Source organism: Vigna unguiculata, chromosome 8 (genome assembly GCF_004118075.2).
Source record: "Vigna unguiculata cultivar IT97K-499-35 chromosome 8, ASM411807v1, whole genome shotgun sequence".
Taxonomy (NCBI): Eukaryota; Viridiplantae; Streptophyta; class Magnoliopsida; order Fabales; family Fabaceae; genus Vigna; species Vigna unguiculata.
The window spans coordinates 12,327,565-12,399,653 of NC_040286.1; the positions used below are offsets into that span (position 1 = coordinate 12,327,565).

The following is a 72,089-nucleotide window of genomic DNA, read 5'->3' on the forward strand; positions in this document are numbered from 1 at the left end:
AATATTCGTACTGCTCGAGATAATGATGATTAAAACATTGTTGTACGTATTTAAACTGCTCCATCATCTCCCATACATTTTCATTATTCAACTGATTCAGATTACAACATTAAAATAATCCACCAATGAATAATAATTCTGATTCTTGGGCACGGTGCAGGTTTTTAAAGCTTTCTTTCATTATGGTGTTCACTTATCAAAATAATGATGATTGCACTCTCAAGATTTTTGAACTATTCTGTTTAAAGCCATTTCAAATTCTATGAATGGAAATAAATATTTTATGAATGGAAATAAATATTTTATGATAGTAGTTTGAAGCTTCTCTCAAATTCTATGAATGGAAATAAATATTTTATGATGAAAGTTTAATTAAACATTGATTTAAAGTGACACATATTGTATTCATAAATTAATAATTACACTCAGACCTTATTTTGGTATTGTAAATAAAAGATGTATGATCATATTGATTATCAAGAAAGCCATTTCAATTGAACTTCTTTTAATCTAAATATTGAATTTCATCCGCGATTTATGTTTTGGTAGTCTGCCATCATATTAACATACTTATGTATCATATGTATGGATGTATGTTGCTTTAGGATGTGCATATACTGATAATATGTTATCAGATTGACAAATAATCAAATTAAAATTGATGAATGTTTGAACACAGTTTTTTTAACCAAGTTGCTATGAAACTATCTTCTTTGTTGTTCTATATATAGTACTTGCATAAAAAAGACATATGTTGTTGTACCTACATAATAAGGAAATGTGTTGGTAGTTGCAAGAACAAAACAACAATGAAAGAACTCCTATTTATCTGATTGATTCTGATCTATTAACAATCAACACTACATGCTCTTTCTATTTTTAATCTTTATCTAATGAGAAAAACTTTTTGTACTCTTACAAGTGCTTCCTATTACAATTACAAATATTTGTTTTTCCACAATAGTGATTAGAGGTACAATGACAAAAAAATAGTTTAAGAAATACATTCACCAATATAGGAATAAAATAGTATACACTTTTGCAGCCATTGAGTCAACTTCTTTTTGTTTTTGCTTCTTCTTCCATTGTAACCTTTTAAAGTATACCAACTTTTTTTTTTTTTTGGAAATGGAGCAAAACCATTGTAAAAAAGCAAGGCTTACAAGGAAGATGTTACTAAAAGAGAGGTTGCATGCAAGAAGTAATCAACATTCATGTAAGTTTCTAACATATCATTTTAAGAATGTACTTTTAGAATGGCTTCAACAAACATGACTTTACAAATTCTGCATTTGTATGTTTATTTTTATTTGTTGGCTGTTGCAGATTACAAAGAAGAGAACGAAAGAAAAAAACCAAATATACCAACCATGCTTCTCAAAGTAGCAAAATATCAGGTTTTCTTTTTATAAATAAATTTAAATCTCTTTGTTTAGATTGGAACTTCAGAACACAAATGCATAATGAATTATGTTTCCTGTTGTAATGATAGATAAAATAAGTCAATCTGAAAATTCATTGGAAAAGGCTATACAGAGGAAGCCACTGAAAAAGTTGGATATTAGTAAGTCTTCTCTTTCTAACCTACTTTTTTTACAAATTATTCTTATATCAATGAATGAACTCTTTTTGTTTATTTTGTTACATTCACTGCTTTTACAATAATCATTTTATAGATCTACAAAACAGAATGAACAACCTTCAAAATATTAATGCAATATTTCAGATAACAATTGGTGAGTTCTCTTTGTTAGTTGTTCAATAATATGCCTCAAATCTCATTTTAAAAAATAATAACATAAGATTTAGTTTAAAGTAGTGGCTGAAAACATTATATCAAGTTCTTCCAGTACTGTAACTCACAATCAAATCAAACAAAACTTAAGGGTTAAGTATGTTTTTAGTCCTTGAACTTTGATCCAAAATTGGAATTCGTTTCTGTCTGAAACTTCAATATATTTTGGTCCCTAAACTTTAAAAATGAATGAATATAGTCCTTTTAACTCAATTATGTTAACTTTTTTTAAGGTGTCGAACATATTTCTCAGTAGATAGTGAACCAAGAATGTGTCAAACAGTGTAAAAAACTCCAATACTAATATGAAAAGCGTTCGACACATCAAAAAAAGTTAACATAATTGGGTTAAAAGGACTATATTCATTCATTTATAAAGTTTAGGGACCAAAATGTATCAAAGTTTCAGACAGGGACGAATTCCAATTTTGGGTCAAAGTTCGGGGACTAAAAGCATACTTAACCCAAAACTTAATCACTTCACAATCTCCAGCTTCTACTATAACATACAATAGTACTTTCGGTATATTTCTAAATTCATCTTAATTTCTTATATACCTATGGTAATTCCATGAAAATGAAGATTTTAAATTTCTATCATTTTGTTTTTTTAGTCAGTATAGTTGTTAACAATAACATGCAGATAAATTATGGACGAAATAATTACAATGCGAGTGCAGGTAAATAGGTTTTTATTGATATATACCAACATTTATAATGACAATGGCAGTGAATTGGCATGTAAGTAAATCGTTTTAATAATTATTTTCCATAAGTGGAACATCTGAAGTTGTAAATGATTCCTATTTTGTGTCTAAGAACAAGTTTGTCAAATATCCTTTTCAAGTCATAAAATCACTTCAAAACAGATTCAGTCTTGATGATGAAACAACCAGAGAACAAAATGGTTCAGACACAACAAATGATTATTCAACAACGATAACAGATGAACGTAATTCAAAAATTTAATGCTAAACTTAATCAGCAATGATAACAAATGATTCAGTCATTTAATGCATGTCATTTCTCCAAAATTGAACGAGATACTACAAGTACAAACGAATTGTATTGGAAAGCGGAGTTGCAAGGTAAACGAACAACAATTGTAGATAATTTGGCAGTAATGATGTTTTTTAATGATGTTTTTTTAATTTTACAATGATGATGTAAGACCCGAGAAAATTAAATAGTTAATTAAATAATTATTTAATAAATGCGGGTAATAGAAGTCTTTAAGGCATTTAATGCGGAGTGCTATGATGTGGAAAAGTACTAGTTCAAGTGGTTGAGAGTACTTGGTTTGTGTGAGAGGACTTGGGTTTGAGTCTTGTGTATGCCAATTGTGTGTTAGTTTAATCTGTGCACTATTTTGTTGATATATTGAATGTTAGACATGATAATATAATCCTGGAATTTTAATAATTATCACAAATATGATTTGGTTGTGCATTTGACTTGGTAATTGATGGGTTGTGGGTTCAAACCTTGCTAAGAACAAAATTACTCTCTTTTTTGCCAAATTTTCGTTTGGTAGGTGTCAACACCCAATTTCGTCCGGGTAACAATGATAAAATAAAATAATTAATTAATTAATTAAAGTTCAATTGAGAAGAATAAATAAATAAATAATTAAGAAAAGAAAAAAAATATGTTTTAGTTTGAGAAAAAATAATTATCTATTTATTTTATTATTATTATTTTTTATTTTAGTTTAGTTTTATTTATTTATTTGTTTATTTGGGCTTATTATTTTGATTATTACATTTTTTTTTCTTTCTATTATTACAACTCCTTTTTTTATTTTACGTCTCTCATTCTAGTTTACTAAAAAAAAAGAAAAAAAAAAGAAAAAAAAGAGAGAAGGGAAAGGGGAAAGAAAGAGGTAACGTAAGGCCTCTCTTTTGTCAGACCCATGCATGCAATGCTATCATGGTTTTGTATTGGGAAGCGTTTGTGGCATGGTCATGATGGCTGAAGGAGTAGGAAGCAACATCTGCTCTCAGCCTTGTCCCAAATTTCGAAATTGGAAGGTGCAGAGGGTTACATAATAAAAAGGGGAAGATTCGTGAGGGGAAGGGGCTTTTTTTTTATTACTACAGAGAGGGGAGAGGGCACTAGAAATCAGGAGGAAGAGAAGGAGTTAAATTTGGAAAATGGAAGCAAAGCTGTGAGTGCATTAAGTTTTATTTTCACGGTAAGTGTTCTTAACTCCTCCTTAGCTTATGTTACCGTGACTTGATGTTGCTGTTGATGTTCATGGGTGTATGAATTAGAGCTTCTGTTAACACGTGATTTGATATTGATGTTCATGAATGTATAGATGAAAGATGGTTTGAGATGATGGTTTGAGATGAACATAGTTACATCTGTTATTCATTTTGTTTATTCCCATCGCACCTGGTTACAGTAAAGAACAGAGCACAATGTTTTTTTTTATTATTATTATTTTTATTTTTTTATTTTTTGATTGTTAAGATATGTTCTTGTTTGGTGTTACTGCTGTCCGAATGAGTGCTGAAAATTACCAAACCAGAACCCAAACATTTCACCAACAGTTATATTCTGTAAAACACATTTTCACACATTTTTTCGTCACACCTGCATAAAAATAAAAAATAAAACATTGACCCAAAAGCAGTACTCACACACTGCATTCCATCATCCTTCGTAGTCCACTCATCCTTTCATTTTCACTCCACCCCCATTATTTCTGCGCAACACAAACACAAGATTCCTCCATCATCATTCTCACATTCACCTGCATAAAAATCAAAATAAAAAAAATAAAAAAAATAAAAAACAGATTCACTATCCTTAGCCACCGCTCCAACGTTTTCACAATACACCAAACCCTGGCATCTCAAGACCCAAAAAATCCAAATTCCAAAACAGAGAAACGGTGCCGCCGGCGAGTCGGACTTTGAATGGGCTGAATGAGGGCAACTCCGTCATGGCTGGGAGCACTGTAGTGGGGTTCTGTGATGCGGATTCCAAACCTTGGTGACTCGCGTGAGAAGAAGAATGAAAGGCTTGGGGCGCAGCGGAGGCGATCTGGGTCGCGAAGGCCAGGGGTTGGGTTTCCATGGTGCTCATGTGCCCCAATCACGGTGGTCGGTTTGGCGACGGCTCTGGTGTGGAACGGAGTTGGTGGCAGCGGCGTTGGTTGATCGTCAGAGTCGCGAAGGTCGGCTGCGAAAGTCGCAGTAGCCGACTGGTTCTGTGGTGCGCGAGAACGGAGTCGTTGCGTCTCGCGAAGGAGGTCGACGTCTCCGGCACCGGTTGGCGTCGCCGGCAAGCCAGTTGCGCGGCGGCGTGTTGAAGCAGAGATGGGGGGCGATGACGAGAAGGAAGGGTCTCGTGCGCATTGGAGAGGGAGAAAGAGATGTGTCACTGGTGGGTGATGGTTGGTGTCATCGCCGGCGTCCCTGGCCCGCCGGAACGGTGCAGCGCAGGTGGGTGTTGGTGTTGTGACTGGGTGAGGCTCTCTGGCCGTGAGTGAGAGTGGTGTGGAGGAGAAGAAACTCTCTTTAGGGTTTTGCTTTTTGTGTTTAAGAGTTATTTTGGGTTGGACACTCTATTAACTTTCTACACCACTGTTTTAATGTTCTCACACCCTTGTTGTTACTTTTTCAGCCCTTGTTTTATTATGCATGCACCTCCTTGCTGATGGCATCACTATTTTTACTAACCCACACTCCTATGCCATTGTGCATTTTTTTGTTTAGTTTTGTTTACTTCCTGCAGCATCATGTTTACTGAACTCACTCCCTCTGCATTTTTATTGTCACTTTTGGGCTTGTTTTATATTCTAGTTGTTGCACTCCCATCTCTACTAAACACATCTCATCATACTTTTCCTTTTTTTTTTTTACTTTGTGCACTCCCACATGTGATAATCCTGCACCTCCTTCGTCTTTGTTTATTGTCTTTGGGCCCGTTGTTGTATCTATTTTGTGCACCCCCACTAACTACTCATGTACCCTCATATTTTTGCTTTCCACTTTCATCCTTCTTAATTAAATTGTTTCTTTTTATTTATTTATTTATTTTTATTTTGTTTTATTTTGTTTTATTATTTATTTATTTTCGTTTTTTCTTATTTTATTTTTTTTTATTTATTTTTTTTCCTAGAAAACCAAATATTCGAAAATTATTAAGAATTACAAAAAATAGAAAAAATCTAAAAAATGAAAAAATATTCTCTTTCACTTTATTGTGTCTGTCCGGTCGCTCGCACCGTGTGACACTCTTTTTTAAAAATATACCAAAAATAGTTTTTTTTCCATTTTAGTGTCTGTCCGACCGTCCGCGTCATGTGACACGTATTTTCAAGTAATTCAAAAAATACAAAAAAAAATATATAAAATTTTTAAAATATAAAAAAAATCAAATCTTTTTCTCATTTGTTTTTTTTTTTTCAAATATCTTTTCAAGAACTACGTAACCCTGATTTCTCACTTTGAATGAGAATACGTAGGACCAAGGTCAATCCTTGTCGGGCCCAATTTTTTTTTTTTGTTGTTTCTTTTTAAATATTTTTGTCTTATTATTTTTGGGGAAAATTAATATTTTGAAAACCACATCAACTTTGCATTTTTAATTAAAGGTACCGCCCTCAGGCGGGCGCGGTAGGGTGCTAACACCTTCCCTACGCGTAACCGACTCCCGAATCTAAAATCTGGTTTTTAGCAGACTTGTTCTATTTTTATGGTTTTCCATAGTTTTCCAGAATAACTATGGTGGCGACTCCAAATCTCTTTTTTAAACCCGTTTTATTTTTTCGGTTCGCCCTCCCGTCGCGATTTCGGTTGCGACAGCTGGCGACTCCACTGGGGACGTTAGAGAGTCAAGCTATTTAATTAGATATGCGGACTGAATGTGGTTTTCCTTTTTTCTTTCTTTTTTATTTATTTATTTTCTTTTATTTCTTTTTTCCCCTTTCTTTTATTTCATTATTATTTTTATTTTTATTTTTTTATTTTTTGTCTCTTTTTTATTTGTATATTCTTGTCTCTATTTTAATTTATTTATATCTATCTCTTGGAATGATTTTGTGTAAATTGTTTCACATATTTTGTTATATATCTGCCTGGGAAGTTTTCTGGTTGTTTTGCAGGTGGGGGTTATGGTATGCATTATCCTCCCTCCACACACACACACACTTTGTGCATATCATGAGCGGGGCCCTATACCCGGGTCTGTGTAACTTAGAGTTAGAGGGGATTGTGTAGCAGTGTCACAGTGGATGAACTTCCCAGGTGGTCATTGTGAGAACCCCAGCTAGAGTTTGTTTACTTCGTTGGTACTCCCACATCTTGTTGTCTACCAACTATTGTGGGAAATGCCTAGAAGTAGGCCATAGCTCTAGTGACCTTGATCCTTAAGTATTAGGGAACTATCCTGGCGAGCGCATATATTTTACCTTAAGACCATTAGGCATCGAACCTCTGATAAGGCACAAGGGAAGACATGTGCATTATCTTAATTCTCATCTTATTTTTCTCGCTTTATTCGAATTAGCAATGAAGCCATGTGTCTGTACTTTCTTTCACGGCATCATCATACATGCATTTTGATTATTTGTTCATGCATAACATGTATTTTGTCATGCCATGCCATAACATTTCTTGTGATTCTAGGTCAGAAATTTTAAGGCTGTGATTGAGTTTGTGAAAAAAAAGAAACACAAGAAATTAACATGGGATTTCAAGTCGGAGGGAATATAGGGTCGGATGCCTTGAAGAAGAAGTTACCTATCAGGGTTATAGATAGCAATCTGAATGGTTTAAGGGAAATAGTGCAACAAATGAAGACTATACAGAAGAATGCTTTCAAGAAGCGGTATGGGAACTTATTGAGGTTGTTGAATGTGGAAGTCCAAGCGTCGACAGTCACCGCTTTGGCCCAATATTATGATCCACCGCTCAGATGTTTCACCTTCCAGGATTTTCAGTTGGCACCAGTAGTAGAAGAGTTCGAGCAGATTTTGGGTTTGTCGGTGGAAGATAAAGTCCCTTACAGATATTCTGAGCAACGAGCATCTATCTCTACATTGGCAGGAATCTTAAAGGTACACCCTGCTGAGCTAGAGAGTAAAATGGCCTCCAAGGGCAACTCGAAGGGGATCCCCCAAGGGTATTTAGATGGGCACTTGCGTCGTTTGGCTGAGAAAGAGATAGGGGAGACGTTCATGGATGTGTTGGCTCTCACACTATATGGAGTCGTGCTCTTCCCTAACATGGAGAATTTTGTTGATCAAGCGGCCATCGATGTGTTTGTTGCTTACAAGATTCATTCAGAAAGTCCAGTCACTACGGTTCTAGCTGATGTGTACGGGGGTTTGAATTTGTGCTACGCACTCAAGAGGAAGAAGATGCTATGCTGTGTACCTATATTGTATGTATGGTTTATATCCCGAGTCCGCTTGGGTACAGTAAATGCTGAATGTCAGATTGGGGAATTGCCACATGGCGGCGTTGAAATTCGAGGGGCGAAAGAATGGGCCCAATTCTGTGCAGGTTTGAATGGGGGAAAGATTAGATGGTGTGTCCCTGGGCTGCCCAAGTCGCATGTCATTTCTTGTGGGGATTTCTCTAACGTCCCTCTGATAGGTACCAGAAGTTGTGTGAATTATAACCCTGTTCTGGCTCAACGGCAGTTTGGGTGTCCAATTAAGAGCTCTCCAACTCCAGAATCTCTGGTCGCCATATGGACTTATTATGAAGAAGGAATTTCTCAAGTTCTAATTCGACGAGTTAGGAGTGCCTGGGGTGAGGTTTTGCGTGCAGAAAAAGACCCAAGGCCATGGGTAATGGACGGGAAAATATCTTACCGACGATGGATTCTGGAAAGGGTTAATATGATCAAGTTACCTTTCAAATCGGACTCTCCTGCTCCGGAGCGATTGGAACCTGTTGAGTCTGAGGAGTTGAAAGGGCTAAAAGAAGAGATCGAGAAGATGAAATTAAGAAATGCCAAATTAATTAACGAGCTTCAAAGTCTCCGACATGAGTATGTGGATCTGAGGCGTGATAATGAGGAAATGACAAAAGCGTATGAAGGGATTCTTAGGCAACAAAGAGAAGAACGAGATCATGCTTTCAGAGTGAAACAGGATTTGGCCGCAACAAGCACCGCATTAAAATCAAAGGACCGAGAGAGAGATTCAGCAGCAGCATCTAAGCGCCAAAGGGATCAGTTGTGTGAAGAATTTAAGAGAGAGAAAACTGAAGCACTGAGACGGTTGCACAATGCTCAAATGAGAATTAGTGAGGTTGAACAACAAATGAGAGAGGTGGTGTCGACCTATGAGGTGAAGATGGACGAGGAGCATTGGCATAGAGCTGAATTGGAAAAGGAACATCGAGAGGTGATCAGTCGGATGAATGAGTACACAATCGAGCAGGAAATGACTATAGAACATTGGAAGAGATGTTTCTCACAGCTAGCTGCCTTGGCAAATGGAGCAATTGAAGAAATCCCACGATTATTAGCTGAAGCAGAGGCTGCACTACCGATCTTCAATCCGCCAAGGGAGATTGAAGCCTTCTTTAATCATTGCAAGAAGTTGATGAGGGAGATGAAGAGCATGATAGTTAGGGTTAGGGAATAGGTTTTATTTCTTTTCTTGTTTAATGAATGTAGAAGACTTGTTAATGGTTGGGTTGTATCAGTTTCGTGTTAATTTCTATGATATATTTACCTTAACGTTCTCACAGCTTTAAAATTTCCGACTAGAATAAATGTTTTGCATTCATTTTATTTCTTTTCATTCTTCGTAATTCATTTCATTTAACGAAATAATAGAGCAAAATCAAATACGACGGCAAAATTTCCACGACACCCTTATCGCACACGAGCTAACCACAGAAGCATGGAAGATTGGGAAGAAGCCCATGAAGCTTTGAAGGCTGACATTAACGAGCTAAAGGATCAAGTGGGCCAAATCCTAGAGGCTTTGAAGTCACTGAAGGCTTCAGGGGAGGCCTCATCCGCTAGGGTCGAGGAGAATGCTCATTCTTATGGTACGCCTCTAGGCGCGTCAGTTCCGTTCCCAATGTACGGTTTGCCTCTGGGATACACTCCTCCAGTTGGAGAATATTCAGATGCAGAACAAACTTCTTTCTCTTTTCCTGTAGCTAACAACACGCTATCGAACGGTACTCAAGGGCCGATGTTAGCTTCGACACCCGTGACAGGAGCAGAGATGAATGAGACAGTCACATTCACAGGACCGAGGATGACTGTGGCGCCCCAACCTCCGAAAACCTTCATCGATGCAGATGCTGCGACTAAAGCTGTACCACACGCTACAGTCCAAGCAATGTCCATAGTTGTTGATGGGGCTAAAAGTAAACTTGAAATTCTTGAGGAAAGGATTCGTGCCATTGAGGGTGGTGGAAGCTATGGGTTCGGTGATGTGGCGAGATTAAGCCTGGTTCCTGGTGTGATGATACCACACAAGTTTAAGGTCCCAGAATTTGAAAAGTATCACGGCACCACATGCCCTAAAAGCCATCTGACAATGTACGGTAGAAAGATGGCTGCTTATGCCTATGATGAAAAATTGCTAATACATTGTTTCCAAGATAGTTTGGCTTGGGTAGCATTGAATTGGTATACACACTTGGAGCCATCTCGAATTCATTCCTGGATGGATTTGGCCGACGCCTTTGTGAAACAGTATAAATACACCACAGATAGTGCGCCAGATAGATTGCAATTGCAAAACATGGCCAAGAAGGATACTGAGTCCTTCAAGGAATATGCACAACGGTGGAGAGAGTTGGCTGCTCAGGTTGAGCCACCTCTACTTGATAAGGAGATGGTGGCGACGTTTGTAAACACGCTGCAATCACCATTTTATGAGCATGTGTTGGGGAATGTGTCTTCCAATTTCGCTGATATCATCATCATAGGGGAAAGAATAGAAATCGGGTTAAAAAGTGGAAAGATTGCATATGGCCCATTCGCGACTGCAACTCCTAAGAAACCTAATTTTATTCCCGGAAAGAAGAAAGAAGCGGAAGTACAAGCGGCCTCAGTGATGCCTGTGTGGGAAAGTCGGGCTCCTACGATTAATTATCGACCACACTTGAACCAACCTCCTTATGTGGCCAATGCAGTGTCTGTTCATCAAACACGACCTCAGCAGCAAGGGTTTTATCAACCGTCGAATCTTTATCAACCACAACGTGCTCCAAACAATGCTTGAAAACCGAACCTAACTCGAATTTCAACAGAAACGCGGGACAAAACGCTAATCTAAGGAGGAATCAAGAGAGGAACTTCGTTCATTTCACTCCTATTCCTATGTCATATACGGAATTATTGCCTCATCTCCTCCAAAAGCGTTTGGTGGCCATTTGTCCGATGAAGCCTGTGCAACCTCCGTTCCCCAAGAATTATGATCCAAATGCCAAATGTGACTATCACGGAGGGGGAGCTGGTCACTCTATTGAGAATTGTGTGTCCCTTAAACACAAGGTGGAAGCTTTAATCAACTCAGGATGGATAAAGTTGCATGAAGACAAACCTAGTGTTGAGGCTAATCCCCTTTCTGGTCTTGGGAACCCTTCGACAAATGCCATTGAGGTTAAGAAATACCGACTGGTGAGGGATGTGAATGAAATTCGAAGCTCCAAGCGGTTTGTTTTTGAGACACTATTAAAATTAGGTTTGTTAAAAGGAGAATATAACCTGAGTAAAAAGTGTGGATTCCATCCGAGTGCTAAACATTCTATCGATGAATGCACAGAGTTCGAGGATGTTCTACAAAATCTTATAGACAGAAACTTTGTGCAAGTATGTCACGAACACATGGAGGATGAAGTATTTGCACAAGATGGTGCGGAACCTGGTGTGACTTTGCCAGAGCCATTGGTGATTCATTTCACTAGATCCACCTCTACCCCGACAATTCAAGAAAGACAATCTATTATTATCCAAACACCCTCCCCATTTCCCTACAAAAGTGAGAAAGCTGTCCCATGGAAATATGGTGCATACGTGTTGGGTGAGGAACAACGGGTAGGTGGTCAACCTAGCAGTTGTGAGTCAGTGGTGAAAAATATATCAGGCATAGGTGGAATTACGAGGAGTGGTCGAATCTTTACGCCTCCAAACTTGATGAAAGATGGAGTTGGCAATAGTGAATCGGCGAATACCAAAAAGGCTAAGGAACTCTTGAAAGGGAAAACCATCCAAACCGACGAGGGTCTAAGAAAAGACGATGGGAAAGAAGTATCTGATGAGGAGGCTTGCGAGTTCTTGAAGTTCATACAACAAAGCCAGTATAAAGTGGTCGAACAGTTGAATCGCCTGCCTGCTCGAATCTCACTTTTAGAACTACTCATGCATTCAACCTCTCATAGAAAGTTGTTAATGAAGATACTCAATGGAGCGCATGTGGAGCAAAATATTTCTCTGGACAGTTTTAAGGGAATTGTTAACAATATCACTGCTAGCAATTACCGTTTACCGATAAGGAGATACCTACTGAAGGGAGGGGACACAACAAGGCTCTCCATGTCTCTGTAAAATGCTTGGATCATGTCATAGCACTTGTATTGATCGACAATGGATCTTCCCTGAATGTAATGCCAAAAACAACATTGGGAAAGCTACCGTGTGAAGGTATTCACATGAAACCAAGCGCAATGATAGTGAGAGATTTCGATGGGAGTAAAAGAGAAGTAATGGGAGAGGTAGAATTGCCAATCCAAATAGGGCCATGTGTCTTTCAAATAACTTTCCAAGTGATGGACATCCTTCCAGCATACAGTTGCTTGTTGGGTCGTCCTTGGATTCACTCAGCGGGCGTAGTACCTTCAACCTTGCACCAAAAGTTAAAATATGTCATGGGTGACAAATTAGTGATTGTTTCAGGGGAGGAAGATATTTTAGTAAGTGGGCCTTCATCTTCTCGCTATATTGAAGCAGCAGAGGAAGCCCTCGAGACAGCCTTCCAATCTTTGGAAATTGTGGGAAATGCCTATGTGGAGCCCTTTCCAATGAACCCACACTTGTCGCGTACTTCCCTTATGACGGCCAAGGTCATGTTGAAAGAGGGATATGAGTACAAAAAGGGGCTAGGCAAGTACGAGCAAGGATTGATGTATCCTTTAGAAGTCACCGAGAAAAAGAATAAATATGGCCTTGGATACAAGCCTACTAGAGAGGATAAGAGGAGGTTGGCGCAAGAAAGGAGAGAGCGCGGTGTGGCTCGAATCCAAGGAAAAGAACTGGGGTTAGGAAAGATTCGCATCTGCGACATCAAAGATAGCTTCTGCAGCGCGGGATGGATCAACACTAGTCAGATAGCAACTGTCAGAGATGAAGATGAACCTGAAAGCTCGATTTTTGTGCAGCCTTGTGCTCCAAATGCGCTACTCAACAATTGGGAGACTTTGGTTCTACCCGTGATGTTTAATTTGGTTAAAATGTAATATTTTTAATTTATCCTATTGCTTTACCCAGAGCTTTAGGGTTCATGACTTAACGGGATGACACCTTTTCCTTTATGCTCAGCGTGATAATCAATTTGTGTTTGCTACCTTTGTTATCTTTGTTTGCATTTTTCACTGTTGTTTGTTTATTTATCTTTTTTATAAACTCAAATAATGCAGATATGATAATGAATGTTTTGAAAATAACAATGTCGATATCCCTAACTTCGAGCACCCTGTCAATAATATGGAAGATGATTATGAAGGTGACTCGGAACCCTCCCCTGAACTAATGAGATTAGTGGAACAAGAATCTAGGGAAATAAAACCCCATCAAGAAGATGTTGAAGTGCTTGACCTAAGTGAGGGGGATGAAAAGAAAGAAGTGAAAATTGGCACGAGTATGAAGGAAGAAGTGAAAGAAGAATTGTGTGTGCTGCTAAAGGAGTTTAGGGATGTGTTCGCTTGGTCGTACAATGATATGCCTGGTTTAGATACTGATATAGTACAACATAAGCTTCCACTCAAACCGGAATGCCCTCCAGTCAGACAAAAGCTAAGAAGGATGAAACCAGAAATGTCATTAAAGATTAAAGAAGAAGTGCAAAAGCAATTTGACGCTGGATTTCTAGCTGTGGCAAAATACCCTCAATGGGTGGCAAATATTGTACCCGTGCCCAAGAAGGATGGGAAGGTTCGGATGTGCGTTGACTATAGAGATTTGAACCGGGCGAGCCCAAAAGACAACTTCCCATTACCGCACATCGATACATTAGTGGATAATACAGCCAAGTTCTCGCTATTTTCGTTTATGGATGGCTTCTCGGGATATAATCAGATTAAGATGGCACCTGAAGATATGGAAAAGACCACGTTTATCACATTGTGGGGGACATTTTGCTATAAGGTGATGTCTTTCGGGCTTAAGAATGTTGGGGCCACCTATCAAAGGGCCATGGTGGCGCTTTTTCATGATATGATGCACAAAGAAATCGAGGTTTATGTAGATGACATGATCGCCAAGTCTGAGTCAGAAGAAGAACACATCCTCAACCTAAGGAAATTATTTGAGAAATTGAGGAAATTTAAACTTAAACTAAACCCAGCAAAATGCACATTCGGTGTGAGATCTGGAAAGTTGTTGGGTTTTGTTGTCAGTCAAAAGGGGATAGAAGTCGATCCCGACAAGATGCGTGCGATAATCGAAATGCCTGCTCCCAGTACAGAAAAGGAGGTACGAGGTTTCTTGGGCAGACTGAACTACATTGCTAGGTTCATCTCCCAGTTAACCGCCACTTGTGAACCAATATTCAAGCTATTGCGTAAAAACCAGGTTGTTGAGTGGAATGAAGACTGTCAGACTGCTTTTGATAAAATCAAACAATATCTACAAGATCCTCCTGTGTTACGCCCACCCGAACCGGGGAAGCCACTCCTTATGTATTTGACGGTACTTGATGAGTCAATGGGTTGTGTGTTGGGTCAACATGACAAAACTGGAAAAAGAGAGCATGCCATATACTACCTGAGCAAGAAGTTCACGGAATGTGAACAACGATACTCGTTTTTAGAGCGAACTTGTTGCGCATTGGCATGGGCTGCCCATCGTCTAATACAATACATGTTAAGTCATTCTACCTGGTTGATATCCAAGACTGACCCTATCAAGTATATTTTTGAAAAGCCCGCTCTCACCGGAAGGATAGCCCGGTGGCAAATGCTATTGTCAGAATACGACATTGTGTATGTCACTCAGAAGTCCATCAAGGGTAGTGCTTTGGCTGAATATCTGGCCCAACAACCCGTTAACGATTACCAGTCGATGCAACCCGAATTTCCTGATGAGGACATCATGACCTTGTTTGAAGATGACCAAGAAGATGATAACATAAAGAAATGGACGTTATTATTCGACGGGGCTTCTAACGTCATGGGACATGGTATAGGGGCAATACTAATATCTCCAGAAAACCAATACATTCCAATGACAGCAAGGTTGTGTTTTAATTGCACAAACAATATCGCTGAATACGAAGCATGCGCTATGGGCATCCAAGCCGCGATTGAGTCAAAGGCAAAATTTTTGAATGTATATGGAGATTCAGCGTTGGTTATCCATCAACTAAGGGGAGAATGGGAAACTAGGGATCAGAAGTTGATTCCCTACAAAACTTATATCATGGAATTGGTGGAGTATTTTGATTTCATTAAATTCCACCATATTCCGCGAGAGGATAACCAATTGGCAGATGCCTTAGCTACTTTATCATCGATGTTCAAGATTAATCAGGATGGGGTAATGCCGATGATCCAAATGAAGAGCCATGAAGGGCCAGCATATTGCCATTTCATTGAAGAAGAGTTAGACGGTAAGCCGTGGTATTTTGATATTAAACGCTATATAAAAACCAGAGAATACCCTGAAGAAGCATCTGAGAATGATAAAAGGACACTGAGAAGGTTGGCTGCAAATTTTATCCTGAGTGGGGATGTGTTGTACAAGAGAAATCATGATATGGTTCTCCTTCGATGCGTGGATGCAAAAGAGGCCGAGTCAATATTGGAGGAAGTTCATGAAGGAACTTTTGGCACACACATGAATGGACACTCGATGGCTAGAAAGATCTTGAGGGCTGGTTACTTTTGGTTGACTATGGAGAATGATTGTTGCACACACGTGAGAAAGTGCGAGAAATGTCAGAAGTATGCAGATAATATCAATGCGGCACCCACTACTTTAAACTTAATGTCTGCCCCATGGCCGTTTTCAATGTGGGGGATAGATGTCATCGGGGCTATAGAGCCAAAAGCCTCAAACGGACATCGCTTCATTCTAGTTGCAATTGATTATTTCACTAAATGGGTGGAAGCTGCTTCCTACGCTAGTGTGACTAGGAAGGTTGTGACTAAATTTATAAAAAGAGAGTTAATTTGTAGGTACGGGTTGCCTAGCAAGATAATCACTGATAATGCCACCAATCTGAACAATCAAATGATGCCCGAATTGTGTGAAGGATTTAAAATTCAGCATCATAATTCTTCTCCTTATCATCCAAAGATGAATGGGGCAGTCGAGGCTGCTAATAAGAATATCAAGAAGATTGTACAGAAAATGGTGGTCACGTATAAAGACTGGCATGAGATGCTTCCCTTTGCTTTGCATGGGTATCGCACCTCAGTACGTACATCAACTGGGGCAACACCTTTTTCTCTGGTGTACGGAATGGAGGCAGTACTACCCTTCGAGGTAGAAATCCCATCCCTACGAGTGTTAATGGAGACCCAGTTGGAAGACGCAGAATGGGTTCAGGCCCGATTTGACCAACGTAATCTCATTGAGGAAAAAAGGCTAGCAGCAGTGTGTCATGGACAGTTATATCAAATAAGGATGAAAAAGGCGTTCGACAAAAGGGTGCGCCCTAGAGAGTTCCATGAAGGCGAGCTAGTCTTGAAAAAGATCTTACCTATACAAAAGGATCATAGGGGCAAGTGGACTCCAAATTATGAAGGCCCGTATGTGGTGAAGAAAGCATTTTCTGGTGGGGCACTAATTCTCACAAGGATGGATGGAGAGGAGTTACCGTTACCGGTCAATTCTGATGCGGTCAAAAAGTTTTATACATGATGATTCCTTGAGAGGAAGTGCTACTAGGGGATATTGACATTGTCTCCAAACTTTGTTGTATTCTGCTTTGTTTTTCATTCAATAAACACCATTTGTTTATCTCCATAAATTTAAAGCAATGAATGTCACGCTGAGTTCGTAAAGAGAATAATGAATAAAAAAGAAGGGAATAAAAGTATGTGCATACTAACGAGGCATCACGGGTACATTCACTAAGAGTAGACTCATTTTTGGAGGGTGTCGTGGAAAAAAAATTAGTAAATAAAAAGGCAAAAAATAAAGCTTCATATGAACTTTATCCATGCATCCATGCATTCATGCATCCTCACCGCATTACATCTTTTGCCTAAAGATTGAATCTTGTCGGTTAAGCATTCAAGCAGTGTTTACTGACACAACAAAATCAAACTTCGGGTTCTCCTTTCATATATGGACTTTCTCCCCTTAGTTTTCTTATGTTTACATCAAGGCCCTCTCCGATGGAATGGTCATTGATTTTCTTTCTTTACATCAAGGCCCTCTCCGATGGAATGGTCATTGATTTTCTTTCTTTACATCAAGGCCCTCTCTGATGGAATGGTCATTGATTTTCTTTCTTTACATCAAGGCCCTCTTCGATGGAATGGTCATTGATTTTCTTATGTTTACATCAAGGCCCTCGCCGATGGAATGGTCATTGATTTTCTTTCTTTACATCAAGGCCCTCTCCGATGGAATGGTCATTGATTTTCTTTCTTTACATCAAGGCCCTCTCCGATGGAATGGTCATTGATTTTCTTATGTTTACATCAAGGCCCTCTCCGATGGAATGGTCATTGATTTTCTTATGTTTACATCAAGGCCCTCTCCGATGGAACGGTCATTTATTTCCTTCTTCACATCAAGGCCCTCTCCGATGGAATGGTCATTGATTTCTTTGTCACAACATGATCCTCTCCTTTAGAATGGTCGAGTTTATTTTCTTCTTTTGATCACGACCATTTTCTTTGAATTGGTCTTTGTATATGCTTGTTTTGTTTTTTCCTCTTTTCCTTTAAAACCCAAACGAAATTAGTGTTTTTATCTTTACTCATCTTTTACTTTGATAACCTATGAAAGTTAAAATTTCATACTATCAACTAAAATCTAAGTAAAGAGGGGCAGCTGTCAACACTCAATTTCGTCCGGGTAACAATGATAAAATAAAATAATTAATTAATTAATTAAAGTTCAATTGAGAAGAATAAATAAATAAATAATTAAGAAAAGAAAAAAAATGTTTTAGTTTGAGAAAAAATAATTATCTATTTATTTTATTATTATTATTTTTTATTTTAGTTTAGTTTTATTTATTTATTTGTTTATTTGGGCTTATTATTTTGATTATTACATTTTTTTTCTTTCTATTATTACAACTCCTTTTTTTATTTTACGTCTCTCATTCTAGTTTACTAAAAAAAAAAAGAAAAAAAAAAGAAAAAAAAAGAGAGAAGGGAAAGGGGAAAGAAAGAGGTAACGTAAGGCTTCTCTTTTGTCAGACCCATGCATGCTATGCTATCATGGTTTTGTATTGGGAAGGGTCTGTGGCATGGTCATGATGGCTGAAGGAGCAGGAAGCAACATCTGCTCTCAGCCTTGTCCCAAATTTCGAAATTGGAAGGTGCAGAGGGTTGCATAATAAAAAGGGGAAGATTCATGAGGGGAAGGGGCTTTTTTTTTATTACTACAGAGAGGGGAGAGGGCACTAGAAATCAGGAGGAAGAGAAGGAGTTAAATTTGGAAAACGAAAGCAAAGCTGTGAGTGCATTAAGTTTTATTTTCACGGTAAGTGTTCTTAACTCCTCCTTAGCTTATGTTACCGTGACTTGATGTTGCTGTTGATGTTCATGGGTGTATGAATTAGAGCTTCTGTTAACACGTGATTTGATATTGATGTTCATGAATGTATAGATGAAAGATGGTTTGAGATGATGGTTTGAGATGAACATAGTTACATCTGTTATTCATTTTGTTTATTCCCATCGCACCTGGTTACAGTAAAGAACAGAGCACAATTTTTTTTTATTATTATTATTTTTATTTTTTTATTTTTTGATTGTTAAGATATGTTCTTGTTTGGTGTTACTGCTGTCCGAATGAGTGCTAAAAATTACCAAACTAGAACCCAAACATTTCACCAACAGTTATATTCTGTAAAACACATTTTCACACATTTTTTCGTCACACCTGCATAAAAATAAAAAATAAAACATTGACCCGAAAGCAGTACTCACACACTGCATTCCATCATCCTTCGTAGTCCACTCATCCTTTCATTTTCACTCCACCCCCATTATTTCTGCGCAACACAACCACAAGATTCCTCCATCATCATTCTCACATTCACCTGCATAAAAATCAAAATAAAAAAAATAAAAAACAGATTCACTATCCTTAGCCACCGCTCCAACATTTTCACAACACACCAAACCCTGGCATCTCAAGACCCAAAAAATCCAAATTCCAAAACAGAGAAACGGTGCCGCCGGCGAGTCGGACTTTGAATGGGCTGAATGAGGGCAACTCCGTCACGGCTGGGAGCACTGTAGTGGGGTTCTGTGATGCGGATTCCAAACCTTGGTGACTCGCGTGACAAGAAGAACGAAAGGCTTGGGGCGCAGCGGAGGCGATCTGGGTCGCGAAGGCCAGGGGTTGGGTTTCCATGGTGATCGCGTGCCCCAATCACGGTGGCCAGTTCGGCGATGGCTCCGGTGTGGAACGGAGTTGGTGGCAGCGGCGTTGGTTGATCGTCAGAGTCGCGAAGGTCGGCTGCGAAAGTCGCAGTAGCCGACTGGTTCTATGGTGCGCGAGAACGGAGTCGTTGCGCCTCGCGAAGGAGGTCGACGTCTCCGGCACCGGTTGGCGTCGCCGGCAAGCTAGTTGCGCAGCGACGTGTTGAAGCAGAGATGGGGGGCGATGACGAGAAGGAAGGGTCTCGTGCGCGTTGGAGAGGGAGAAAGAGATGTGTCACCGGTGGGTGATGGTCGGCGTCGTCGCCGGCGTCCCTGGCCCGCCGGAACGGTGCAGCGCAGGTGGGTGTTGGTGTTGTGACTGGGTGAGGCTCTCTGGCCGTGAGTGAGAGTGGTGTGGAGGAGAAGAAACTCTCTTTAGGGTTTTGCTTTTTGTGTTTAAGAGTTGTTTTGGGTTGGACACTCTATTAACTTTCTACACCACTGTTTTAATGTTCTCACACCCTTGTTGTTACTTTTTCAGCCCTTGTTTTATTATGCATGCACCTCCTTGCTGATGGCATCACTATTTTTACTAACCCACACTCCTATGTCATTGTGCGTTTTTTTGTTTAGTTTTGTTTACTTCCTGCAGATCATGTTTACTGAACTCACTCCCTCTGCATTTTTATTGTCACTTTTGGGCTTATTTTATATTCTAGTTGTTGCACTCCCATCTCTACTAAACACACCTCATCATACTTTTCCTTTTTTTTTACTTTGTGCACTCCCACATGTGATAATCCTGCACCTCCTTCGTCTTTGTTTATTGTCTTTGGGCCCGTTGTTGTATCTATTTTGTGCACCCCCACTAACTACTCATGTACCCTCATATTTTTGCTTTCCACTTTCATCCTTCTTAATTAAATTGTTTCTTTTTATTTATTTATTTATTTTTATTTTTTTTTATTTTTGTTTTATTATTTATTTATTTTCGTTTTTTCTTATTTTATTTTTTTTATTTTTTTTTCCTAGAAAACCAAATATTCGAAAATTATTAAGAATTACAAAAAATAGAAAAAATCTAAAAAATGAAAAAATATTCTCTTTCACTTTATTGTGTCTGTCCGGTCGCTCGCACCGTGTGACACTCTTTTTTAAAAATATACCAAAAATAGTTTTTTTTCCCTTTTAGTGTCTGTCCGACCGTCCGCGTCGTGTGACACGTATTTTCAAGTAATTCAAAAAATACAAAAAAAAATATATAAAATTTTTAAAATATAAAAAAAAATCAAATCTTTTTCTCATTTGTTTTTTTTTTCAAATATCTTTTCAAGAACTACGTAACCCTGATTTCTCACTTTGAATGAGAATACGTAGGACCAAGGTCAATCCTTGTCGGGCCCAAAATTTTTTTTTGTTGTTTCTTTTTAAATATTTTTGTCTTATTATTTTTGGGGAAAATTAATATTTTGAAAACCACATCAACTTTGCATTTTTAATTAAAGGTACCGCCCTCAGGCGGGCGCGGTAGGGTGCTAACACCTTCCCTACGCGTAACCGACTCCCGAATCTAAAATCTGGTTTTTAGCAGACTTGTTCTATTTTTATGGTTTTCCATAGTTTTCCAGAATAACTATGGTGGCGACTCCAAATCTCTTTTTTAAACCCGTTTTATTTTTTCGGTTCGCCCTCCCGTCGCGATTTCGGTTGCGACAATAGGATTATGGAAGGGTTTAGGAACCCTAGCAACCAAGAGTGGCAACCTAGAGGGCTGAAAACATTTAGTTAATGGGTATTGAATAACCATTAAGCCTTTTTTTAATTAAAGAGAACTGGAATTGTTGTGGGAATGTTTGGGCAGAGAAGTGCTGGTGTATTGGCACGGGCTGTAGAGAAAATTAGGATTTGAAAGCCATCTTTGAAGAAGGACCAAAGGTGAGGAGAGTTTCGGTGGAAGGATACCTCTCCAAATTCGAATTTGAGCGAGGATTCGAGGTAAGGGGAGTTGTTTTTAATTGTTTTGACTCTTGATTAATGTATTGTGATTGTATGAATTGAATTGCATGAACTTCCTTGTTGAATTATGCTTTTCTTGCAAAATTATGGGTTTTTGCCCAGAAATCGCCTGGCGGGCGACACATCAGTTGTACCCAAAATTTTGGGTTCTATCATGAACTGCTTGGCGACGAGTCAGAACCGCCAGGTGATGCGCGTGTCTGATACTATTTTTGGTTGCATTTTTGTATGACTCATGATGTACGAATTTTCCAATAGACTCATGTGTGTGTGTGTGTGTGTGATTGTAAAATACCATGATATTCCTACTGTTAGGGTAATTTCGAATGATAATTGGGGAGGAAAGCAAGATGAATCAAACTACAAACTAAGAAATTCAATTGAATATTGGAATTTTGGGGTATGAAGATGCGTGTGAAAAGTTGTGGTGTGTAAGGTATAAAACGATTGGGAGTTGAGTTGTTAAATTTTGTGGGGTTTGTTGAGTTCTGATAAAATGGGGATCTGGATCGAATTCTGGGAATTTTAAGGTTCGGGTAAGTGCAGAAACATTGGTTTTCAGGTTAGGATTTAATACGCCGCTTGGCGGTAGGCTTGTTGGCCGCCAGGCGATGACGGTGGCAAACCAATGTGGGATAGTGGCACAGTTGGTTACGAGAGGGAGAAAGTTTTGGAGAATTGGGAGAAGTGTTGAATTTAATGGATGTGCAATGGGAAGATTAATGCATAGATGTATTAAGAGGAATAGATTTTTAAGTATGGTATTGGTAAAGGGGTACTAAATCATAGTTGGAAGTGAAGTGAGAGTGGTAACATGAAATAGAGAATACAATATTCTTATTGTGAGTATAGGCACTGGAAATAATGTGTTATGCAGGTGTACTTTGGAGAAGTGGGTTATTGACGCACTAGTGGCTAAGTTATGTGTCATAGGGTGTATATACTTAAACGGAAAAATAAATGGATTAGATGTAGTGGTATCGTTGCATGGAAATAACCAGTGAATGTCGTGGAGGTGCTGAATTGGGTGATAATGATGTTAAGCTAGAACAGATCCTTGGAGAAGGTGATACTACGCTAGCAAAATGCCAAGTCATGATTAGAGTGAATTAGGAAGTGGATCATAGGTAATAGATCATGTGTGGTGTGACAATATTTCACCAAACTGAGGATGAAGAATAAGAGAAGATGATTAGCTTGGGGCTATTTTGGTGGTATAATTCCATATGTTCTGTCATGTGCAAGAAAATCAGACAGTGGGTATGCTACTGGTGTAGCGCCTGGCGGCATGGGGTGTGCGTCAGGCGATATGATCTGCGAGGAGGTCCCTGCACTGCATGGCGCCGAGCGGCAAGGTGTGCTCCGCCAGGCGGTGACTGTAAAACAGTGGGTCTGGGAGAGGATTGGCGCTTGGCGGTGAGGAGGTTCCGTCAGGCGGTCTAGACTGGTTTCGCCTGACGGCGCTTGGAGTTGCGCCAGGCGATAATTCTGCAGACTATGACTTGTGTGTGTGTTACGTTTAAAGCAATGGTGCTATACTTGGATCGGGAGATGATGTGCCATAAGCGGGTAGGTTCATGGATGGTGGTGAACATGTGATGATATGAGCGAGGAGGTTCATATCCAGTTACTCTCGTGTGGGGATACGAGCGAGGTAGGTTTGTATGTTCCGTGCTCACACTTGAGAGATGCTGCGTGCGGAGAGGTACGTAGCTGGTGGATCACATGTGTTGGACTATAGGCGGGCAGGTCCGTAGAGCAGGACTACGAGCGGGGAGGTTCGTAGAGTAGGACTACGAGCGGGGAGGTTCGTAAAGACAGGGCCACGAGCGGGCAGATTCATGTGAGCATCAAATTCCTGAGTCCAAGGCTAAATATTTGTGTGATTAAAAGTTTGAAACGCCTTGGAGGTTAAGGTCTTGGCCAAGAACTAAGTAGAATGAATAAGATGGGTGTATTACTTATCTTGTGTTATTGTATAAGTTATTTCTAATTTTATTAGCTCACCCTTTCTATTTGTGTATGGCAATGATCGTGTGATTCGTTACACGAGAGCAGATGTTGATACAGGTGATGCTGAGGATGCTCAGGCGACGGAGTGAGGGCTAGCTGGGATTAGAGCTAGGAATTTTACTATGTTTTCATGGTTTTATTTGGAACATTGGAACTTGTAATAACTTTTGGTTTAATTTGATTTGAATTTTTGTCGCATTGGATATTAAATTTTAAATTTTCTTGTGTTTGGGAATAATAATATCGAGACGAATTAATTTCATTTTCTTTATTTATTTATTTATTTATTTAAGTAATCTTCCTTAGGGATGTTACAAATGAGATTCTCATGCGAATGCTTTTAAATGATGTTTAGATCTTCTCAATATTGGAGAACCTTGCTTGGAATGCCAATACTGTAAAGCTCAAATTTGGTATGAAGAAAGAGCAGAAAAATGTAACACCTCAAAGGAAGTTCAATTCTCATTGTGTTGTCAAAAGGAAAAACTGGAACTTCCACTATTAAAAAAACCACCTCATCTGTTTGAAGCTTTGTTAAATGGTGAAGATCATAGAAGCAAACTATTTTTACAGAATATAAGAATATACAACAACATGTTCTCATTTACTTCAATTGGTGGTAACATAAATGCTTCAATGAACAATGGTTCTGCTCCACCACAATTTATTCTTAATGGACAGAACTATCACCGTATTGGCAGTTTATTGCCACAAGATGGATCTAAGCAAAATTTTGCACAATTGTACATATATGATACTGAAAATGAAATGAGTAATAGAATGAAGCATTTTAGGTTAGTTAACATGTCCTTTATGTTGCTTAAATTATATATTTAAATACATTTGTTGACATCTATTCTGTTTATTACGTTTTAGGTCAAACTGTAAGGAATCTGTTCTAGATGAATCATTGGTTGCTGATGTGATTAAAATGATTGACAATCACAATGTTCTTGCTAAATCTTTTACAAGAGTTAGAGATTTGTCAATGCAAAATATGAAATCAGATTTCACCCTAAGACTATTTAGAGGCATAAATAAAGACCCCAGAGTCTACAACACACCTTCATGTGATGAAATAACTACACTAATAGTTGGTGATTTTGACAATCTGGATGTAGGCATAGATATAATTGTCAAAAAATGTTCTGGTGAATTGACAAGACTACATGAAACTCACACTGCTTGCATTCCACTACAATATCCTCTCATGTTTCCATATGGAGAAGATGGTTATCAAGAAGATATTCTAATAAGAGAATCTCATTCAAGAAGTAAATCAAGGGTGAGAATTCGAATTTCTTTGGGAGAATTTATTGCATTCAGAATACAACAAAAATCTATAGAATCTTGTAATATTGTCAATGCATGCCGATTGTTCCAACAGTTTTTGGTTGATTGCTATACAATGGTTGAAGCACAATAGTTGTCTTTCATTAGAGCTAATCAGAAGTTAATTCGTTGTGATATTCTTAATGGATTACAAAAGGTTGTTAATAGAGGAGAGATAGACCCTTCTTTTATTTGAAGACGTATTGTGTTGCCTACTTCATTCACTAGTGGTACCAGATACATGTTCAACAATTGTCAAGATGCTATGGCCATTTGTAAAAACTTTGGATATTCTGATTTGTTGATTACTATAACATGCAATGTGAATTGGAGTGAAATAAGAGAGTTTGTTTTTGTTGGTATCGCGCAGCGGAATGTTTAGCGTTTGGACAAAAACCAAGAGGGGAGTGAATTAGTTTTGAGTAATAAAATTAATACTTTAAAATTTTTCTGAAATCTTACAGATTAATTTGATATTAGTTCCTTTATGTGCAACAGTACATTCAATAGAGATAGAGAAGAAGATTGAACACAATTATTTATACTGGTTCAGATCAAAAGATTCTACGTCCAGTTGTTAATCTCTTCAAATAAAGAGATTAACTAAATCACTAACAAATATTAGATTACAATCAGATAGTAATAGATTAAGGAAAGAAAACACCTCTCTTGAACACACAAGAGATGAACACCTTTCTTTGAATCACACAAAGAACCTTGACCTTAGCTTTTCTAGCAACATCAGCAGCATTCAATCTCCTAGAAAACCTCTTAGGAAAAGTTATCGCTCTACCCATACTAGGTTTTTCAAAGCTTATTTTGAGAACACTCAGAGAACTCTCTTTGCAGTCACAACACTAGCACTCTAGCTTCTCAAAAATGTAAGTTTGAAGTAACTCTGATGTTCCTTAAATAGGGGTTCCAAAAATTAGGTCAAAAACTGAACAATCACGTTCAAACTGACAGGGATAATTGATTATCACTAGTGATAATCAATTATTTCAGTGCATTTTCTGAAAACAAAATTTTGAGCAGATAATCGATTATCAGAGGTGATAATCGATTATTCCAGTGCTTTTCTGAAAAATTTGACTCAGTTCAGGATAATCGATTATCCTAAGTGATAATCGATTATCACATTAATTTTTCGAGTAATACCAGAATTTTGATCTTTGCTTGTTGATTCTAACTATTGTAAGTACAATTTATAAGATAGCTTTAAACATAAAAACACATGTTCTTCATATTGACTTCCAGATGGCTTTTGGGCTTCTTTTATCATCATCAAAATCTTGCTTCAACATTTGACTTGTATTTTGCTTTTGCCAACAATCTCGCCGTTTTTGATGATGATCAAAACAATATGTTTAAAGTATCTACAATCAAAAATCTTACAAGTAGATTAGTTGGTAGCACTGTTTGGTTTTAAAATTTTAAACTTTTTATCCCCGTGTTTTGATCATTTGAAAAAAGTTTAAGAGAAAAGCTCCCCCTCAATTAGACAATGGTAAATAAAATGGACTTTTATTAAGAAATTAAACACTATACAATAGCAAGAGAGATAATAACAATGATGCAGACATTTAAAATTCTGGACTCATGTCATCATCTTCATCATATTTGTCAAATTTATGTTCTAGATTAGAAATCCTAGAATCTAGTCCTCTAATTAAGCCAGTGACTTCTTCATGTCGGGTAGTGGAGATGAGAAAGAATTCTTCAAGTCTCTGGTTTAGGTTTAAAATGTGATCCTCTAAAGAAGAGGATGAGCCACCAACCCCACTTGATGAGCCAATATTGGTGTCAACAGGATCTTCATGGTCAGAGGGAGGCAGATCATCCTTGTGAATGTAAGTATTCCCAAAAGGAATAAATTTCATTTGCTTCAAGGAATTTTCCGCAATTTTGTTTGCATCAGTGGTGTTATGAGATTGTTCATCAGAGACATTGACGCCTTTGTACTCACAAATGCGAGAGATTAGCAGAGAATACGGGAGTGGATATTGAGGCAGTTGCTTGGCTTTGAGCATTGTGTCAAGAATAATGCTTGGCCAATGAATAGGAATGTGATTGAGCATAGCATAAATAATCATGAGATCAGCTTCACCGCACTGTGCATGATTTGTACCACGTGGACATAAAATCCAGACAATAAGATAGTGAAGTAGACACTCAGCAATTGTCAGCCTATTTCTTGATCCGGTCTTCACATAAATGATCTACAGGCAAATATTTTGTTAAATCCTTCAATGCCAACAGTGAGAATTGGAGAGGTGCCATCATGAATAGGAAATTGAGCAACATTTTCCCAAATATCATCATCCAGAATGATGTCTACCCCTTTCACTTTTGTAAACCCCACTCCATCTCTGAATTTATAGTTGAAGTAGAAGGCTCGTACCAGATCAAGGTAGTAGGTACCCTGCATCTCTATGAAGAATTTGACCCCTTGTTTGGCAAGAAAGGTAGGGATTGTAAAACGTCGATTTCCAAACCATTGAGATTCGATGAATTTTGGAGTGATAAGAGGCTTGTCTTTCCATAAAGTGATGAATTCATATCTCCTATCTTCATCTGAAATCTAACCTTCAATGGAGGCAGTCCTAGGTGCAGTTGAGGGTTGAGTGGCACGAGATGCAGTTCTTCTGCGGGTAGGAATCTTTCAATGAGAAGCTTCACCCATGGTTTAATTTGGAGGAGAAGGAAGCTTGAAAGTTTTTGAGAAAATGGAGGGTTCTTGAGTTTGCGAGGTGAGAAAAAAGTGTAACAGCGACCAAAATGGCTTGCATATATAGAGAAATGTCTCCAACAGCCATATACATAGAGTTTAATGCAAATCTAGCTGTTACAACGGCTAGTTTTTGAAATAATTTAGTCCAACGACGTGTAATAATCGAATATCTGAAAGTGATAATCGATTATTGTTTCAAAAGTTGTGTAAAACATGAATCCTACCGAACTGATAATCGATTATCGTAAGTGATAATCGATTATTCTAGAGTTGTTTTGAAACTTGGCTCAGAATTAATGATAATCGATTATTACATCTAATAATCGATTATTCCAGAATGTTTTGGAATTTTTAAGGGAGGCTGATAATCGATTATTGACAATGATAATCGATTATTGGCACTATTTTTTGGATTTTAGAAGGAAATTGAGTTTTGGCACTTTTAAGAGATCTTTAATATGCCTAAGTCTATTCTTAGTTCATAAAATGTATCTTTAGCTAATGGTTTGGTGAAGATATCAGCTAATTGATGCTTTGTATCTACATATTTTATCTCTCAGTTGCCTTTACTTATGTGATCTCTTAAGAAATGATGTCTTATTTCAATGTGCTTTGTCCTAGAGTGCATTATGGGATTTTTGGTTAAGTTAATAGCACTGGTATTATCACATTTCAGAGGTATATGATTTAGAAAAATATTATAATCTTCTAATTGTTGTTTCATCCAAAGAATTTGAGCACAACAGTTTCCAGCTGCTATGTATTCAACCTCTGTAGTTGACAAAGCCACACAAGCTTATTTCTTAGAGTGCCAAGAGACTAATGAACTTCCTAAGAGGTGATAAGTACCACTGGTACTTTTTCTATTTATTTTACAACCACCATAATCAGTGTCTGAATAGCCTATCAAACTAGGAGATGCTCCTGAAGGTTACCAAAGTCCAAAGCATGTCGTTTCTTTTAAATATTTTAAGATTCTTTTCACAGCAGTAAGATGTGATTCTTTTGGATTGGCTTGAAAACGAGCACACACACATACATATTGCATAAAATCAGGTATACTTGCAGTAAGATACAACAAAGAACCTATCATGCCTCTAAACATAGTCTGATTTACCTCTATTCCTGATTCATCTTTGTCTAAATAGCAAGAGGTTCCCATAGGAGTACTTGCTTCCTTAACAGTATCCATTCCAATTTTCTTAAGTACTTCTTTACAGTACTTAGACTGAGAAATGAACGTTCCATTTTCTATTTGCTTAATTTATAGACCCAAAAAGAATGTCAATTCTCCCATCATTGACATTTCAAATTCTCCCTACATTATACTTGCAAATCCCTTACATAGAGAATTATCAGTAGATCCAAATATTATGTCATCTACATAAATTTGAACTAGTAAAATATGCTCATCTACTCTTTTAATAAACAAAGTTAAATCAATTTTACCTCTTTTAAAATTATTTTCTAACAAAAATGTACTTAATCGTTCATACCAAGATCTAGGTGCTTGCTTAAATCCGTACAATGCTTTCTTTAATTTATAAATGTGATTAGGAAACTTATAATCTTCAAAACCAGGTGGTTGTTCAACATACACATTTTTTTTAATAAATCCATTTAAGAAAGCACTTTTAACATCCATCTGATACAGTTTAAATTTCATGAGAGAAGCATAAGCAAGAAGTAAACGTATAGATTTTAACTTGGCAACTAGAGCATATGTCTCATCATAATCTATACCTTCTTCTTGTCTGTATCCCTTTGCTACAAGTCTGGCTTTGTTCTTAGCGATGTTTTCATCTTCATACAGCTTGTTTCTGAACACCCATTTTGTTTCTATAACTTGGTGTGAATCATCCCTAGGAATGAGTTTCCAAACTTCATTCCTTTCATATTTATTCAGCTCTTCTTGCATTGTTATACACCATTGATAATCTTGAAGAGCTTCTTCTACATTTTTGGGTTCTATATGTGAAACAAAAGCAACAGTCATACAGAAATTTGAATTTTCTAGTTACTACTCCCTTTGATATATCTCCAATGAAATTTTCCAAAGACAATCCTCTAGGTGATTTCCAGCTTTTGGCAAGATCTTCAGGGTCAGCCAATGGGTTCTCATTTAGGTACATCTCATCAAGAGCTTCTTTAAAATATTCTTCATCACCTGCATTTGTTTTATTTAACTCAAGAGGGTTCTCCTCAAGGTCCACAATTTCATCAAAATCAACATGCATAGATTCTTCTACATTCAAGGTTCTTCTATTAAAAACTCTATAGGCTTTACTAGTTAATGAATATCGTAAGAAAATAGCTTCATCCGCTTTAGAGTCAAATTTACCCAAATTTTCTTTTCCATTGTTTAGGACAAAACATTTGCATTCAAATATTTTTAAATGTGCTACATTAGACTTTCTTCCTTCAAAAAATTCATAGCGGGTAATTTTCAAGATTTGTCTAATAAGCATTCTATTTAGTACATAACAAGCCGTGCTTACAGCATCAGCCCAAAAAAATTTAAGCACTTCATATTCGTTCAACATTGTGCGAGCTAGTTCCTCTAAGGATCTATTTTTCCTTTCTACAACACCATTTTGTTGAGGAGTTCTAGGTGCAGAAAAATTATGCATAATTCCATTTTCTTCACAAAATTTTTCAAACAATTCATTTTGAAAGTCTCCACCATGATCACTTCTCAAAACTTTAATTTTCAAGTCCTTTTCATTTTGAACTACTTTTGCAAATTTCTTAAATGCCTTAAAAGCCTCACTTTTTAAGGTGAGAAAGAAAGTCCAAGTATATCTTGAGTAATCATCAACAATAACAAGAGCATAGTAATTTCCACCAAAGCTTTTTATCCTTGAAGGACCAAACAAATCCATGTGCAAAAGTTCTAATGGCTTTGATGTAGAAATCACATTTTTTTGAATGAAACGATGATTTTAATTATTTTCCTTTTTGACATGCAGCACATAGTTTATCTTTTTCAAACTTTATTTTTGGCAATCCAATTACTAATTCTTTAGAAATCAGTTTGTTTAATTGTTGCATATGAATATTAGCAGCTCGTTTATGCCACAACCATGGATTTTCTTCTTTAACAACCAAGCAAGTTATATCACTAGATGATGCATTATCAAGATCAATCAAGTGGATGTTATTATGTCTCAGACCTTTCAAGGCGACTTCCTTAGAATTCTTTTGATGAATAGTGCAGTTTCACTCTCAAATATTACTTTGAGTCCTTTATCACATAATTGGCTTATGTTGAGAAGATTGTGCTTTAGTCCTTCCATAAATAGTACATCCTTGATCTCCAAAGTATTTCCTCCACCTACATCACCTGTTCCAAGTATTTTTTTCTCTTGTTGTTATCCCCATATGTAACAAATCCTTGTTCCTTTCTTTTAAAGTTCTTAAACTTCCTTTTGTCTCCAGTCATGTGCCTTGAACAACCATTGTTAAGATACCACATTGATCTTCTGGATTTAGAAGTTATCTCACTGTCATAATCATCATGATTAGCCATCAAACATAGATTTGCTTCTTCATTATCAGAATCGCTAGAATTTGATGAGCTTGAGGCATTGTCTTCCCATGCTATATATGTCTTCTTTTTAAAGAATTTTCTGTCCTTCTTTTCTTCACTTTTCTCTGAATTTGGGCAATCAGCCTTGACATGTACAGACTCTTCACATCCGTAGCATTTGAAATTTGAAGATGATCATTGATTCTCCTTCTTGTTGTTCTTGAATTGATTTTCACCTTTGGCCTTCATGAATTTTGTAAACTTCTTAATCATGAGACTAAGATTCTCATCATCATCCGAATCTTCTTCTTCCTTTTGCTTTTTGCCTTTAACCACTTCAATTTTGAAAGCAATGTTCTTCTTTCTTCCAATATCTTCTTCATTTAGTCTGCCCAGTTCAAGCTCATGCTCCCTTAGCTTTCCAAATAGGCCCACAATCGTCATCGTCGCAACATTTTGTGACTCCGTGATGGCCGTCACCTTTGGCTACCAAGTTCTGTTCAAGGATTTAAGAATTTTTATATTTAATTCAATAGTGTCAAAAGTTTTACCTAGATCTGTGAGATGATTGAATTTGTGTGTGAATCGTTTTTGCACATCGTAGATGGTTTCTCCTTGTTGCATCCGAAACATTTTGTATTCTTAGATTAAGGAGTTCTTGCATGCCCTTTTCACGTCATTTGTTCCTTCATGAGTCACATGTAAGATTTCCCACATATCTCGTGCACTAGTGCAAACTGAGATCCTGTAAAACTAATTTAGGGTTAAAGCAAATGAAATTATATTTCTAGCTCTTACATCATATTGAGCTCGTCTATTTTCTTCTGCTGTCCATTGCGAGAATGGTTTTGGTTCCTTCACATCATTTACAACATTAACAGGAACAAATGGTCCATTTAACGCTGCATCCCAAATACCTCTATCAACCGATTCTAGAAAAATTTGCATCCTAACTTTCCAAAAAGGATAATTTTCACCAATAAAAAGAGGAGGTCTGTTGATAGACGCACCCTCAGCAAAGGTTTGATTTTGTCCAACCATTTTCAAAAATTTTGAAGAACTAACAAAGCAAGCTCTGATACCAATTGGTTTTGAGTAATAAAATTAATACTTTAAAATTTTTCCGAAATTTTACCGATTAATTTGATATTTGTTCCTTTATATGCAACAGTAGATTCAATATAGAGATAAAGAAGAAGATTGAACACAAGTATTTATACTGGTTTAGATCAAAAGATCCTACGTCTAGTTGTTAATCTCTTCAAATAAAGAGATTAACTAAATCACTAACAAATATTAGATTACAATCAAATAGTAAAAGATTAAGGAAAGAAAAAACCTCTCTTAAACACCTTTCTCTGAATCACACAGAGAACCTTGACCTTAGCTTTCCTAGCAACAACAGCAGCACTCAATCTCCTAGAAAACCTTTCAGGAAAAGTTATCGCTCTACCCACACTAAGTTTTTTAAAAGCTTCTTTTGAGAACACTCAAAGAACTCTCTTTGTAATCACAACACTAGCACTCTAGCTTCTCAAAAAGGTAAGTTCGAAGTAACTCTGATGTTCCTTAAATAAGGGTTCCAAAAAATAGGTCAAAATCTGAACAGTCATGTTTAAACTGACAAGGATAATCGATTATCACTAGTGATAATCAATTATTTCAGTGCATTTTCTGAAAACAAAATTTTGAGCAGATAATCGATTATCAAAGGTGATAATCGATTATTCCAGTGCTTTTCTAAAAAAATTGACTCAACTCAGGATAATCGATTATCCTAAGTGATAATCAATTATCACATTGATTTTTCGAGAAATACTAGAATTTTGATCTTTGCTTGTTGATTCTAACTATTCTAAGTACAATTTACAAGATAACTTTAAACATAAAAACACATGTTCTTGATATTGACTTCTAGATGGCTTTTGAGCTTCTTTTATCATCATCAAAATCTTGCTTCAACATTTGACTTGTATTTTGCTTTTGCCAACAATTTTGGCCAAAGTCTTATCTGCTTCAGACATATTTTGTATGTAGAGTCTTCAACATGAAGCTAGATGAAATGATGACATATTTTAAGAAGAAGGATTTCTTTGGAAAAACCACTACAGGTAGGCTCTGTATCAAATAATATACATTATATACATATTGATGAAAGGAAATTCTTACAACTGATTTTATTCCTTTTTTGATATATCCAAGAATGTACACAGTAGAATTCCAAAAAAGAGGATTACCTCATGCCCATATACTTTTGTGGTTGGATGGAGAAAGCAAACTGAAAAATCCACCTAATATTGATAAAGTAATATCAGCTGAATTGCTCAATGTGGATTTGTACCCCAAATTGGAAAAAAGTTGTTTCAAGTTACATTAGCCATGGGCCATGTGGACATGCAAGATATAATTCACCATGCATGAAGGAAGGTAGATGTTCAAAATTTTTTCCAACAAAAAATTCACTTTTTCAACTTCAATTGATGAAGAAGGATATCCATCCTATAGAAGACTTGATAATGGTAGATTTGTTTAGAAGAATGGAATTAAGCTTAACAATAGAAGTGTTGTTCCTTACAATCCAGCTCTTCTAATGAGGTATCAAGCTCACGTCAAGACAGAGTATTGCAATAAGACCAATTCAATAAAGTATTTGTTCAAATATGTGAACAAAGGTCCTGACAGAGCTACTCTTAAAATAAGCTGCAACTCTGCAGAATCTGACAAATCAATCATTATTTATGAGATCAAGAGGTATTATGATTGTAGGTATCTATCACCATGTGAAGCAGCTTGACGAATATTTGCTTTTGACATCCATCATAGATGGCCTCCTATTCAGAGATTGACATTCCATCTTTCTGGCCAACAATCAGTTTTGTTTAAAGATGATGATGATATTAATGTGATCTTCAACAGATACGAAAATGCTAACACAATGTTTATAGCTTCGTTTGAGGCTAACAAAATTTATACAAAAGGAAAAGAATTGACTTATTCTGAATTTCCAAGCAACTTTTTGTGCTTTGCTAAAGAAAAAGAATGGAAACCAAGGAAGAAAGGCTACAACATTGGTAGACTTACTTATATTCCTCCTAGCTCTAGAGACCTTTATTATTTGAGGATATTACTGACCATTCAAAAAGGTTGTATTGATTATGACAACATAAAGACCATTGATGGTAAATTTTATGAAACCTACCAAGAAGCTTGCTATGCTCTGGGATTGTTGGCTGACGACAAAGAATATATTGATGCAATCAAAGAAGCAAATGAATTTGCTTCTGGCTGTCAACTTAGAAGATTATTTGTTACTTTGTTGTCGATGAATACAATTTCTAAACCTAATGTAGTTTGGAATTCTACTTGGAGTGTCTTATGTGATGGAATTTTGTACCAAAAAATAAAAGAGATGAACTTACCAGGTATTTTATATTGTCATTTCTTTAAATGAATAAAAATATAATTTCTAATTGCATTAATTTTTTCTTGCAGGTCTTGAAATTGAAGATGCAGAATTACAGAAAATTTGTTTGCTTCAAATACAAGAAATGCTAATGTCAAATGGTAGATGTTTGAAAGATTATCCTTCATTACCACAAGTTGATATTTCAGATCTACATACTTTCCATAATCACGACAAACATGACCTTTTTTTTAAAGCACTCAATGATGAACAAGTACAGGTGTATCAGGATATCATAACAACAGTTCTTTCAAAAGAGGGAGGATTCTTCTTTTTATATGGCTATGGTGGTACAAGGAAAATTTTTATGTGGAAGACATTGTCAGTTGCTCTAAGAAGCATGGACATGATTGTTTTGAATGTAGCATCAAGTGGAATTGCTTCTTTATTACTTCCTGGTGGAAAAATAGCACATTCTACCTTCTGCATCCCACTGTTAATTAATGATGATTCAACTTGCAACATAGCTCAAGGTAGTCTTCGTGCTAAACTTTTGATGGCAACCAATCTGATTATCTGGGATGAAGCAACAATGATGAATAGAATGTGCTTTGAGGCATTTTATTGAACACTAAGAGATATTATGAAAAATGTTAATGATGCCAACAATTCCAAACCATTTGGTGGTAAAGTCAATGTGTTGGGAGGTGACTTTAGACAAATTTTACCTGTTATCAAAAAAGGTTCTAGGTTTGATATCATCAAAGCAACAATCAATTATTCTAAGTTATGGAAGTGTTGTCAAGTGCTCAAACTATCAAAGAACATAGTATCAAGTACTACAACAGATACTCAAACAACAAATGATATCAAAGAATTTGCTGATTGGATATTGAAGATTGGAGACGGAGAAATGGATTTAAATGAGAATGGTGAGTGCATGGTTGAGATTCCAAAACAGCGGCTTATTGAAAATACAAAGTTACCTTTACTATCGTTGGTTGAATTTTTTTATCCTCAATTTGTGGTTAACATGATGAAGCTTGGTTATTTTGATGATGGAGCAATCTTGTGCCCAACAAATGATTTTGTAGAGGAAGTAAATGAATTTGTGTTGTCTTTATTAGGTGGTGAAGAGGTAACTTATTTAAGTTCAGATACACCTTGCCAATCTGATGTACAAGATGAAAGTCATTTTGAATGGTTTACATCTGAATTCTTAAATGATATCAAATGTTCAGGGATACCAAATCATAAACTGAAGTTGAAAACAGGTGTGCCAATTATGCTGTTGAGAAATATTGATCAAGCGAAAGGTCTTTGCAATGGCACAAGATTGCAAGTTAACCATTTAGGCAAAAATATAATCTCTGTAACTGTAATTACTGGAAAAAAACATTAGTGACAAAAGTTTTATACCAAGAATGGATTTAGTTCTATCTGATTCAGGATTGCCTTTCAAATTTCAAAGAAGACAGTTTCCGATATCCTTATGCTTTGCCATGACGATTAACAAAAGTCAAGGACAAACGCTTTCTAGAGTCGGACTTTATATTCCACGCCTTGTATTCACACATGGCCAGCTATATCTTGTTATTTTTAGAGTAAAAGCCAAAAGAGGATTGAAAATACTTATACTGGATGAAGATGGAAATGTCACGAACACAACGAAAAACGTTGTGTACAAAGAAATTTTTGAAACTCTTTGACAAAGAAGAGATTATAGGTATGTAATTTATTATTTTTGATTTCGAATTTAACTTATTCGTTTGTAAAAACATACATCAACTTATTTATCTTTTTGCTTCTTCTTCAATTGTTATCTTTTAGAGTATTGCATGTTCTGTTCTGGATTGGAGCAAAATCATTGTCTAAAATGCAAGGATTACAAGGAAGATGGTGACACAACAAATGTTGAATTAAGAAGTAATAAACATTCATATAAGTTTGTAACATCTCATTCTACAAATGTATTTTGAAAACAACTTCAGCAAAGAGGTGTAATTTGATAACACTTGACAATTTTTTAAAGAAATCATATTTTCATCATAGCTTGAAATTTGTATCAGTCATTTTTTTTTTTGTGTTTGTTGTTGCAGATAAAAAAAATAGACAACCGAAGACAAAATGAAATAGAGCAACAATGCTTCTCAAAGCAACAACAATATGTTTTTTATTAGGTTCTTAATTTATTTATCTTACGTTTTCTATTTCTAGACTTGACAATTTTTTAAAGATATCATATTTTCATATATAGATTATTGCATAGCACTCATTGTTCAATACCATTACCAAAAAAATTAAATCTAAAAAACTAGTTTGTATATCATTGTCGAAGTTTCTAATGTTGTGGGGCTAGTGAAGTTTATTTTGTTGTCCCTCGTCATAAACTTCATTTTTAGTTCAAGTTTTTCAAGTAAACTATAGTTCCCTTACAGTTGCGTATTTATTTCTGTGTGTTTATTTTCATTAAGTACTTAAATCTTTCTCAAACTTTTCTTTATTTTTTTATATATAAAAACATGTCTTGCATCACTATGAATGTTGCTAGTCCAACTACGTAGCATATCAAAACTCACCGATCGTATTCCGAAAAGCTAAATCTATTCCTAAAATACCTCCTGAAAACAAAAGGATAAAGAATTTCACCAAAGAAAAACAAATATGGTATTAATAGCTACGTTAACTGAATTATCAACTATAAGATGTTTTAAAATCCATAAAACCATTTATAGACTTGTATTTATTTCATCTACTTTTAATCTTCCAAGGGACCTCAGAGTTTGAATAAAAAACTTGAACCACGACAAGTGAGTAACATTCCAACCATAATGAATTACATCATTTCAAATGGGAAAGTTGAATAGGGATCATTGTTGTGATAGCCTCAGCAAAAATTGCATTGGAAACAACATTAAAAAAAAGTAAAAGCACCAAAATAAACTCAATAATTGATTCTCTAAAAGTACCAAAACTAATATAAAGACCCGGGCAACCCTGGTAAAGTACAAACTAGCTTTAGAAGAGGAGTTCAATTCAACTAATTTTTTATGTCTCAAACTTTCATTTTTATTTGTAATTAGGTTTGCTCCATCTAGGTTGCTTCATCTTCTATAACTTTTGTTCAAATTGAAACATAATTTTTTCCGGTGTAAATCATTCTTCAATCACTTCCAAATGCAAAGGTGGTCTTGTCGAAGTGGGTCCCTTGACTGTAGTGGAAGTTGCTGAGTGAAATGGATTAGGAGGCACAGCAATCTGGTTTTCGTCTTGAGTTTCTAGCATGTGTATCACAGATTTTATGGATGGACGGTTCCCTGGCTGCCACTGAATGCACCAAAGCCCAATAATCCCCAGTTTCTTTGCAATCTTAACATCATCTTCATCCTCAACATGGATATTCACATCTCCATCAACCAGGTTATGGATCCAATCCGGGTACATAACATGGAAATCTTCTTCAGAAGACATGTCTACATTCTTTCTCCCACCAACCATTTCTAACAACAACATTCCATAACTGTAAATATCAGACTTGTAAGACACGTTTCCAAAGTTTCTGGAGAAGACTTCAGGTGCCATGTATCCCAAGGTTCCCCTAGCAGCTGTCATTGACACCACACTCGGATTCTTGGAACACAATTTGGCTAAGCCAAAATCAGATATTTTTGGAGTGAAGTTGTCATCAAGTAACACGTTGTGCGGATTGATGTCAAAGTGGATAATGGGATGATTGCAACCTTGATGAAGATACTCAATCCCTTTAGCTATACCGAGAGCAATGTGTTGAAGCTTCTCCCAACCAAGGAAATGGTCCTTGTCTTCTGGTGGAAATATGAAGCTCTGTAAGGAACCGTTTGGAAAGAAACTGTAGACAAGAGCACGATGGAATCCTTCTGCACAGAAGCCAAGCAAACGCACCACGTTGATGTGATGGATTTTGCCCATAATTCCCACTTCATTGATGAACTCTTTCCCCTCTCCCTCTGTTATGTTGAGGATCTTCACAGCCACTGGAATCTCACTGGAAAGTTTTCCTCTGAACACAGCCCCATGAGCTCCTTCTCCTAAGTTTTCCTTAAAGCCATTGGTGATTCTTTTAAGGTCAGCGTAGGTGAATCTTGCAGGCTTTTCTGCCCTGTAGTCCTCTAAAAACTTGTCCACTCTTGCTTGGTCTTCTTGCTTTCTCCTAAAATAGAAGAAGCTCTTAAAGACAGCAATGACCAGCAGCCCCAAAAAGATGGAACCTACAATAGCAGTTGGAGACTTCATTAAGAAAAGAGAAAAGAAAGATTTGTTTATTTATTTTAGTCTTTTGTTTCAAATCTTTTTAATGTCATTCACTTGTTGGCATTCAAATTTGTAGGAAATAGGAACAAAACAATATTAAAAAGCGAACGTGTAAGGGTCTCTGATCTAACCTGTAGTAGCAAAAATAAGAGATTTAGGAACGTGAATTGTTTTCCGTGTGCATTCAAAGCATTCGATGTCTCCTTCTGTATCGTTGTTGGTCTTCCATTTACATCCCTTGCCTTTTTCTTTGCACTCAGAACAATTTGGTTTGAGCCAGCTCAAAAACAAGTCATCCCCGTCTCTGAACCTGATTGGAGAAGGGATGTCGAACATCTTGGTACAGGATGTTAGATTCAATTGGAGGACACTATTATAAGATTGAGAAATGAAAATCGGACAGGAGACCGAATCTTGGGAATATGAGTCTTCCCCGAAGCTGTCTCTGAGGTGTGGAGGCCCAGCTGAAGTACAGTTGAAGAAGCTCAAGTTACTGTGCAGTTCATAAAATTGGTAACTCTGAACAAAGTTGATGATTTGCCTAAACTTGTTGGAATAGCACTTTTCCGGGTCAGTTAAGATAATTTGCTGAGCTTCGTAGTTTATGTAAACGACTTGGAGTTTGACCGTTGGAAGCAGAAGCATGGTCTGTCCTTTTTCAGTACAAGAAAGACAAAGTCGGGGATAAGTGCATGGCTCCTCCATCTCCTTCACCAGTTCGAAGGGAAATTCGATAAGGGGTTCGTCCGGGCCACAAGACAAATTCTCATGGCACTCGTTATGAGCGCTGCCACTTCTGATAAGAATAAGCATTAGTAATAGCTTCATCAATACAGAATCACGTTGGAGGAGCAACACACTTCCCATTATGTTTTCTTCGCCGTTATTTTTAACAAACCAAGCTGGGTGCCTCTTTTAGTTTATGCTAACACTTCTAATAACTAGTATTGTTTACTTGCAGGAAGCACATAGAAAAGATAAAAAAGACCTATGATTTCTCACGAATCAAAGTCTTCGTTTTCAACAATATTTATTAAAGGAAAAATGAAGTCCCTAGTTAGGTGAGTGTCATAAATATATTAGCATATATTTAACTTATGAGTTAGTACAATTTGACTCTAACAAAAAAACTTATATGATAGTATTTAAAAAACATGCTTTACATGTTAAATTTGGCTTTAAATATGAGCTTCTAACTCTGTTGGCAGTAGAAGTTGAGAAAGAAAAGAGTTTGGACGTGATGTGGAGAGAGATAGCAGTGACGGTGTTGGTGTTTCTACTGCACCAAATAAACGGAGAAGATTATGGTTGCTCCCCCTCTTCCTGTGGCAAAATCAGGAACATATCTTATCCATTTCGATTGAAAGGAGACCCAGAAAAGTGCGGTCCGTATGAGCTATCTTGTGAAAACAATATAACGCTATTATCTTTGCTCTCTGGAAGATTTAATGTGGAGGCCATCAACTACAATAATTTCACAATGCGAGTGGTGGATCCTGGACTTCAACAATCAAACTGCTCTTCCCTTCCTCGCTATTTCTTGTCTCCATCCAATTTTACTGATTCTCACACCGACACCTTGGATATGTACGAAACTCAGTATATAGTGTTTTTGAGTTGTAGCCATGGAGTGAGTGGGAAGCGAAAGTACGTGGATACTGGTGGATGCCTGAATTGGGACTCCAAAGGTTACACATACGCTATGGCTGGTGACCTATTAGCAGAGGACTTAGAAGTTGGTTGTGATGTAAAGCTGGTTGCTCCCACATCGTGGTGGGGTTTGGACACAAATAATTATTCCTACGCCATGATCCACACATCGCTACTCTATGGATTTCACCTTTTTTGGCTTCCTCTCGTCTGCAAGGATCGTTGTGGATTTGGTAATAACGACTGCCATTTCAATTATTCCACCCAGAGCGCTGAATGCTATCCTGGTATGGCGTTAAGGCTTTCTGCCTTTAAATTTAATTGAATTTTTACTTTAAATAAATGTCAATATTTTTAATTAACTATTTTTGATTAATTAAAAATTGTGTCCGATCCAGATCGTGGCTGCTATTTCAATTCTTCCATTAACGCGCTTGATTGCATAATATACAGATGTAGGACAGGCTTTCAGTTTTTACTTTTAGTTAAATTCAAACTCTTACTAAATTGTAATATTTTTATTTAATTTTTTTAATATTCAAAATTTTGATATTTTTATTTGAATTGTTTGATATCTTCTTTACTAATTTATGTCAATGTTTTATTGTATTGTTCTATCATTTGAGTTACTTGTTTCGACATTTTATTAATATAAAATTTAATATTAATACATAAAAAAAAGTAATCTTTTTAATTTTATTATATTTATATATTTGATCCTCTTAAAAGTTTTATATATTTATTTTAACACTTCTATCAAATATTTTCTGAAAATACATGACGTGATAACCGAAGCCGCCTTTTATCTATTAAAACTATTAGGTTTAATAACTTTTGGATAGTATCTATTTTGGTAGAGGTGAGTTAATTTCATCTTTATTTAAAAAAATGTCAATTATATTTGAACTTTTAAAGAGAGTGTCTCAATTAAATCTCTTTCAGACAAAAATTATTAACGTGTCAATATGTATTTTTTTTTTTTTTTTGCAATTTATTTTTCATGTGTTAAGTCCTTGTGTGACACGTGACATTATTAGTGCAACGTGGTAGATTCACTGTCAAATGTCATTATCTTGATTTCAATTTAGTTCTCATATATGTCTTCTTGATTCAATTTAGTCGCTACTTAAGTGTTTTTGATTCAATTTTGTCCTAATTTTTTTTAATAATTAAAATATTTTTTATCCAATTTTTATAATATTAAAACTAATTAAGTATAAATATTTTTACAAGATTAAGTACTGATATTTATATTAAAATTTAGTGGTAAAATTCATTTTATCAAGTCATTTTTAATAAAAAATATATTAGTATAACATTCATACAAATAATAAATCTAATATCAAATTGAAGAGAGACAATATTATTCTATTTTTAAAAAATAATAATAACTAACAAAACATGAATTAGTAATATACAATAATGTAATATGTTAAAAAGTCATTTTTAATAAAAAAAATAGTAGTACAACATTTACACAACTAATAAATCTGGTTTGAAATTGGAGAGAGGAAATATTGATTTATTTAAAAAAAATTGAATGACTATATTGCTCTATTAGTATAACAGTTTTTACCACTAAATTTTAATATAAATATCCGTACTTAATTTTTGTAAAAATATTTATACTTAATTAGTTTTAATCTTTTAAAAAATGGATTAAAACAAACTTAATTATTAAAAAAATTAGGACAAAATTGAATCAGAGACACATAAGTAAGACTAAATTGAATCAAGAAGACATATATAAGGACTAAATTGAAATCAAGACAATGATATTTAGAAGTAACATTGACACGTGGCATTGTCCAGCAACGTGGCACTGTCCAGCCACGTAATACTAACAATGCCATGTGTCACACCAGGAACTTGACAAGTGGCAACAAATTAAAATTTTTAAAAAAAAACTAAAAAAAAAATTAAAAATAAAAACCACATGTTAACACGTGGCATATTGTTAACGATATTAATAATTCTTGTCTAAAAGAGGCTTAATTGAGACACTATTTCAAAAGTTAAGATGCAATTAACACTTTTAAAAATGGGATCAGAGATCGACACACTTGGTCGATACATTGTACCAGGAAACCATTTGAGTAATTAAACCAAATTTTTATTATCTATTAAAACTATGTTCCAAAATTGTTTATAGATTTCCAGTCCATATTATATCAATAAAGTATCACTCTATTAATTAAATGTTTTCTAAATTTATCAATCTTTTATAGTTTACCTGCATTGTGCATGAACTTGCATTGTGCATGAACTTATGTAAAACATTGATTTGGTTTCAAACAGCATTTAGACAGTATGATCATAACCTTTGTGAGATTCTGTAAGTCTTCCCTATCGTGCTATGATTCTCTGATATTGATACTTTCTTCCTTTTTTGGCTGAATAGCGAATCAATCTCCTCCGGGGCTGATTTATTCTTCAGAGGGTAAGAATCCTACCTCTTTGGATTACCTATGTTTGAATTGGCACGTAATACCACCAACTAATTTTTATCCTACATAACTATCATATTACCTAATATACTCTTTTCATGTTTAATTATATTTATAATCTCTTAATTTAAATTTTGTTTTTTTATGCTGGTTTTCTAATTTAAAATTGTTCTCCCCTCCATTTTGAATTTTCTTCTCTCTGTCAAATATTGAATTGATGTGTTTAATAATGTGCTTTCTAAAATTTATAAAATATGAATTTTGATGATTTTTAATAAAAAATTAAATTCGTATTACATAGTCATAACATATTATTTGTGGACATTTGTAATAATGATAATTGAGATTAAAAAACAAAAAGATAAAAATTCATTTAGAAGAAAAAGAAGAGTAATAGAGGTAGGAAGCCTAAAGATATAAGACGTACATAACAAAAAAATATAACAATAGTATAAAAGTTAAGTTATCTTTAATATATATATATATATATATATATATATATATATATATATATATATATATATATATATATATATATATATATAATATCTTACATTGAGTCCAATAAGGATATTAGGAGAGAATATAACCTTTATGAGAATATGAAAGTTCAATTCCTAGGAAATAACATATTTTTCGGTGAACATTCAAGAGAAAATATATATATATATATATATATATATATATATATATATATATATATATATATATATATAAACAACTTAAATATTAATATAAAATATTTTTGACACTAAAAAAAATTAATATAGTTAGATTAAAATAATTTATATTTAAATTTTAAAATTTTAAAATTTAAGAATCAAAATATATCAAAATTTATAGCAGTAACAAACTTTAACTTCAAAAAAGAAAAAGAAAAATTCAAAGACTAATAACTTAATTTAACAAAAAAAAAAACGTTAGGTGTAGTTATGAATCCGCGGAGGATGCTAAGGATGTGGAGGATCCACAATCCCAAAAGGTGCTCAGAAACATCTTAACTTGTAGTAGCACTGATATAATATAATCCCTGTAATTCTCAATTTCAAAAATATTTACAACATTGTCATCATTTTTTGAGAAAGAAATCAATAATGAGATCAAACTTTGTAGGGTTGTGGGAGTTAAAATAAAGTGAATAAAATGGAATTTACTCAAGCAAAATAACATGACAAAAAACATAGAGTTGTGATTAGTAAGATCATAGCAACAATAACCCTTTTTTAACCATCCCCGTAACAAAAAAAAAGAAGAAAGATAATATAAGAATATTTCACAGGGAATTGAAGCATCCAATAGAAGAGAATGAATAGAATCAAATTGTGGTGGTGTTTTCTTTTAGAAACTCAATTCTATCGGGGATTATAAATACAAAAAGTCTGAGAAAAGTACCGTTGATGATAAGTAATCACAAATCACATTGAAAACATTTAACAACAATATTTTTATTTAATTTTTTTTAACTTTTTTAAAATTTTTGTTCATAAATTTTATATATATATATATATATATATATATATATATATATATATATATATATATATATATATATATATATTTGTTTATATAATATAAAAAATTTATTTATTTTTTAATTTTTAAACATAAAAAATTTAAGATTAAATTATGTCTTTGGTCCTTATTTTTCGTAACAAAATATTGATTTGGTCCCTTTATATTTTATCTCAATTTGGTCCCTATTTTGGAAAATTCAATGCAATCAAGTCTTTTCCATCAGTGGTGCAGTAACAACGTTAAAAGGGTGTCACATGTCAGTTCCTGAATTTTTTGAATTATTTATTTATTTTTTAAAATTTTTAAAAAAATTATAAATTTACCACGTGTCAAGATGATGTCGTGCTACGTGGTAGTGACAATGTGATATGACAGTGACAGTGCCACGTGTCACTATTATGTCAGGTGTCATTTCCTCACTCTCAACTTTGTCTCTGTATTTTAATTTTGTCTCAATCTAGTCCCAATTTTTGTAAAAATTGAGCAATTTTGTTCCTCTCTAAATTGAAACGAAAATGATTTTCTATTTAAATGTACACAAATATTTCTATCAAAATTGATATTTCAAGTAAATATTTTTAACAAGATTAAGTTTATTTATATTTATATTTTACATTGAACTTTATTTAAAATTGTTTTAAAGTTGTTAATATAAAATAATGCTAATAGAAAAAAAAATCATAAACTATATTTATATTTTATTACATCATACTTTAATATATTTTTTATTTGCATTTATATTTTAAAATAATTGTAAGTTTAAAATTTGAAAACAATTTTAAGTAAAGTTGAATGAAACACAAATTTAAATAAACTTAGTTTTGTTAAAAATGTATGAAAAAATCAAATTGAATAAAAATATTTATATAACATCAATATAAAAATTAATTTTTGTTTTAATTTGGAGAGGAATGAAATTACATAATTTTTACAAAAGTTGAGACTAAATTGAGACAAAAATTAAAATATAGGGACCAAATTGAGAATGAGAAAATGACACTTGGCATAATAGTGACACGTGACACTGTCACTACCATATCACACTGTCATTGTCACGTGGCACAATGTCAGCTTGACACGTAACAAATTTTTTTAATTTTTCTAAAAAATAAAATAAATAAATAAATAAATAAGAGGATTAAGAAATCCAGGAACTGACACGTGACACCCCTTTAACGCCGTTACTGCACCACTAACGGAAACGACTTGATTGCATCAAATTTTCCAAAATAGAGACCAAATTGAGATGAAAACAAATAGAGAGACCAAATCGATATTTTGCTACGAAAATGGAAACCAAAGGCATAATTTAACCAAAATTAAAAAACAAATGTGTTATCACAACCTTTATACTCTTATGTTCAAATGATTTATGTCAATTAAAATATTTTTATATCTCACATTTGAATATTTCTACTCTTTTTTATTTATTATATACTTTGTTCACATAAGAATGTTTAATACTCTCAATTTAAGTGTTAACATTAACTTTCCATTTACTAGGTAATATAAAAAATATCTTCTTTATTCTATTATTATTAATTTTTGTTTCATTTGAAGAACTCTTTTGTTTCGTTCAAACAATTTTCATTATCTTTTAACCATCAAGTATGTTGATATTTGAAAAGTTTTCTTGCATCTCTAAAGTTTTTTTCATCTTATGATAACCTTAATTATACATTTGTTTTCTTTTGTGCAATTTAATTCAATGGTCTCTCAAATTGTTTCTAAGAAACACATTTGATATTTTTTTAATATTTTTATTTGTTGTTTATTTTTATCATGTAGAATACTATTTTGATATTTTTTATATAATTATTTTTATTTTCTAAATCATTATCATACGTGTAATTTTATCACTACAGTTGTATAAATAAGTTTTATTTACTATAATATAATAATTTAATGTAATTGTCATGAATCATTTTTATCACCATTCAACATTTATTGAAGTTCAAAAGATGACAAATCTACATTAAAATTCTATCATTATTAGTTTAATTTTTGTTCTTTATGTGATTTTGATCAAGTGATGTATTATAACTTTTATTAGTGTATAAAAAAAGAGATTTCATTAGAATTTAAAAAATTAAATTTTTTTAAATTTGAATTTTTTCCTTTTATATTTTTTAAAAATATTTTTAAATTTTATCAACTATATTTCATTAACATTTGCAAATTTAGTATATGTTTTGGTTTTCATGAAATTTTATTTGACATTCTAATTTGAAATATATAATTATACTTTCTTTCTAAATATTTGATATTGAAGAAATAACCCTCTTTTAATATTGAATTTGATAATATATGTTTCCTTTACCATATTTTTTTATTATTTTATAAAAATAATTAATTGAAATTGAAACAATAAGAAAGCGGGTACATATACGAATATATACCAGTTATCCGAGGGATGAGACAAAAATTTAATATTCATTTGGGTATGGGGATGTGGATGTATTTTTTCTCTAAGGATGAGTATGAGATAGCGAAATTCGTCCACACCTCGTCTAGTTGCCATCTCTACTTCTAGATTGAGATCTGACACATAACAATTAGTAAAAACACAAGATTGAGTAATGAAAATCACATAATTGATCAACTACGACGATACTCTAAATGAGATAAGGAATATAGTAAATATTTGAAAGATACAAACTACGACACATAATTAAAATTCTTAAATTCATTGGTAAAATTTATTAATAAATTATATTTTATCAAAAAATAATCCTCAATAAATTAACAATTTCTTGTAGTGTTAATGGGAATTAAGGAGCCATCAATAGTCATAAAAGATGTAGGTAATGAAATTTGAGAACAAAAATGATTTAGGATCATATGACATGTGTGAGTGTTAGGAATCCAAGTGTCACTCTAAGTCCCACATTGAGTAAAATTGAGAAAGTTGACACTATATAAGGATGAAGACCCATAAACCCATTGCCTTAAGGTTTTAGGTTGAGAGTGGTGTCAATCTCTTAAGTGTGGTTTGGGCTCATGACTCATTGGTGTTGTATCTCCCCTGTGATCCTTTCTCGAATGACCCAACAGTGGTATTAGAGCTGAAGGTTTGTTTTGGTTACTGACTCAGACAAGTCATTATATCGAAAGTCTTCTTGATAGATTGTTCAAAATCCAAGTGTGAGTCTAAGTTCCACATTGAGTAAAAATGAGAAAGTTGAGCACCATATAAGGATGAAGAAACATAAATCCATTGCCTTAAGGTTTTGGGTTAAGAGTGGTGTTATTCTCTTATGTGAGGATTGGGCCCATGTCTCATTGGTGTTGTATCTCCCTAGAGAATTAGGCAAGTGTGTCCCGTTATGTTAACGACAGTACATGTAAAGGGTACTCGTAGCTTCCGCTTGAAGGGGAAACACCAATGTGAATGGACTAACACTTGATAGGGAGATTGTTGGAATCCAAGTGTGAGTCTAACTCCATAAACCCATTGCCTCAAGGTTTTAGGTTGAGAATTGTGTCAATTCCTTATGTATGGTTTGTGCTCATGTTTTACTAGTGTTTTATTGTCCTGACGATCCTCTCTCAAAAGATCCAACAGTGAGGTACCAAAATTAAGATCCATATGGAAGGAAACATAGTTAATGAAATAGAGGAAGACAAACCTTTTAATGATCATGTCATGTGACAAAGTATAAGAAACTTTTGAATTTGTCCTACAATATCAAATATGCTAAAATATGCTAATGGAATTAATGTAGAGAGTCCGAATTTTCACTGACCACAGTTTTACACAACAGAATAAGAAAGAATGATAAAATAAAAAATAACAAAGCAAAGAAGATAACCAAAAAAAAGAGTAGAGTACATGATCTAAATCAAACCAAAACAGAAACACAAAGGAAGAAGAGAGTTACGCACGAGAGAGCACAACAAAACATATAGAACCGAGATAGTGTAAAAAGGACAAACTAACTCAGTTTTTGTCCCAAACCCAACATAGAATGCATCATGCTATAACAACACATCCTAATGTGGAGGAGAAGGTGTTGGAAAGTTTCATATCACCTACGAAATCAAACGAGTTTACTGGTAAGTGATTAACAAATGAGTTAGAGGCTCTGATATATTGATTTTCACCTTGAAACTAATTGACATCAGGTGAAATTGCCTAATAAATATAAGTCGCACTCCCATAATAATCGATGCAAGTGATGTAGAACTTTCCTCGAATGACATCATATATATATATATATATATATATATATATATATATATATATATATATATGTATATATATACATATATATGTATATATATATATATGTATATATGTATATATATATATATATACATATATATGTATATATATATATATATACATATATATATATATATATATATATATATATATATATATATATATATATACACTTACTCGAACACATTTATAGTTATTCCAGACAAGTGTGTGGGATTACTGATCTAACAAATTCAAATAAGATTTCGCTGTAAGATATAATGGAATTTAAAAAATTAGTCAAACACCAAATCGTCCCCTAGATTTTACATAAGTGTTTATTTTGACCCCGTTTATAAAATAATATTTTACTTTTAAGTTTGTCATACTATTTATTAACTCATAATTTTTATTTTTATTTTGCAGCGGCTATTTCTAGTATCATGAAAGGTGAGTTCCTCTATTTCTATACTTCTTTTTAAGTAGAAAGGAAACAACAGTTTACTTTGTCTCTATCAGAGGGTTCCATTACTCTGTTTCTATACGTCATAAATAATAAGTATGATGGAACAAGTTTCTTTATAAATATATTTATTGTAAGAAATATATATAAAAAATTAAATAAATTACTTAAAAGTTTAAACTAATGTATATATAAACTAATTTTTAGACCTATTTTATATAACTTTTTAAAACTTCTATGTGACATCCCATTTAAATAGATTTAATCTACTAAATAAAAACATCGCATAATTATAACATTTAAGAAGCAATCAGATGAAGAGTACTTATAAGAGGATCCACTATTACAATTATCCATGAATGTACTTTGAAAGGAAACTTAGACATACTATGATGCCATAAACAACACAAACTCTTAAAGTTTAAAAGTTTTGCAAAAGGAATTCCCCTAGGACCAAGAATTACAAGGCATAAGGGCCTTAAAAATGCTCCTAAGAGCCACAGATAACAGGTCCCACTAAACAACGCTGCTACCACCATCAGGTCTACCTCCAACATTCCCCCTATCTACTCCCACCAATAAGGTGATCATCGCAAAAGAGAAAGCAAGACAAGAACATACATAAAGATGAAAGGGTAAGCTAGTGTAAAATAAATTTTAACATAGTATAGCAAAAAGATACTTAAACAGTTCTCAAGCATGCAACGAAGTAGGCACCAATTCATGTTATAGCAAACAAGCAAGACAATATCACTCAATTATTCAGATAAATATAATAAGATCGAATTCACTTGACGCTTGCACTTGTGATGGCCTCTACTGCTCTATAAAGCCATTGTCAATGAGTTTCACCCTACCATACACAAGGTTAGCCTTCAAGCATCTAAGTCCATTATCCTGCCAAAGACTAGGGCCTCCCGCTACTCTCACCACTTGAATCAGTCTGCTCTACATGAGACTAATTGATCTTTTAGAGTTTCGGGATGCGATCCTTACTTGAATCCTTATCTTAATTATATAAACTACACACCACCATGAGATCTCCCAACGAGACTCATGGAATTACGCCTATCTCACACCAAATTCATGTTCCTCATATCATAACCACCACTTGTTATCTCAACATTCGATTCTCATGCAAGTTCTCAACCAACCAAGCAAAAATCCATGTGTTACTCATGCTAACATACCAATCACAATTCATAGGGCCAAGCAATTCATGTTTTGTCACATACTTTAAGCTTTAAAGACAATAGTTCAAACAATAATCACCCAAACCAAAACATAACAGAGAACCAAGCACCCTTACGCCAATTCTCGCTCAAGCCAATAGCCCTCGCTTAGACGAGAGAAGTTGTCTCGCCCAGCTGACAGACTCTCGCTTAGGCGAGCCTGCAACAAAGGGTCCTGGGAGATTTTGCGAGCTCTCGCTTAGGCGAGGCCCTCTCGCCTGCTCGAGTTGGCTTGTCGCTAAAAAACCCAGCCCCTCGCCCGGGCGAGTGCTCGAGCAAAAACCTGGGCGACCTTCTGCTATTCTCGCTTAGGCGAGATGAGCTCGCTTGGGCGAGAATAACAGTTCTCCCCCACTGTTCTACGCATTCAAAACTAGGAATTTCATTCAAGACAGCTCCTAGTGCATTTTCATACATCATAAACACCACTCAATCATCAGAAACACAAAACAAAACTAAAAGTAAGCAACAATCACTTAAAGCATGGACCCTAGCTTCCCTTACCTTAAGTGAGGGTAGCAAAGTGGAACAGTGACTCAGAGAATGCAACCAAGGGGCACCGCAACTCCAAGAACTAGGGTAGTAAGCTGAAACGTGGAAAAATCAGAACAAGACGAAGTGTGGGGTCAAACCCTAACCAAACCAACTTTCCCAACCAAAAAAGGGGAGAACAGAGAAGAAGGTTCTAAGGCTCCACTTACCTTGAGGTAGAATAACTTTAACTAACTTGAAGAATAGAGGATTCCTTTGTGCCCTAGCAGAGCTTCTACAACAGTAGAGAGAGGGAAGAGAGAGGAATAGTTTTCTGAAAAAAAAAAGAGAAGTGAGAGTGTGAGGAGTTGGACAGAGTATTGGGAGTCCCCTAATGGGTTGGCCTTGGACCTACGAAAAGGATCAGGCCCATACTCATATAAGCTGAAAATGGGGCTTACAATTTCTAATTTATTAATAAATTGATTTATTTTTATCGTTTTATCTTTCTTTAATAAACATACTTACGAAAAAATTTGTCCAAACATAACTAATATTATTTATAGAAACTGCGTTTTCAAAAATAGTTCTATAATAGTTTCACATTATTATTAACCTTTTATTATGATGACATCTATCCCTTTGACACCGAACACTCTAGTAACATACTTTTGAAGATAACAATATGTTGAATATGTGGTAAGAGATTGAACAACATTTTTTTTGAACAAGCTATTTCACAACTTTCATTAATATAATAATAAAAAAAAAAACATAAATAATATAAAAATTTAAATATTTTATTTTTATATTAATAAAAGAACTTAATAAATGGTTAATTTTTTTAATTTAAAGGTGTGAATATTTTTTTCTTTTTTTTATTACAATCCGATGACATTTGTTACATTAATTCACAGGATTGATTTTACCAATATTTAGACCAGAACGATATGGTGGAACTTATATCACTAAAGATGTTGGATATGCCATTACGCTTGAACCAAAATTAGTTAATTTGGGACGTTGTGTTCGATACTTCTTATATAGATATGTTGCTGGCATGATATTGTTTATTGCTCTTTTGATATATAAATGGAAAAGAAGACATTCATCGATATATGAAAATATTGAAAACTATTTAGAGGAAAATAGCTTGATGCCTATTCGATATTCGTATAAGGAAATTAAGAAGATGGCCACAGGTTTCAATGAAAAATTGGGTGAAGGAGGATATGGCTCTGTATTCAAGGGAAAGTTGCGCAGTGGACCTTGTGTTGCCATAAAAGTGTTACGAAAATCAAAAGGTAATGGACAAGACTTTATCAATGAAGTTGCAACAATTGGAAGAATACATCATCACAATGTAGTGCATTTAATTGGATATTGTGCTGAAGGCTCAAAACGTGCCCTTGTTTACGAGTTCATGCATAATGGATCTCTTGATAAATTTATATTTTCTAAAGAAGGAAATACGCATTTAACCTATGACACAATACATGATATAGCAATTGGAGTAGCACATGGAATTTCGTATCTACATCATGGGTGTGACATGCAAATTTTGCATTTTGACATCAAACCCCACAACATCCTACTTGATGAAAAATTCACTCCAAAGATTTCTGACTTTGGATTGGCCAAACTATATTCAACAGACAAAAGTGTTGTGACTATGACAGCAGCAAGAGGAACAATTGGGTATATAGCTCCTGAGTTGTTTTATAATAATGTTGGAAGAATATCAAATAAATCTGATGTTTATAGTTTTGGAATGTTTTTGATGGAAATAGCAAGCAAGAGGAAAAACCTAAACCCCCATGCAGAACATTCAAGTCAACTTTACTTTCCCTTTTGGATTTATGATCAACTTAATAAAGGGAAAGATTTAGAAATGGAAGATGTCAGAGATTTTGAGAACAAAATTATAAAAAAGATGATCATTGTTTCACTTTGGTGTATACAGTTGAAACCAAATGACCGTCCTTCCATGAATAAAGTAGTGGAAATGCTTGAAGGAGACATTGAAAACCTAAAATTACCTCCAAAACCTTCTTTGTATCCACATGAAACATTGGAAGATAGCCAAAGAATGTGCTCTCACCAAACAACATTGTCCCACTTTGTTGGTTCTTCAAGTTATTCTGTAGCCTCTAATGTTCCACTAGATGAAAGTATTTGATAGTGTAAATTATTTATTTTCATCTAACTTATTTGACTTGAACATTTTTCCTCTGTGATGTTTACGTTGTGTGAGTTATTTCCTATTGTTTATACTTCATACTTTAAATATTATGATTTACCAAATTTAAACATTTGTTCAAAGTTTTCGATGTGTTCATTATACTATAGGATATATAGAAACCTAACTCGATCAAATATAATACAAACGAGAAATTAAATTCAGATAAAATAAATAAATTAAATAAATATATATTATGGTATGTGTCTTTACTAAATTCTAGAATAATTGAGATTGTGTTGTAAGCTTGGTAATAGCGAAGGATTATAGGTGAATGTAACCAAACAATCTAGGAATTTATCAAATCAATATAATTAGTTGCTTTAATTAGCTTTATTTTAATTTAATTCTAAACACGTATTGTAATAAAAATGTTTTGGGTGTAGGGATAGAGCGTCTACATAAATAATTTGCTTGCTTCTACTCTATGCGGAATCATTGATTAGTATCGCTTACTCTCGTTCAGCAATCCAGATGATCGGTGTATCTGTCAATTAGGCTTTGATGCTTAAGTCAATAACTACTCATTCAGTTTTAGCAATTAATATTGTAATAAATGTGAAGTAAAAGTTCTTACAAACTTACCTTGGGGTCCTATTTATAGTTTTTTACATGGGCCTTTAATTAGGATTGGCCTAAGTGAGGCCTAGGCCCAATTGCTTTTTAAACATGATTACTGACCTATTTATTTTAATTATAGAGACATGTACTTGGTTAATGGCGTTCCCGTCCGACCGACGTGGTCGAGCGACCCACGGATCATCGTTCGTACATGGACTCCAAACTTCATTCAGGATTGATTGCCACATCACCTGACCACGACTTCGGAGGATAACCGTTGGATGAGAATGACAAGTCATGGTCGGTGTTGATTGATGTTATGTCGAACTACGATCACACTTGTTGTGGGAAGTGGATGGTTTGCGTTCAAGTAGAATAAAACATCCAAGAAGGGTCTCAATGTGATTTTCAATTTGTTGTTGACAAAGCAAATGTGGGCATAGGCCTGCTCGCGCGTTTGGTTGAAGATAAAAAGCAAATAGTTTAGCACATGACTGCTCAACCAATCGGGATGTGCGACTTGGCACTGGTCAGTTGTTGACTACCAATTTAATTATGGTGTGATTACCACTTCAACTAGCCACGACTTCCAACCCCAACTGTTGGGTCGCAAGACAACAAACCCTATCCCCGTAGTTCCGAAGACAGGAATTGGTGGGACACGTGGCTCTGCGTCGATTGGTGCTGTGCAAATTTCTTTGACTGTGGATCGGATCTTGTGGGGAATGGGCCCCTACAGTACAAAAATTTTTCATGAGTGTGAAATAAAATGAGTCTTTCATATCTATTTCATCCACAAATGATACTATATTAACTTATATTTTGGCGGGTTTTTTTATAAGTAAAACCATGTGTCCAATTTTACCAATTCCATATGATGAAAATGCACTCCTTAAACTCGTATGTAGGAACACTATTAGTATCTTCATAATTAAAATCACCTTCCATGGTGCATTACTAATTTCTTCATCCCATACTTCAAATACCGATAACAAAAAAGGGTATTGAATATCTATTTACTATTAGTGACCAAATATGGAGTCAAACAACCTTAGTTTCAGATAATTGAGTTGCAAGAAAATCAAAGAGATCAATTTTAATAGTATTCAAAGACAATTTATTGGCACAAGCAAGCTTGAAGCAAAGAATTGATAAAGCCTTGTGCATGAAGATCATATGTGTTTGATGAAGATTGATGAAGATCCACTTGAAGATTGTGTTTCTAGTGTATTAAATCTAGAAATAATATGTTAAATGTAATATTTTGGTGTTATATCATGTTTGTAGGCTATATGACATAGGTTAGATGTCTTGTTAGTCTTGGTGTGTCTCTTTTAATCTGTTAAAATGAGTTTTAACAAGTTAAAAGGCTTAATGTATATAGTTTTTGGTATGAATAAGTTCAGTCAATTGAATTATTTTTCAATCGACTGATTTCACTTAAGTCAAGTGAAATTTGATGACTATACGAAAAATTCAATCGATTGATTTCACTTAAACCAGACTATATATGTTGTGTTTTTGAGAGCAGAACTAAGTTTTTGAGTTTTTGAGCGTAAAATCTTGTCATTCTTCTCTAGAAAACTCTCTCTCTCTCTCTCTCTCTCTCTACAATACACAGTTACAACATGATGTTTGAAGATCTTGGTTAATCTTGGGGGCATTTTGGCTTGTGAGTAGCTTGAAGAACACATGTATGGTTGGCTAGGGAAAGCCAACATCAGGTTTGGATGTTCTTGTGCCTCTGGTTGTTTTGCTTGATGTGATTTCAGGTTTGTAAGTGTGATTCTTGCAGGGTAGTAGTCTAGAGTTTTGTGAGTCAAAAATCTTGTGAGATTCTTTGTTCAAAAGTCTAATCTTGGTATTTGATTTGTAAAACTTTTGAATATAGTGGAAACTAGGTTCAGGTTATCCTGGTAAACTGGATGTAGCTCTGTGATTGAGTGAATCAATATAAAAATAATTGTGCAATTCTCTTTCCCTCATCTCACTCACTTTGAATCAATTTAAAAACTCAAGAAAATCAAGTAATCCATTCTTTGCTGTGTTTTAATGCGTTTTTGTGTAATATGAGGTTGTATACTTGTTAGAAATATTGATTGGAACAAGTCTTGTATGTAAAAGATTGTTGTTTGAGTTAAATTTGCAAATTCTGCATTTTGCATAAATTCCCAGTATTTCAGCTTATTGATTTCTCATTTTAATCGACTCTTTCATAGCTTAGGAACAAATTAGTATGCTATTTTATTTTTTGACCAATTGAAAGTGTACTGATTTGCAACTTTTACATTCTAACTTTTCAGTTTATTTGATTCAATTGAAAAGAGTTTTATGCTTTCGAAAAAGTTTTAAATAGCCAATTCAACCCCCTCCTTCTTAGTTTAAATCACCATTTCAAACCTACACCATCTAACAGAAATAAAGTTCTATGATTACTTACTCATATAAGGTTGATTCATTATAAATTTTGGCAAAATCTACTCCGAGTGCAGATTGCGCTGATATTAAAGTAGCATGTAGCATCCATGTTGATGGGTTGTCTTTAATCTTTTGCACTCCTAGTATTCTTTTTATAACAAAAGAAGCAAGAATGCAAACCAAGATTTTGCAATCAAACATTGGTGATGAAAAAGAAATGAAGTTGGGTATGATATAAGAAACTGACCTCAAAGTATTCAATTTTCAAGTCTAGCACAATATTAAGTTCTTGTTTGAATAAACAACTCAATCTAAATACTCATAGGAGAAGAAACCAAAAAGATAAAATGAATTAATTGTCTCTCATATGTTAAAATTTGTTTATGTATAAATTAAAATGAGACTTTGAAGAAGTTAAATTAGAACCAATTGAAGTGTGTTTAAGTCAATTTTGATTTACGAAAGTCAGCCCACATAAGTCACAACACTCTGATCTTAAATTCTTAAGTTATATAATAAAAGGGGACAATTGAACGAGACGACTTTACTATAAACAGTAGTAGGAATTTTAAGACATGACAAATTATATTAACAAACCTTCTACACTTTATGGTTCCTTTTAAACATTTAGAAATATTCTTTTCACCTTTAATTATTTGAAAGTGAATATCATCATCAGAAATACAGCTTGAAAAGTTACTTGTAGTTAAAGTGAAGTATGAGTCTACTCTTAGAAGCAAGCTCGGTAATGGTCATGGATGAAGTAAGGTACATTATTCATCTACCATAACCAGAGAAGTATTTTGTTTCAGTTCAGTGATTTAACTGATGTTTATAACAAATATGAGTCTTGTGTTTTACTATGTTTTGTTGTAGTAATTTCGTAGCAAAGATTGATAGTGACATGACCTAAAATGGGTTTACATTTGAGTTCTTTATTTTTTGGTAATGATGATGGAAATTTCATAACAGTGCATGATTTAAAGTATTAAAACGTGCTAAAGTTGTTGGGCACGTCCTTCAATGACTTACTCCGCACGCTAAAAACGTCATCCACGCTAATCGGAAAGATGACCAAGATGCCATTGCTCAAGTTAAGTTTTCTTCGATTTTGGTATTTTGCTCCACTTGGGGTTATGAGAATCAAATTCACATAGCCCTTGCTTGTTAATGTTAGTTGCAGGTCATGAAAAAGGTGAAAAATGAAATTAGCCTAAGTGTTTTTTATTTTTATCGACAAAGAATAAAATTAAATTGACAGAATACTTAAGGAATGCTCTAATTCTTATAAAAAAGAATTTGTACAAATTGATGCATTAACTTAGTATCATAGTATCAACAGCCAAAGCCCAACTAAAATAAATGGTCATATTCTATATGAGCATTATGATCCACAAACAAAAAAATCATAAGTAAACATCTCACGTAACATTGTACATACCAAACACTAACAAAAACCAATTCTTCTTATACAATCCTATTGATCAGTTTAAAAATGCCTTTTGCTGCTTATAATACTCCACTCACTCAAACCATAGATGTAAGGATGAAGAATAACATAGATATAGTCCCAATATTGCGTTTTGCTTACTTACCCACAGCAGCCCAATCGATGCAGCACATTGATTTCTATTAGATATTATCAAACATATGGCAAACAACTTCTAAAAGAGAATTCAAATGCTGACTTTGATGCAGAACAATATAACAAGAGTGTGGATAACATTGGAAGCATGAGCATGAGTTCCCAAGCCAAAAAATATATTCTGAAGTTGGACCTCGACGAGGACCTTGCTGGTCACCTAATATGCCTATATCCAGCCTCTCATACAACATCCTTTTGCTTACCTTCAAACTGTTTTGTTCCTTCCTCAACCTTGAATACCGATTTACTTTTTCCTTTATCTTATATGGTCTTCCCTTTACCCTTCACTTAAGAATCCTGACTCACTTAAACACAAATCTTTCATTTGTTTACCTAGCACACTTAAACGCACAACAATTATCATATCAAAGAGATTTTAAGCAAGTATAACGGGATAAGCACTAGCCATTATGAGAATTTTACAGATAAAATTTTGTGTTTCATCCATACCCATGCATTTACATGTGCAAAACCAAATATCTCAATAGGATCTACCTTATTCTGCTTGAAAATAACTATTCCTTTGTTTCCAAATTTCCCCTATAATTGCTAACTACATTCCTTGCGAAACAATATTTTGCTGCCTATTAAGGTTAACAAGGTAGAAATGTTGAAAGTTGTTCCTTACCTTAATATGAGATACAGTGATTAAGCCTAGCCACTTATGACACATGTTCCATACTTTTTGGGATTCTTTACATGAAATGAGTAGGTGCTCAACGGTCTCTTCACATTCTAAACAAAACTCGCAAAGACCATGTTGTAAGTAAATCCACCTTACTAATAGTTTAGTATTTGTTGGAAGCTTATACAAAAATAGCCTCCAACCTAGTACTTGTGCCTTTGGTGTAACCCTTGATTTCCAAACTATTTCAAACACTCTATTCTCTCTCCCATCCAGGGTTCCTTGCAATCTATTTTAGGCAGACCTGACTGAGTACACGCCTTCCCCATCATCCTTCCATTTCCACATATTTGGGTTCCCTTTAGTAAGGCTTTGGTTATTGAGTATTCAAAGGAGTTATTCCTCCAACAATGTCTCCTACAAGAGTCTTCGTCTCCTCCAAGTTAGATCCCAAATCCATTGATTCTCTTCCCAATATCCAACTTCTTCTATAACTTTTCCTTTACATTTTGATATGGAATAGAACCTAGGAAACTTATGGCAAAGTAATTCTTCCCCTATCCATTTATCTTCCCAGAATTTTGCCTTTTTTCCTTCATTGATCACCCATTCTATGCAATTATCAAACCAACGCCCACTCTCAGTATTCCCACACACCTTGTGGACGTCTTTCCACCACTTAGAAGTTGTCTTAGAAGTATTAGTTTCATTGAGAAAACTTCATGATTCATACTTTGAAAGCAAGATTTGTTTCTATACTCCATGATCTTCCATTCCCAATCTCCACTTCCATTTGGCTAAGACTGCTGTATTAAATTTCCCAATATCTCTTATACCTAAACCCCCAACCTCCTTTGGCATACAAATATTTTCCCAACTTACCCAGCTATTTTCCTAGCTTTAGATCCCTAACCGCAGAGAAAATTTCTTTGTATTTTGATGAGTTCCTTTTTCACATTCTTCGGCATTTTAAAGAAGGACATATAATATAAAGGAAGAGTAGAAATTACCGATTTTATGAGGCAAACTCGTCCAATTATGGATATTAGTTTTCCTTTCCAACTAGAAAGCATACTCCTAACCTTATTTACCATTGGTTGCCAAAATTGACTCTTCCTTGGGTTTCCACCAATTGGCATTCCAAGATACGTTAATGGGATTTTCATATGTTTACAACTAGTATTTTTACCCGTGCAACGCACGGGGATATCGAATTTTAAAATTATAAAAGTATAATTAAATTTAATATAAATTTTATTTTATAAAATTCAATAATAATATTTTAATCGATTTTATGATAAAAATGTATTTAAATTATTTATATATGTTTTTAATATTTTAAATAATATATTAAAATTTAGCTAATTAAAATTAAGAAATTTAATTTAATTTTAAATGAAATATTGAGTAAAAAATGTAGAAAAATATAATAGTTAATTCTCTAATAATAAAAATGATGGACAATATAGAAATTATTGAGTAGACTACGATACAAAAAATGTGAAGAGTAAACGATATAAAGCTGCAAATGATAGATCGTGCATATAAATGTAATGTTTAATTAGTCAGATAGTACTCACTCTCTTCAGATGTGTCAGTTTGGTACCCACTTTTAAAAATGTGTCAATCGAGTCCCAATTTTTGAAAAAAATGTCTCAATTAGGTTCCTTTCACTCTTGTAAGTCATTTTAAATATCGATACCGTTAATGACGTTAATACTTTTTTTTCTCAAAGGGATCTAATTGACACCTTTTTAAAAGTGGGTATCAAACTGACGTATCCGAACAAAAGTGAGTATTATCCGACTAATTACACCTAAATATAAATAGTAGATTCTTTAAATATACAAATGTTAGACTGCAAACAAAATATAATTAGTAAACAACCAAAACTTACAAAATGTAGACTATGTAGACAAATATAAATAGTACACTATGCAAAAATTCAAAGGTTAGACTCTGGTAGACTCCTCTATTGAAGTCCTTTTTTCACAATTTTTTTGGATTTTGAATTTCAAATTTTAACTTTGCTCCCATATTTTATAGGTTTTAAAATTTAAAATTTAAATTCAAACTTTATTACTATATATTTTAAATTTCAAATTTGACCATATATATCCTAATTTAGAAAAAAAAATATTGAAATCGAGATCATTAGTGATTTTTATATCTTTAGAAATTTTAAGAATGTATAATTTTAACTTGTAATGTTATACCAATGTCTATGTATAAAAATTATTTTTTAAATTATTATTTAAGTTTGTGTAAAATGTCAAAAATATGTAAAAATTATTTAAAAGTATTTAAAAATTCATATTTAAATTTTACAATTATTTATTTACTATTTTACACCATATTTTAATTATTTTTACTATTGTTATTGTTATATTAGGACTAATATATTATTATATTATTAAGAATCAAGAAGCTTTTGTTCCTAAATATTATATTACTTGTTTATTTTTTATATCATATTTTTAACTTTTATTATTTTTAATTGTGAATATTAATGTATTTCCATTAAATTTTTTCAATTTATCATTTTTGAGATTTTGATAATATATTAAATACGAACCAAGTTAAAAATATTTAAAAGTTGTTTAGAGACAATATAAGAATCTACTTAAAAACCTACACTATTTCATTTTTTTTTTGAATGTCAAAATTCAAATTTTATTGATATATTTTTGGTTTAATTAGTTAAATAGTATCTACTTTCATTCAAAAGTTTCAGTTTGATAATCGCTTTTAAAGAAAATGTTACTGTATATATTTCGAATTCCAATTTTCACAATATATGAATCTTAATCTTGCAATAATATTGAAATTGAAATAGTTAATTATTTCCATATCTTTAAAAGTTTAAAAAATTTATAATTTTTATTTTTTACCTTATATTTTAATTATATTAATATTATTATATTTTATATTTACATTATTACATATTATTATATTTTATAATATATTATTATATCATTATGGGTCATCAAATTTTTTTGAATATTTGAATTTATATATTTTTATCAAAAATATTAAAGTATTTATTACAAAAATTAACTTTTTGTATATATTTTTCATTTTAAATGTTAAATTTAAATTTTTTATGTTTTTAAATTTGAATCCAAAATTTATTAATATTATTATATGTATTATGATTAATTTTTCACAACTTAAAACCAAAAAACGATTTTATTTTCAATGAATTAATTTTGAATTTTATTCTAAAAACACACGGAAGGAATATATTATCTAATATTATCTACTGCTTGATGTTTACAAAAATCAACTATAAGAAAAGTTCGGTTTTGAAGCATATTAAATGAAAAAAGTAATATTAGATCAACCGGTTTTCAAGCACATTATTAGAAGGATAAATAAAAAAGCAGATAACATCTCCAAAAAACAACATGATGATATAAAAATTTTATATTTTTTATATACTTAAAATTGATAAATAATATTTTTTGTGAATGTCTTAAACTCTAATTATATGTTTGATTGATACTTCATGATTCATTGAGTCCCACAAATCATGATTATTGTTGTTCATAATAAATAGAGTCATAATTCAAAATGCAAAATTCTTGGAAGACGAAAAGTTTTCCATTTATTCTTTATATTTTTGACATTTATATTGGAAGACGTAAGTGTTGATTTATAAAGTTGATTCAATAAACTACGTTAAATTTTAAGAAGATTTTTTAAACCTGTATAAAGCTTTCTTCAAAAAGTAGGTAGACTTTTAAAATATTTTCCATTTAAAATTTTAATACAATAAATTCATATATAACATTGCAATGAAAAACATAAAAAGTTGTTGGTTTCTAATATTTAATGTTATTTAATGACGAAAACATTCATCTTTGAAAAGTTGTAAAAATATATCTTGGAAGTAGGGTTGGAAGAAACTGAAAAGTTCTTTGAGAGGTTGAAAAAATATACCTTGAAAGTAGTGTTGGAAAAAAACTGGAAAATTGTTTTAATTCTTCTTAATATCTTTATATTTTTGGAAGATGAAAAGTAGATTTTGAAAAATATAAATATATTTTTCAGTAAGCTAGGTAAAAAAAACATTCTTACTTTTTAATTTGATAATTAAATATATTTAAGGTAACTAATTTTATTTGCATTTATTAATATTGTTATTAATTATTAAGAAACTATTAACTGATTGAATTTTAAGAGAAGTGTAATATGTAATGACTATTTTTAGAATAAATTAATAAAATACCTAATTTTTCTGTAGAAGATGAGAAAAATATTAATACTTATATAAAAATATTTGTTAGTTATAAATCTTTCTTCTTCTTTAAACTATTTAAAAGTCTATGTTATCATCAATGAGACAAATTCATGGAGTTAGAACTTTATTTTAATTTTGTTTTTTCAAAAATTTAAAAACTTGGATTATGCCTTTATAATTTGTATTTATTATAAAAATAAAATGTAGTTTATGTTTTGCATTTACTTCACTATAAAAATTATGAAATAGTAAATATTATTTTATTAAATAAGATTTAGTATTATATTTAAAAGTATTCACTCGATGCTACAAAACATTTCAGTCGTGTAATATCAATATTTACTTATTTTGTTATTTATTCTTCGTTATTTCTCTTTTTATCTTTGGTCTTTAATATAATTTAATTGTTGTCTACTATTCACTATTTATTCATTTATTTATAATATTTACGTTTAATAATGGTTAAACTTAAAACTCAAAAAAATATGGTTAGCTTTGCAATTGTATATAATATTATGTATTACATATTACATCAGATACCATTAGATATTTGATAATTCAAAATGACTTTTACTTAATGGAAGGTAAGAAGATTTTTGAAACCAGTGTAAAACTTTTTCAAGAAAGTAGGTAAATTTTTTTAAGTATTTTTCATTTAAAATTATAATACAATAAATTCAAATATAACATTGTATTGAGACACACAAACCCTCGTTGGTTTCTTCATAATTAATGCTAATTAATGGCAAAAAGACATTCGAAGAGACTAAAGTTTACATTGGAAGTAGTGTTGGAAGAAACTGAAAAGTTATTATTATTCTTCTCAACATCTTTTAATTTTGGAGGATGAAAAATAAGATTTGAAACTGGAAAGTAGTGTTGAAAGAAACTCAAAAGTTATTTTTATTCTTCTCAACATCTTTTAATTTTTGGATAATGAAAAATAAGATTTGAAAAGTATATAAACTTCTTCGGTAAGCTAGGTAAATTAAAAATAAAAGTCTTAATTTTTAATTTGATAAATAAATAACTTTAAAGAAAGTAATTTTATTTTCATTTATTATTATTATTATTAATTAATTAATAAGAAATTATTAATTTATCATATTCAAAAAAAATGTGTAATATTTAATGATTATTCTTAAAACAAAAATTATAAAATACCTAATTTTGTCTATAGAAAGGAGAAACTATTATTATTTATATAAAAATATTTGATAGTTACAAACTGAGTCATTATGTATTTCTTTTAATTTTAAATTATAATTCTTTTTTTTACTATGAAATTTTTAGAATGTGTGTTATGGATTTAACCTATTAAACTTTAAGAAATATTGATTGGAGTATGAGCTTTATTTTAAGTTTGTTTGTTGAAAAATTTAGAAAATTTGGATTCTACCTTTATGATTTGAATTTATTTTAAAAATAAATTGTAGTTTATAATTTTCATTTACTTCACTATTATAATTCTCAAATAGTAAATATTATCTTATAAAATAACATTAAAATTATATTTGAAATTATTCACTCTCAAGGCTGCAAAACATTTTAGTAAACATCGTGTAATATTTGTAAATTCCACACCAAATCTTAATCAATTTGTTTTATTACAATTTTTAATTTAATTTATTCTTGAAAAATTAGTTATTTTCTCCAAGAAACTTTGATTTTTTTTAAAAAATTGATTATCTTCTCAAAGAAACTTTGTAAAGATTTTTAAAGTGTCCTAGTATGATACTTACCGCTTCAAAACATTAATTATGCAGACCACCAATTATGTTTGTTTTTTTGGACATGGCACTCCCTCACTAATTAAAATGAATGTTGTATCTTCCCATGCAGACCTTCTCTAACATGCCATTTCCAATCTCTCTCAAACATAAATGTTCTACCCAAAGATTAAATTTTCTACATTGGTTTATGTGCTCTTTTATTCTTAGGAATTGCGTAAATGTCTTGGGCACACCTTTGCATCTTCAACAAACATCTTTTGGCTCCCTCATTCTTTTTAAACACCCACCATATTCATCCTTCCAAAAAACATTGCAGGTATATTATGTGAAGAATAAAATTTGGAAGAAAAAGACAAAAAAATAGAATGAAGTTTTAAAACTGAAAAATTGTTACTGACTATTATCAATATATTAAAGTCATTCAATATTATATATAAAATAATTTCATAAGATAAAATAATTAAATATAAAAAATATATGTTGATAATGCTAAAAAATGCAGCTTTGAAGTCTGTTACTACACTTTGTTATCTAAAGAAAAAAATGAATGAAGTTTTAAAAATGAAAGATTGTTAGTCAACTCTGTTAATAACAAAATAAGAGATTTTTGAAAGATAACTATTGATTAAACAGGTTTAAAAAATCTAAATCATCTCGCAGATAACTATTGACCTTTTTTGGTGTTCTTCAATTAGTTAATGAATGACAAAGAAAAAGATGGGCCCAATAGAAGAATAATACAAAGAAAAATAGTTAGATACGTAGAAGACAAAACATCGGACAGAAGAAGAAAAACTTAGACATTTTTCGCATTCTTCAATCATTTCATAAATCTCACAAAAAAACCTTGATCTAACAGACAAATACTACAAAAAAATAGTTACATATGAAAGAAGAACAAAGAAAGTTTTTACCTGTTGGGTGTTTTCCATGTGTTTAAGAATTTGACTGGAAAACATTCATCAAACATAGAAATGCTACAAAGAAAGGTAGTGAAATATGGTAGAAGAACTAAAAATATGAGAGAAGACGAAAAATTATTACCTTTTTTGTGTTATTCTTCACAGTGTTCATGAATCTCATAAGAAAACATCAATCCAACAGAAAAATACTACAAAGAAAAGAAGTTACATATGGTAGAAGAACAAAAAAATCACAGAGAAGAAGAGAAGTTGTTACCTTTTTGGTGTTCTTCATCGTGTTCATGAATCTCACAATAAAACATTCATCCAACAGAGAAGAAATACAAAGAAAAGTGTTTAAATATGGTAGAAGAACAAAAATCGCAAAGAAGCAAAAAAGTTGTTACCTTTGTGGTGTTCTTCACAGTGTTCATGAATTTGAGAGCAAAACATTCATCCATCAGCGTAGTTAAATATGGTAGAACAACAAAAAAAACACAGAAAAGTTGTTACATTTTTTGTGTTCTTTGCCGTGCTCATGAATCGCAAAACATCCTCGAACGGAAAAATACAACTAGGAAAAGTAGATATGTTAGCACAACATTCATCCAACACAAATACAACAAAAATAAGTAGATATGAAAGCAAAACATTCATCCGTAGAAACGAAAAAACGCAAAAAAGTTGCTACCTTTTTTTGTGTTCTTCACTGTGCTCGTGGATTTGACTACAAAACATCCATCGAACATAGAAATACAACACAGAAAAGTAGATTTGGGGAGCAAAACATCCATCCAACACAAAAATACAACAAAAATAAGTAGATCTGAGAGCAAAACTTTCATTCATCTAACAGAGAAATACAAAAAAAGAAGAAGTAGATATGTCAGCACAAAAATCATCCAACCAAGAAATACAACAAAAATAAGTAGATATGAGAGCAAAACATTCATCCGTAGAAACGAAAAAATGCAAAAAAGTTGCTACCTTTTTTTGTGTTCTTCACTGTGCTCGTGGATCTGACTGCAAAACATCCATCGAACATAGAAATACAACACAGAAAAGTAGATCTGGGGAGCAAAACATCCATCCAACACAAAAATACAAAAAAAATAAGTAGATTTGAGAGCAAAACTTTCATTCATCTAACAGAGAAATACAAAAAAAAAGTAGATATGTCAGCACAAAAATCATCCAACCAAGAAATACAACAAAAATAAATAGATATGAGAGCAAAACATTCATCCGTAGAAATGAAAAAACGCAAAAAAGTTGCTACCTTTTTTGTGTTCTTCACTATGCTCATGGATCTGACTGCAAAACATCCATCGAGCATAGAAATACAACACAGAAAAGTATATCTGGGAGCAAAACATCCATCCAACACAAAAATACAACAAAAATAAGTAAATTTGAGAGCAAAACTTTCATTCATCTAACAGAGAAATACAAAAAAAGAAGAAGTAGATCTGTCAGCACAAAAATCATCCAACCAAGAAATATAACAAAAATAAGTAGATATGAGAGCAAAACATTCATCCGTAGAAACAAAAAACGCAAAAAAGTTGCTACCTTTTTTTGTGTTCTTCACTGTGCTCGTGGATCTGACTGCAAAACATCCATCGAACATAGAAATACAACACAGAAAAGTAGATATGGGGAGCAAGACATCCATCCAACACAAAAATACAACAAAATTAAGTAGATTTGAGAGCAGAACTTTCATTCATCTAACAGAGAAATACAAAAAAAAAAGTAGATATGTCAGCACAAAAATCATCCAACCAAGAAATACAACAAAAAAACTTAGTTAAATATGTTAGAACAACGAAAAATTGCAGAAAAATTGTTACCTTTTTGGTGTTACTCACTGTGCTCATAAATCTGAATGAAAAAATTCCATCCAATTGAGAAATAAAGTTTGCGAAGAAGAAAATTGGTGTAAGGTAGATGGAGGACGAACACTGGTGGAGTAAGAGAGAAGAAGAAAAGTTGAGAGGCTGAGAGGAAGAGAGGAAGCTGAAGAGGTTTGAATATGTGTCAGTGAGAAAGAGAGAGAAGAAGGTGAAATGGTTTGAAAGAGGATGAGAAATAGGTATTGTGTGGAACACGGAGAGTTAGAAAAAAATAGTGTGAGAATGATTTGTTTTTAATTAATTTTTAATCTTCAAAATTTTGAGAGATTGACACGTAACCATATTTTCCTCTTGTAGAAAGTAAAATTTGAATATGAGTGGTTCAAAAATATTAAAATATTGAAGAAGTTGCCATTTGTTAGGTCAAAATTGTATATAGTATTAGATTTTAAATATTGGAGAACTCTTTAAGTAATGTTGCATCCATACCTCCAATTTTAGTTTTAAAGAAATTAACTCTAAGTCCTGAGGCCAATTCAAAACTTCTTAAGATAGCTTTTATGACCCAAGTGTTTTAAATCTTTGCTTCACACATAAAAAGGGTATCATCTGTAAATTGTAGCAATCCCACATTAATTGCATTGGATCCCACATGTACTCAACAGTATAGATTTTTCTTTACGGCTTGTCTGACCATCCCTGCTAGACCCTCTACTACTATGAGGAATAAGAAAGGTGTCGTAGGATATCCCTATCTAAGCCCTTTTATAGGACAAAAATTCTTAGTATGGCTCACATTAACCAATATGGACATTATCGATGATTCCAAACATTCTTTTATCCATCCAACCCACCTAGCATAAAACCCTAGTCTAGCCATAATGTAGAATAGAAACTCCCAACTCATTGAGTCGTAGGCTTTTTCATAATCAACTTTGATCATTGCCAACCTCTTCTTAATTATACATTCTTCCACCACCTCATTGGCCACCAAAATACTATCTAAAAGTCATCTTCCTTTAATAAATACAAACTGAGAGTAATCTATTATCTTAGGTAGTACACTCTTTATTCTCTTTCCAAGGATCTTAGATATAATCTTATACACACAACCAACTACAGATATAGGTTTGTAATCCTCCAGACCTAAAGGATTTCTTTTTTTTTTTTCGGAACAAGTACTATGAAGGAAGCGTTACACCCTTTTGGAATTTTCCCTTCAGTTTGGAACCATTTTACCGCTTGACAAACATCAGTCTTTATTGTGTCCCAATTATGTTTTATGAATGAGAAATTAAAACCATCCGGGCATGGCCTTTTATTCCCATCATATTCATTTATGGCTTCCTCTATTTCATTGTCGCTTATATCCTTCGCTAAATGTCTATTGTCACTCTCTGAAATCTTTGGGAACTCAATATTCTGGAGATTAATGCTAGGGCTCTTAGATTTAGAGAAACATTTTTCAAAGACTTTCCTTACCTCCTCTCTAACCTTAACTAGATCCTCACACCACACTCCATTCAGATCCACTCATTTTAATTCATTCATGCTTCTTTGACATCTAATCTTAGAATGGAAATATTTAGAGTTTATATCCCCTTGTTCAAGCCATTTAACCTTTGCCTTTTGGTTTAGCAAGGAACTTTCCTTCTCTAGGAGAAATTTTAACTCACTTAGAGCGTACATTCTTCTTAATTTGTCCCCTTCATCTAAATTACTTTCATCATCCTTCTAATCTAGAATCCTTATTAAACCTTCCACTTCTCTTATTGTAGTACTGCCTATATAATTTTGTCCTTTTCTCTCACTTATTTTTCTCACCGCATTGAAATTGCCCAACAAACACCATTGTTTACACTCTTCCCCTAACTTTATATTTACTAATTCATCCCACAAGCTTACTTTTTCATTGAATTCAAAAGAGTCATTGTTAAAGTTTCCCAATCATAATTAAATTTGGAATTTTACTGATATATATCAAATGTAAAGATTTATTAAGTTGCCTTCCAAGCTTCTGACGTGAAGATCAGGAAGTTTGAAAATTGTATTGTATTCGTAGACTATATGACACATGATAAATATCTTTTGTCTTATGTGTGACCTTTTCAACAGGTTAAAAGACTTGTTGCATAAAGTTTTGGTACAAATGTATTCAATCAGTTGAATTCTTATTCAATTGATTGATTTCACTTAAGTCAAGTGAAATCAACAAATTGTACAAACAAATCAACCTGTTGAATTCACCAATGACCAAACTATATAAGCAGATTTCTGAGCACGAAAACAATGATACAAATTTGAAAACCTCTCTCTCTGGATTACACAGTACGCAACTAGTGTTTGAAGATCTTAAGATCTTAGAGTAAAGTTTTTTCTTGCTTGAAGCTAGAAGAACACGTGTTTGGTTGGCTAGGGAGATCATCCATCAGATTTAGTTGTTCTTGTGCTTCTGTGTGATTCCAAGTTTGTAAGTGGGATTCTTACCGCGTATAGGGGATACGATTCTAGTGGGATTCAAGAATCTTGGTGTGTTGTTTTATTCAAAAGTGTAATCTTTGAGGAATTTTGTAAAACTTTTGATATAGTGCATGATCAAGCCCAGGTTGTCCTGATAAACTAGATGTAGCTCAGGTATTGACTGAACCAGTCTAAAAATCAATGTGTGATCCTCTCTCCTTCATCTTGTTCATCATTTATATCTTAAGAAAACTCACTAAATCAATCTTTGTAAGGTGTGCATGTGTTTTTATGTTATCTAGTAATACAACTAAGTTGGATATATTAATTGGAACGAATCTTGTTTGATAAAGAACGTTCTTTATGTGAGTTTAGTGTTTTTTTGCATTTCTGTATAGTTTCCCAGAATATCAGTTGGTTGATTTTATCTTTTAATTTGTTGAATCATATTGCATAAATAGATTAATATGTTATTTTTTGTTTTTAATTGATTGTAAAGTGTGATTCTGCATCAATACATCTCTGATTTATTAGTCAACTGAATTTGTTTTAAAAGGTTTTTTATAGGTTTAAATTAGACATAATTTTTAATACTCAGCCAAAAATTCAACCCCTTTTTGGCTTAGAAAGATCTTTTAAACCTACAATTTGGTGATGTATTTAGCTTGTCGAGGGTTTATAAATTTTGATTTAATTTGTTCTATTTGAAAGACTTAATAATTTTAATTTTAATTTTTCTTTGATTGACTTTGTAGTCCCCCGATACTCAAATAAAGAAGTGTAAAAAGCGTGGATGTGATATACATTTAGGACTCTAGCAAGTAGAAGAACACTAAATTCTAGAATAATTTCATTCTTAATTCTCATGCAGTGTGGTAGTGTAACTCTCATGGATGGTATGATACTAATTGTTTATTAATGTAAATGTAGCTTGTGACATGGTGGTGAACAATCCTAAGTAAGATATCTTTAGTGGATCAGTCGGAGCTGGGAACCTCAAAACAATGGTATCAGTAATATATCATTTCCATCGAATGTTCTTTGATTTTTTTCACTTTGGATTATGCTTGTATTAAAGCCAATGTTTCTGTTTAAGTTGTCATACTAAAATGAAAAATAGAGGGATTATAATAATCGATAGCATCCTCCGTAATTAGAGTTGTCATTTAAGTCCTTAATCTATGGGTTGATTGTGGTTCACTCTAAAACTAAGTCCTATTTTTTTTTTTTGGCTTTCATCCTACACCTATAGGATTTTTTCTGTATCTCCAAAAAATTTTAAAATTTCAAATATAGCATTTGACTATTTGAGCAAAGACACATAGTTCACAACTCATAAATTGTTTTTGGATGTCGATTTTCGATAAAGAATACTTTAGGAAGTCGACATTTGATCAAAATCGTAAACTTCCAAAAATATATATATATATATATATATATATATATATATAATATATATATATTTAAACTGTAATAAATTTATTCAAAAAATATATATAAATATATATATATATATATATATATATATATATATATATAAATATATATATTATTTTTATTTCTGTTTTGTCTTTTTTAATTTTAGTTAAAGTTTAATTTTTTTTTTAATTTTAATTATTTTTTCTTTAGTTTATTTTTTCTTTATTTTCTTTATTATTTATCTTTTGATACATATTTAAAAAATATAATATATATATATATATATATATATAATTATATATTTTAAATTTTGTTTGTTTATAGATATATATATATATATATATATATATATATATATATATATATATATAGAGAGAGAGAGAGAGAGAGAGAGAGGGAGAGAGAGAGAGAGAGAGAGGGAGGGAGGGAGGGAGGGAGGGAGGGAGGGAGGGAGGGAGGGAGAGGGAGAGAGAGAGAGAGAGAGAGAGAGAGAGAGAGAATGCTAACCCATGTCCTAAGGACATTGGTTAAAAAATCATTAATGTGTATTAGTAATATAATTTTTACATTAAAAATTAAAATAATCAAATACAATAATTAAAATATTATAAAGAGAGAGAGATAGAATGCTAACCCATGTCCTAAGGACATTGGTTAAAAAATCATTAATGTGTATTAGTAATATAATTTTTACATTGAAAATTAAAATAATCAAATACAATAATTAAAATATTATAAATACATATTACAAATTTTTTAAAGATAAAAATATCTTTTTAATTTTTAGACAATATTTTTTTGATACAAAACAAAGACTTTGGAATTTTTAAAGTCTCTACTAAAAATTGATACTTTAATTTGTTTCTTTTTTAATAATTTTAGATGTCCAATGCTATTTTTTTATTTATTTATTTTTGTTAATTTAAACTTTTTTATGTTTAATTATATTTAAACATTAAAATATATTTATTTTATTATTTTATTATTTTTTAATTTTTATTGATGAATATTAAATAAAATATTAAACATATATGTACAACACTTATGGGCATTTTTATCTTTTAATTAAAATAAAATTGCAGTCAGATTTTAATTAATATCACACTTAACTATGTACTTTTGTAGGATTCCGTGT

The 72,089-nt window shown here is 33.2% G+C and overlaps 4 protein-coding genes across 4 annotated transcripts; 3 read left to right on the forward strand and 1 right to left on the reverse strand.

The window, feature by feature from the left end:
* The first annotated feature begins 9,668 nt into the window (after positions 1 to 9,668).
* Positions 9,669 to 16,867, forward strand: LOC114194843. Its single transcript, XM_028085253.1, is given in 4 exon segments — positions 9,669 to 10,954; positions 11,038 to 12,260; positions 12,263 to 13,238; positions 13,423 to 16,867. Coding segments are annotated over 4 exon segments (6,930 nt in total).
* Positions 16,868 to 35,224: 18,357 nt separating this feature from the next.
* LOC114194844 lies at positions 35,225 to 35,983 on the forward strand. The gene has a single exon (XM_028085254.1). It carries the CDS (start codon positions 35,225 to 35,227, stop codon positions 35,981 to 35,983), a length of 759 nt encoding a protein of 252 aa, XP_027941055.1.
* A 1,404-nt stretch (positions 35,984 to 37,387) lies between these two features.
* LOC114194095 (rust resistance kinase Lr10-like) lies at positions 37,388 to 39,800 on the reverse strand. The gene is made up of 2 exons (XM_028084151.1): positions 39,003 to 39,800; positions 37,388 to 38,828 (listed from the first exon to the last, which is right to left on the reverse strand). Exons 1-2 carry the CDS (start codon positions 39,736 to 39,738, stop codon positions 37,738 to 37,740), a joined length of 1,827 nt encoding a protein of 608 aa, XP_027939952.1. The 5' UTR covers positions 39,739 to 39,800; the 3' UTR covers positions 37,388 to 37,737.
* Positions 39,801 to 40,111: 311 nt separating this feature from the next.
* LOC114194845 (rust resistance kinase Lr10-like) lies at positions 40,112 to 53,086 on the forward strand. The gene is made up of 2 exons (XM_028085255.1): positions 40,112 to 40,808; positions 51,771 to 53,086. Exons 1-2 carry the CDS (start codon positions 40,112 to 40,114, stop codon positions 53,030 to 53,032), a joined length of 1,959 nt encoding a protein of 652 aa, XP_027941056.1. The 3' UTR covers positions 53,033 to 53,086.
* The last annotated feature ends 19,003 nt before the right edge of the window (positions 53,087 to 72,089 follow it).

What these genes read in the sequence shown, in the direction of transcription:
- LOC114194845 (XM_028085255.1), top strand. Translation starts at nt 40,112, where the DNA reads ATGTGGAGAGAGATAGCAGTGACGGTGTTGGTGTTTCTACTGCACCAA. An exon ending in GAGCGCTGAATGCTATCCTG is followed by an intron (nt 40,809 to 51,770) that starts GTATGGCGTTAA and finishes ATTAATTCACAG; the next exon opens with GATTGATTTTACCAATATTT.
- LOC114194095 (XM_028084151.1), bottom strand. Translation starts at nt 39,738, where the DNA reads ATGGGAAGTGTGTTGCTCCTCCAACGTGATTCTGTATTGATGAAGCTA. An exon ending in TCTTATTTTTGCTACTACAG is followed by an intron (nt 38,829 to 39,002) that starts GTTAGATCAGAG and finishes CTGCTATTGTAG; the next exon opens with GTTCCATCTTTTTGGGGCTG.
- LOC114194844 (XM_028085254.1), top strand. Translation starts at nt 35,225, where the DNA reads ATGAAAAATGTTAATGATGCCAACAATTCCAAACCATTTGGTGGTAAA.